At 38.8% G+C, this 72089-nt stretch overlaps 2 protein-coding genes, 1 long non-coding RNA gene and 1 pseudogene across 6 annotated transcripts; 2 read left to right on the forward strand and 2 right to left on the reverse strand.

The window, feature by feature from the left end:
* The first annotated feature begins 862 nt into the window (after positions 1-862).
* LOC107826907 (uncharacterized) lies at positions 863-2331 on the forward strand. Its single transcript, XR_001657379.2, has 2 exons — positions 863-1348; positions 2089-2331. It is a non-coding gene; the product is annotated as an uncharacterized LOC107826907 (long non-coding RNA).
* A 706-nt stretch (positions 2332-3037) lies between these two features.
* On the forward strand, positions 3038-36054 carry LOC107826906 (UDP-arabinopyranose mutase 1-like; annotated as a pseudogene).
* Positions 36055-37583: 1529 nt separating this feature from the next.
* LOC107831243 (tRNA (guanine(26)-N(2))-dimethyltransferase 1) lies at positions 37584-47111 on the reverse strand. Of its 4 annotated transcripts, none has more exons than XM_016658994.2 (14): positions 46748-47111; positions 43717-44010; positions 43509-43596; positions 42878-42999; positions 42529-42668; positions 42378-42450; positions 42056-42144; positions 41860-41965; positions 40727-40939; positions 40257-40451; positions 39769-39846; positions 38777-38897; positions 38260-38335; positions 37584-37814 (listed from the first exon to the last, which is right to left on the reverse strand). In XM_016658994.2, the coding sequence occupies exons 1-13, from the start codon at positions 46886-46888 to the stop codon at positions 38298-38300; spliced, it is 1698 nt and encodes a 565-aa protein (XP_016514480.2). In that variant the 5' UTR covers positions 46889-47111; the 3' UTR covers positions 37584-37814; positions 38260-38297. The 4 variants fall into 4 exon arrangements, with proteins under 4 accessions (XP_016514480.2, XP_016514482.2, XP_016514479.2 ...); XM_016658996.2 differs by having other exon boundaries at positions 37584-37759; positions 46748-47042; XM_016658993.2 differs by having other exon boundaries at positions 37584-38001; positions 46748-47042.
* A 23932-nt stretch (positions 47112-71043) lies between these two features.
* LOC107806780 (chlorophyll a-b binding protein 40, chloroplastic-like) lies at positions 71044-72037 on the reverse strand. Its single transcript, XM_016631014.2, has one exon. The coding sequence runs from the start codon at positions 71950-71952 to the stop codon at positions 71149-71151; it is 804 nt and encodes a 267-aa protein (XP_016486500.1). The 5' UTR covers positions 71953-72037; the 3' UTR covers positions 71044-71148.
* Between the last annotated feature and the right edge of the window lie 52 nt (positions 72038-72089).

Below are 72089 nucleotides of genomic sequence, written 5' to 3' on the forward strand. Positions count from 1 at the left end.
ACATATCATGATCAGTAATATTATCACCACATAATTTTAATTGGGAAATAATTCTGAACATAGCAGAATTATACTCACTGATAGATTTAAAATCTTGTAGCCTTAGATGAGTCCAATCATAACGTGCCTGTGGAAGAACGACCATCTTCAGGTGGTCATATCTATCTTTCAAATTATTCCACAGTATGACTGGATCTTTAATAGTGAAATATTCTATTTTTAGGCCCTCATCAAGGTGATGGCGTAGGAATATCATTGCTTTGGCACGGTCTTGGTTTGATGCCTGATTTTTATCCTTGATGGTGTCTGCCAGACCCATCGCATCAAGATGAATTTCAGCATCAAGCACCCAAGACATGTAGCTTTTGCCCGATATATCCAGGGCTACAAATTCAAGTTTAGAAAGATTTGACATTATTTAGGAAAAGAAAGTTCTTACCTCAGATACTTTCAAAATATTTGCTCGAGATGGTAGAGCTTCGTGCTGATAACGTGTTATAAAACAAAGACTGTAAAGTAAAGACAAGTATATAGAGAAACTGATATATTATTCGAACTCAAACTGATGTACATAATGAACTGAAATCTCTTCTATTTATAGAAGAAAGGAAGCTGCTCTGTAAGCTGCTATTATAAGCTGCTGTGTAAGCTGCTACTACAAGCGGCAGTGTAAGCTACTATAAGCTGATGTGTAAGCTGCTACTACAAGCTGTTGTGTAAGCTGCTACAAGCTGCTGTGTAAGCTGCTACAACTGAATGGATAAGCTTATTATACCCGGTATGGATAATCTTCTACCGGGGTAATGTTTATCCATAACTGGGTACTGAAAAGATAAGCTTATTATACCCGATATGGATAAACTTCTACTGGGGATAATGTTTATCCATAACCGGGTACCGAAGTGATAAGCTTCTTCAGGAAGCTTATTTCCAATATAGTACTAAATAGATAACATATTTACGGTGGAGTCCCATATGGATAAGCTTCTTCAGGAAGCTTATTTACAACGGAGTACTTAAATGAACATCCATAATATAATATATTTATAACAGTTCTCATTTTTTTTTATTTTAGATACTCACTTATCTAATATATTACTACTTTATATAAATGAGAAGGAAAGGGACGAATACAGCTTTTTCAATTTGTACTTTTTGCATCATCTATGTGTACACTTAAATTGACTTGAAAAAATTCATTGGGACTCTCCCACCTCAAATAGCAAACACGTGTGCTCTACGTGTCACGGGCATCTTTCTTAACGAGCATGTAAACATTTGATTCTATTTTTCTCAGAGATTATTGATTCATGCCATGGCAGCGCTTCAATTTAATAGTTAATTAGAGGTAAATTATGTTTCTGATCTGATCTAAACTCTTGGTTGAATTGACAATTCTTTTCCAATAGTTTTTTTTTCACAGTTGATATTGTTATCCTTAATGTAAATTGTAGATAGTTTAGCATTTTGAGATCAAACTTCTTGATTTTGATTATGACGATGATACATGTTTGTGCTCATTATAAACTTATCGAAGAGAGGCTTGACTATATCTCTGAACTTCTCACCTTTCGTGTCTATGGCTTCAATATATTAGATAAAAGTGATTTTTGGCATTTAAATTGATTTTATCATGTGCAGTGATGAAAGAGATGAATAATTAACAGGTAATTTGATTTGTTTCTTACGTCAAACATGCAATACTTTTTCTCGACCATGTGCACTTTTGATTCTTAATGCCACAAGGAGAATTTTGCCATGACAATTCTCTTTCTTTCAAACTGATGTTTGATTTTAGACTGCATAACACTTTGGTCTTTTAATATAGTAAGAACAGTTTGATTAGTATATACAGGAAAAAAAAAATTGGGCTACAAATATAAGATGACTGAGCTATTAAAATGTATAAATAGGTGACATGTTATTCTGATTTGTTCAACATGCATGACTGTAGTTTAACTCTAAGCTATATTTCAAACTGGATCCTTGTACTTTTACTTTGTCTTCCATATTTTCCCAAGCAAATAAATTTCATTTTTATAATTTAGTGTCTGACTGGTTTTGAAATCTTATAATTTGTATTTGCAGGTTATGCTGTCATGGGAGAAAAATGCAACTCTTTTCATTGCATCACAAGTAATTGAGATTTCACATGGATGGTTTCACAAGGACAGAAACAGACTTGCATCAACTTGAGAAGATATATTTAGTTTTCAAATTCTCAAGTCCATGTATTATTTTAACTACGGCGATGGTACATAGGATACAAACCTTGTTGTATATGATGCTATTATACAGTGACAATGAAACAATCTCAAAGGCTTTCATCTACTACGAGACATTAGTTAACTAGAAAATCATGAATCATGTTGGGTCCGTGCTAAGCACGGCCAAAGATCATCTAGTATATATATAGGTCTCTTATATGAGGTGTTTGACTTAACACATAAGTTAATTAAACATTTATAGAATAAAATAATATATTAGTGATGATGAAAGAGAATATAAAAGTGATGTCCGAAAAGAAAGCAAAAATCACATCAAAGTTTGATTACTCCTATAAATATCTAAGGAGTTTAAGTTCTTGAGAGTTATGAAAATTGTATAAACATAAAATAGCGTCAAGGTTTTTAGAATGTGCCCTATAAATTTAAATTGAGGGAGTATTAACTATTTTCAAAAGGCAAAATGTTCAAATTAGAAGATCAACAAAAGACTCGTGACAACACATGGAATGACTCAATTTCTGGATTTGTGCATGTTATACATATTTAGAAGTCACATTAATTTCTTTATATTTTTCCAATTTTATCTGATGTCACTAACACAAAGATTGGGGCAACGTCCTTTTTTTGAACAAGTCCCTACCGTATAATACCCTGCCCTGCCTTTTGACACCTCTCCACTCCACACAACATCTTTTTTCTTGTATATAAAAGAACTTCTTCTTTATCTCTCTCACTCCATTAATATTTCACTCTTTCCCAAAGCTAAAACACTCATAAAGCTTGACGAAAAAATTCCATTTTTTCTTTTTATTATCATGGCCTCAGTTTCTCCTCCCTTGAGAGATGAGCTAGACATTGTAATACCCACAATTAGGAGCTTGGATTTTTTAGAAATGTGGAGACCATTTTTTCAACCATATCATCTCATTATTGTTCAAGATGGTGATCCCTCAAAGACAATTACGGTCCCTGATGGCTTTGATTATGAACTCTACAATCGCAATGATATAAACAGGATCTTGGGTCCAAAGGCTTCTTGCATTTCCTTCAAAGACTGCTTGTCGTTGCTTTGGTTATATGATCTCCAAGAAGAAATATATCTACACTATTGACGATGATTGCTTTGTAAGTTTATTCTATCTTTCGGTAATGTTTATATATAATGCATGCATGCCGGTGGTATACACAAGATTTTTTTTTGTATGCGAGTTTAAGTTTGGAGTCGTAGAGGTTGTAAGGCTTTACTTCATGTGTCAAGTTGACATATATGCATGGATTCAAGTTATATACTATGGTGTAAAATATTCTTACAATATTCATATAGTTTAAAGTTACCATATTTTACCAGGTTACGAGTTAATGCTTATTATAAATATTTACTTGTAATTAATTGCCTTCTAAGTGACTTGATTGTGTAAATATTATTTGCATCGATGATACATAGAACTTAAACTTATTTTACATTATGTCCAATTTATGTAGATCTATTAGATAAAATGTATTCACATACATACACACATGCGAAAATTTCTCAAAAAAGTCAGTACTTGTGTAGGTAGCAAAGGATCCAAGTGGAAAAGATATCAACGCATTGGAACAGCACATAAAGAACCTTCTGTGCCCATCAACTCCCTATTTCTTCAACACACTGTACGATCCATTCAGAGATGGAGCTGATTTTGTGAGAGGATACCCTTTTAGCCTTCGTGAGGGTGTCCCATGGCCTATGGCTCAACATCCCTGATTATGATGCACCTACACAACTTGTCAAGCCTCTTGAGAGGAACACTAGGTTTGTTTTTTCTTTTAGAATTTACGTTATGTGCACTAACAGTACAAATTTACTATATATTTACTTTTTCCACACGTGTGATATTTATACACGGTTATATTTATATTATACAACAACAATAATTCCACAAGTGGGGTAATTCTTCAATTCCTTTTTATACTACCGGTGTAGTTTAATGTTTTCATAACATGTAATTTACCATTTGTCTTGACGTTAACAATCATGTAAAATTGGGAGAGCGGGTCGAAAATACTGCATTACTATTTTCGAAATATATTATTTTTACCCTCCATTATACTTTAGGGTCACACATACTAGAAAGTTTTCTAATTTTTTTTAACTTTGTGGGGAATATCTGTTGAACAGGTATGTTGATATGGTGTTGACAATCCCAAAGGGTACTCTCTTCCCAATGTGGTATGAATCTTGCATTCGACCGTGACCTTATTGCGCCTGCTATGTACTTTGGACTCATGGGAGATGGCCAGCCCATTGGACGTTACGATGATATGTGGGCTGGTTGGTGCCGCAAGGTTTGTCTTTCTTGAGAAATTTTCATAAAACACTATCTTTTAGTGTAATTAACTATTTATATATATCATTTGCTATATTACGGATTATAGATATATTTTCTGTTGTTATAAAATGTATTAGATGTATTTAAGCTACTGTATTCATGAATACAATAGCAAAAATAGGTGTGAATCAGGAAAGTCCAGCTAATCAGTTGTTGTATTCGAGTGTATTCGACTATATTCATGGCGTGAAACATGGAATTACAGCGGGACATATTATTGTACTCGACTGTATTCACGACGTGAAACAGGGGAATACATTATTTTTAAATAGAAAATGAATCAATTAACATAATAGACTCCTAATATAACTCAACAAACTCAATTATAACACACAAATTTTGTATTTCCAATTATAAAAAAGATTCTCAACCGAAAAATACCCCAAAAACATAGCAATCTTCAGAGAAATTATATAATACATTTGAATACATAAATTATATTAATTAAAAAATATATGAATACATTCATGGAATACAATGAGATAGTGAATACAATGAAATACATGGAATACAACGAGATACATTGAAACACAATGAAAAAAAGACAATGAATATAATGAAATACATGAAAATACAGCGAGATACATTGAAATATATTAACAGAAAATTCAAGTTGCTCAGCCCCAAACTCCGCCGTCTTTGTTCAAGAACAAACCCTAATTTCCGGCGAATCTGTCGTCGAGCAATGGTGGCAGAATAAGAACTGTTAAAGCTTGAATCTTATATTGAAGATGACGGAAGTTGAGAACCTCGAGTTTATCCAATATTAGGACTCTTCTTTCTCCAAAAGATGAACCTCGAGAAGATGACGTTGTTGAGCAATGGTGGCAGAATAAGGACTCTTCTTTCTCCAATATTAGCATAGCTATAGCTTTACTAATGTAAGACTTGCAACAGTTAATTAAAATGGTGACTAATTCTGAAGAAATAAAATTGAGCATGAAGCTTTTGATTGACACCAAGGCTCCTAGTGATATCTGTCCAAATTGTCGAAACCAGATGTCAACATATTTGACGTGGTAGCATATATGCATGCTCCGATGGAATTGGAGAAATTCTAATGTTAGGTGATGTGGGTGAGAGGAATTTTGAGATTGAGCATCGTGTTTTCAGGGAATGGGGGAAGAGAATGACATGTATCAAAGTAGAGAGAGAAAGAAAATAGTGTAACTGAATAGCGTATTTAGTGGCTTAGGGTAGGAGGTAACCAAAATTAGATATTTTCTATAAACATTAAAAGGTATATATAGAATATAATTTTTTAAATGGTATTTATTAAAATAAATAAGGTGTTAACCTTTGCTATAAGAGGTGAAAATTCCGTCTTTTTCCATTAATTTTAGAAGAATTTTCAGAAACCACTATTGCTTAGTGGCTATTAACTTCCTATAGCTATCATATACATAATTACTTCCTATAGCTACTATTCAATTATTACGGTAGTGTATTTGTTGTATTTGCGTTGTTGTATTCATGAATACAGCAGCAAAAACGCCTAAAATATCAGGGTAGTCCAGCTGTACGCGCATGTATTCGCGCCATGTATTCATTAATACAGTAACAGCAAAAAGCGCCTAAAATCAAGGGAGTCCAGCTGTACGCGCATGTATTCACATGTATTCACACTGGTGTATTCATGAATACATCAATAATTAAAAAGTGCCTAAAATGGTCCAGTTGCACGTGCATGTATTCACATGTATTTGCGCCATGAATACAACAACAAAAAATGCCTAAAATCAGGGCAGTCCAGCTGCATGCGCATGTATTCACATGTATTCGCGCTACTGTATTCATGAATACAACGATAAAAAAGTGCCTAAAATCAAGGCAGTCCAGCTGTATGCGCATGTATTCACATATATTCGGGCCATGTATTCATGAATACAGTAACGATAATCACCTTAAAAATAGGTATGCCCAGTTGTCTAAGAGAGAGAAAAAACATAAATAGCGTATTTCATGTTTCAATGGTAGTATATACCATAAATACTTATTTTGTTATAAAATATAAAAGGTATCTATAGAAAATAATATTTTAAAATGGTTTTGATTTATAATAAATAGGGTGTATACCTTTTCTATAGGAGGTAAAATTTTCTTAATTTTATTAAATACATCGCCACCTCTGTTAATGCAGAAAACATCAGCTCAATCAAAAGGATCGTCAATGGAGATTAGGGATTCTAGATCCTCCTTATTAGAGAGAAAGATATGAACGAGGCAGTGAGAGATGGGAAAATGGTCGGCCAACCCAATACAGTTGGGCCTTTGACTATTTATACTTCACTTAGACCCGGTCTATAATGTTTACAAAACTAGCATAATGTATTGAACTAAGCTATTACATCTGACTACTTCTAATACAATACAAAAAATGGCTATCTCTATAAAACTGTCTATTTACCAAATAAATAAAGAATGGGCTAACTTAAGTGTGTGGCTTTGGAGGCCCAACACCCCCTTCAAGTTGGAGGGGGAAACCGCTTTCAACCTGCCTAGAAAGGTATGATGGAGGACCCCATGCAGTGGTTTAGTGAAGACATCAGCAAGTTGATTGGAGGTAGGAACATGGGACAACTGGAGGAACCCCTCAACCAATTTGTTTCTGATGAAGTGACAATCCACTTCAATATGTTTTGTACGCTCATGGAACACCGGGGTTTTCGCAATATAAAGAGCTGCCATGTTATCACATAGGACAAAAACAAGAAAAGAAACAGGGACTATCAGATCATGTAACAAGCGGGACAACCAAACTAATTTAGCCACCACATGTCGAATAGCTCGATACTCAACTTCAGCGGATGAGAGAGAAACCACATGCTACTTTTTGGATTTCTAGCAAACAAGACTGTCGCCCAAGAATAAACAATAGCCCGAGACAGATTTGCGAGTGTAGGGGCAAGCAGCCCAATCACTATCATTATAAGCCTTCACAGAGAAATCAAGATTGTTAGAGTAAAATAAACCAAAAACAAGTGTGCCTTTAAGATAGCAGAGCAAGTGGAGAGCAGCAACCATATGAGGTATCCTGGGAGTGTGCAAGAATTGGCTCAAATGTTGAACCCCAAAGCATATGTCAGGTCGAGTGTGAGTTAAAAAGAGTAGCTTGCCAATAAGTCTCCTATACTTCTCAGGAGATGACAAAACCTCACCTTCAGTAGCCTTTAGCTTTGGGGTGAGTTCTAGAGGACTAGAAACAGAAGTGACCCCCAAACAATCAAACTCTTTTAGCATATCAGAAACAAATTTCTTTTGATTTAAAAGAACACCATCAGGGAAAACAGTAACCTCAATGCCTAGGAAATAGTTGTGAGCACGTGATTTTTGTTTCACGAGACAATCGCTCCAAAAGAAATAAAAAATAACAACAATTGATCCCGTTGTACAATTTTGAGATTTTTACATGGCACTTCGTTAATTGTTTATGACTTTGGCCCATTTTTACTTTATTAAAACAAAATACAAAAAATGTACGTGTCATGCATGATCTGAACCGTAACATGGTTGTTAAATAGAAAAGCATGAACAGGCATCTTTGCCCGTGATTTTATTTTGTTTAATTTTTACCTGTTTTGAATCATTTTAATGTGTGTGCAAATAATTGTATTAGGCGTTTATTTTAATTTGATTTTACTTAGTTTTGTATTTTTATAACAAAAGAGAAAGAAAAAAAAGAAAAGAAAAGAAAAGACCCCTTCCGGACTTGGGCCAATTTGTTAAAATTGGCCCAACAAACCCAGCCCAAAATCTAGGCCTGCCCGGTCCAACACCACCTGATGCCCAGAGAATCCAAACGACGTCGTTTTGGTACAGGTTGATCTGGGCCGTTGATCTCAAATTGATCAACGGCCAAGATCAATTCCCTATAACCCATCAACAAACCCGACCCATCTCACCCGGACCGACCCTAACCCTTTACCCTTGAAACGACGTCGTTCCCTGATAGCCAAAGGATCCTGGCCCTTCATCTCATCTCATCCAACGGCCAGGATCCATTTGCTCACTAACTATATAAACTCCTAACACTACCCTGCCCCCCCTATCCAAACCCCAGCCTTCGTCGTCCTCACCACAACCCCCAAACCCTAGAGCCGCCCTAGTATCCCCCACCATGAAAACCGGCGGCATGAACGCCGGTGACCTTCCCCTTAACACCATAGAACCCCCTTGACGTCCTGAACCCAAATCTACCAACCACACGCCTCGAATCCTATCCCACCTTCTCGAATCTTCATTTGAAGATTCGAGTCGGAACCTAATCTACACCGATCTGCCTTGAAATCATACCAGACACTCCCCAGACCCCCCTCGTGACCAAACCATACTTGGTTTGGTCCGAATCTAACCAGGGAAACACGAATCCCAGATCTAAGTTTTTGAACTCTAGTTTTCCCTGTGCATGTTCCGTGCTTTGTTCAAACTGAAGAGATTAAGGCCTAATGGACCTTAATCGAGGTGTTTCTCATCCGAGAAACACTTCGTTTAAAAGTCCATTCAACCTTAAAGAAGGTCCGTCCAAACGCTAGTGGATTTTTCTGATTTGTTCCTTAAAAAACTTTAAGGTGAGTTAATTTTCTTTTCTTTATTTCAGTTCGTATGTTTGTGTGTTGTTAAAGGCCTGTCCGCATGGCCAAACTTTTTGTTTTGTCTTTTTGAACTACTATTGTCCACCTTGGCCGGACCTCTGTATTCAGTCAGTTTCTTTCTTCATAATGCGTGTGTATAAATGTATGTTCAATTGAATCCGTAACTGGTCATTCATTTAGTTCTTAGGGCCTTTCTGTTTGACATTGCAAAATGAACCCCTTATGTGATACTGTTTAAATGTCTGATTTTTGGCTACGATTGTGTATGTTAATGCTAATATAGTCGAGTCGACATGTGTCGTCAATTAGTTTCAACTGTCCGAACAATAACAAATCGAGTTGCTTCTGTTGAACATTTGCCTGAATCAATTAAGAACCAAGTCCTGTTAATTATAGTCGTTAATATGATTTCAGAAACCTAAGGCTTTGGTCTGTAACTGAAATCTGAGTTGATGACATGTGCACTTGTGTACAGCATGTGCATTGTGCACAGCCTGTTTTCCTGCATAAAAGGCTTTTGATTTTAAAAAAATGGTTTGACAGCATATGCTGTCAGATATATTCTACTGCCCATATTTGCTTTTGGTTAATAAAATGGGAAAGTTTAAAGCTGCCAGGAGAATGATGGGGTTTTATATTTAATTAGCTAAAGTGGAACTGAAAAGAAAAGGGCACATGGGAGGGGTGTTTGATATACTCTAAACAGGCTGTTAAAAGGGGAAGGTGAAGGCTTATAAGAGGAGGACCGGGGGACACATAGGGTAGAGCTGATAGACAGAGATATACAGAGGGATTAGAGATAGTCATATATAGAATTAGACTGAGACAATAGAAGAGAAAGAAAGGGGATACCATCTGAAGGGAAGGAGATATACAGGATTGAGAGATAGACATACACACGCACACACACAAAAGGAGGACAGAAGGAGAAGGGAAAAGGAAAATAGATAGACTGTGAGGAATTCTTTGAAAGAGAGAGCTGGAATACACATGGAGAGATAGATATACACACACAAACAGAAAAGTTGGGAAGAACTCTGTTTGATAGCACAGACAGACAAAAACTAGAAATTGCATTCTTAGTTGCTGTTTTGATTTCACTGGTCTTGATATGTTGTCCAACACTGATTCCTTCTAAATCCAACTGGGTCTGTTGTTCGTTTGTTGGTCTATTCTGAGATTTGGTCTAGCTGGGATCTAGATTCTACCCCAATCGTTTCATTTGTTGCTGCTGCTGTTACTCTGATTCCTGTTGCTGCTGATTTTCCCTGTTATTCTCCTCTTCTTCTTTGCATTTCAGCCTTCCAGGTACACATTTCGAATCCCGTATTGATGTAACTGAAACAATTCGAAAGCATGAAATGAAAAGGGTTGAAGAAGTTCAAGTATTTGTTGTGATATTCATGGTACACTAACGGGTCTGTAAAAAATTTTGATTAGTTCATAATTCAATAGTTTGAAAGCATGTACTGGTACTTGACTGGGTTTAGCCCCTTTGTGTTTTAGTTTGGTAGTTGTTTGTTAATACGGGGTATGTATACTCCAATCTTATACAATGCTGTTTATGTTTCATTTAATCTTTTTTTTTGGTTCTGTTAGGCAGTACATAGGGTCACGCTCAAAGTCCCATTAGTAACAATATCCAGTAACTAAATCCTTTAATCTAGTCCAAATAAGTTCAGTTAAGTTCAAATTAAGAAATGTTCGGATTAAGTATTGCATTTCATCTATCTCATATGTGATCTTTTGTTCGACCAGGGCATTTTTCCTAAGGCATGACGTCTTTTACTTTAAAAGTAATTAATCAGAAACTGATAGGAGTTTGGTTTAGGCCAAAGTATATATTTCAATTATCATACATTTTTCTTTCTTCTATCTCTGGAAATAAAATAATAGAAATGTGTCACTGTAGGATACCCTTCTAAAAATAATGAGACAAGCCTCGCCTAATAAAAAATGCAAATTGCGGGGCCCTCAACAACTAATCATAATATTTAGAATTCGGGCTAGGCCATTTAGTGAATCTCATGGCCTTTTCTCAAAAATAATAACGCGCTAGACTTTTCAGGCACGGCTTAATTAAATCATATTCTTAAATTCGGGTGCACATTGATGTGACCCAAATCCGAATCTCAACGAAGTCCGAATGTGTCGACGATCACGGGTGCATTGATTGTGACGTGGTTCGACGTGCATTTTCACGACGTTGCAATTCTATAAAAATAAATGATAATAATAAAAGCGGTATAAATCTAATAAAAAGCACATAAGTCACAACATGTATTTAAAACAGATATTTAGCCATTATAACAATTTAAGCGACCGTGCTAGAACCACGGGATTCGAGGATGCCTAACACCTTCCCTCGGGTCAACAGAATTCCTTACTTAGAATTTCTGGTTCGCAGACTTCATTTGGAAAAGTCGAAAATTTCCTCGATTTGGGATTCAAGATAAACCGGTGACTTGGGACACCAAAAGCCAAACTTTTCCCAAGTGGCGACTCTGAATTAAATAATCCCATTTCGAATATTGTCACTTAAATTGGAAAAACTCCACCCGCGCATTTAACCCTTCGGGGCGGGGCGCGCAAAAAGGAGGTGTGACAGCTCTGGCGACTCTGCTGGGGAACGAACCCAGAACCACTGGTTCAGGGTTCAAGAATTCGAGCTTAGAATAATTGTTATATTTGGCTTTATTATCTGATCTTTATTACATGTTTTGCATAACGTGCTAAATGTTGTCTTTTACCGCTTTGATATTATCTGAACTGTATATAAACTGTGCCGAAACCCTTCTTTTCTTACCTCCGGGGAGAAGCTCGCTGGTCGAGACTCCCTATTCTGTTAGTGTCAATACCTGAAATAAGAATGAGGTCGGACAAGTTACAAAGCCGGACGATCTCGCGGGTCCCCGGTACGTAGCCCCCTCCTCGACTCGAGTTGTCCGCTCGGGTACACAGTCTAGAACATATACCAAGGTTTAAACCTAGTATAACGAAACTTCATGCCGGATCCCTAGTAGGAACGCTTATTTGCATCATATTGCATTTGACTTAGGGGACTCAACACAGGGGTTGGGTCCGTCTAGGACAGGCAACCAGAAATGGAAAAGACCATCATGCTGCATTCCTATCTGTGTTGTGCATTTATTTGCTTCGGTTCCGCATGTCGACCGGTTCCTAAAAAAAAGGGAAAATAGCAGCGTAGGGGAGATAATTACTTATTTTTGGAAAATAAAACCAATGTCCAAGTAGTGTCAAAACCTCGCCGGAATTTTTCTAAAAAAAAAACAAAACTGTCTTGTTTATTGAGAGTTATTAAAAAAATATATAAAATTTTTCTTTTATCACTTTCAAAAAAAAGGGGTTATTTATTTTAAAAGTAAAAAAAAAATCATAAAAAAAAATGTGTTGTTTCTTTCGTAGTACCCCTTTTATGAATTCAGATTAATAGTCCAAATTTTTCCAAAAAAAAAATAATATAAAAAAATAAATAGTTTCTTTTAATCTTTATTTCTTTTCAAAAAAAAAATATAAAAATACGCATTCCTGATTTCTAGGTTTATTCGATTTTTTCCTATATGACCGAACTACGCGGGTCTGATTCTCACCGGATGTGAGATACGTAGGCAAACCTCATCGGTTCCGGCCCCAATTTTTAAAATCCAAAAAAAAAGATATATTTTTCTTTAAAAAAAAAGAATAAATAAAAAATATAGAAGTTTTCTTTAAAATCAAATAAAATAAAAATAATAAAAAATAATAATAAATAGTCTTCTTCTTTCTGAAGTCTTTCATATGAAAAAATGAAATAAGCAGCAACAAAAATCAAAAAATAATACTCTTTGCTTTCTAGTCTCTTTTTGTAAAATGTCCAAAAAATATATATATTTGAAAAATTGAATTTCAAATATTATGATTTTTCTTTAGAAGTGCTTTTGTAAATAAATAAAACTCATAATTCCGCATCATTTTCTTAAAAGTCCCTCTTTCAAAATTTAAGAGGCAACATCACATACGTTCTTTCTTCCGTAGAAAAGGTGAAACAAATGAAAAAAAAATCAACCAAACAAATTTTCTTTTTTTCGTTTAAACAAAGAATAGACAAATCTTTTGAGTCCTATGAGCACTTGCTTCTTTATTTTTTAGCTTCGAACTACGTAATGATCTGATTCACGTAGGCATCGTGATACGTAGGCAATCCTCATCGGATCCGGTCGCACTTCTTTTACTGCAAAATAAAAAATAAAAATAAAAAAGGAAAGAAAAAAAAACTAATAAGAGGGAAATACCGGAACGACGCATGCTCTCGTAGCAAACATATAGTAGTCCACTTAACTGTATAGGTGCATCATGCCTAACGTGAGATTAACTATCTGTTATTTGCTACAAATTAACTGTGCGCTTGTCGTTGAGTATATCCAGGGTTTTTGAAAAGACGGTTGGTTTGGTGAAAGTCTGGCCTCGCACTCATACTTCACAAGGTCGAGGGGAAGTGTTCAACTGCCTGTTGTTAGGGCCAGAAGCAGTACTCACACTTACTTCACCAGGTCAAAAGGAAGTGTGGAAATGTCTTCAGAAATTCCGTTGCAAACAACCCCGGTTTCCGAGGAAAGCTCGATCTCAGCCGTCCTCACACCTGAATCCGCAACTGCGGAGGAAAATAGAATCCTACGGCTCCGCATGCTGGAAATGCTGGACGATTGGAATAATGGGAAAGAGCCGCCAAGTGTCATCCCCGGATTCCCTGAATTATTCTCCAGGTCAAGTGGGACTTCAAATGTTCCCATAAATTATCCTGCTACCCCATTCGGGTACCCAGCCACCTCAGCCTTCTCTGCTGGATCGCCTTCTGACCCTCATCCCCGAATGTCAGCCACCGATGCAAGCATGAACATCTTTACTGCATCGCCTTGCCCGATTACGGCACAGCCTACCACATACAAGCCAAGCTTTGACTCATCCTCGTTTACATTCCAAGCACCATCGTTCTCAATGGAACCAACTAGATTCGCTACCAGCACTAATCCTCTACCGCCTCAGTGCGAGCTTGCGCCCAGGCAGGATCAGAGCCCCAGGATTGCAAAACAAAATGAGATTGCCAAAAGAATGAGAAGCCTTGAACAAAGTTTGAAGAATATGCAAGGATTGAGCGGACAAAAGAGCGTCTCTTACGCTAACCTGTGCATGTTCCCTCACGTGCACCTGCCAGCGGGTTTCAAGACCGCAAAGTTTGAGAAATACGATGGGCACGGTGACCCCATTGCGCATCTTAAAAAATACTGCAATCAATTGCGGGGAGCCGGCGGAAAAGAAGAGCTGCTAATGGCATATTTTGGAGAAAGTTTGGTGGGAATCGCTTCGGAATGGTATATGGACCAGGACATATCTCGCTGGCATATATGGGATGATCTTGCCAGAGACTTCGTAGGGCAGTTTCAATATAATATCGACATCGCGCCAGACAGAAATGCTTTGTCAAATTTAAAGAAGAAACCCTCGGAAAGTTTTAGAGAATACGCCATCAAATGGCGTGAGCAAGCGTCAAGGGTAAAACCTTCCATGGACGAGATAGAGATGGTCACTACTTTTCTCCAGGCTCAAGAGTCCGACTATTTCCAAAACATGATGTCAGCCATGGGAAAGCCTTTCGCAGAAGCGATTAAGATTGGAGAGATGGTGGAGAACGGTTTGAAAACGGGAAGAATTTTGAGTCAGGCAGCCATAAAGGCAACCTCCCAAGCCGTCCAAAGCGGGTCTGGAGGAATAGCAAGAGGGAAGAAGAAAGAGGAAACATCCATGGTAGTGTCAGAGGTGGGAGAATATCATAATCCCGGGCTTTGTTCTTCGGAAAGAACCTCGCAACATTATTTCCCCCACCAAAATGCGACCTACGCTCCTCAGCCTTACATGGTTATGAGCACCCAGCCTTATATCCAGCGGTCACAACCAGTCAATCGGGGGCAGGCCCCACATCCTAGGAATCAGCCTCCTCACCGAAACCACTACAATCCTCGACCTCCTCAGAATAATTTCCGTCCTCGGGAACCACCCAGGAGACCCAACTACACACCAATCGGTGAACCCTATTCCGCCCTATTCCCTAAGCTTATCCAAATGAATTTGTTGCAGCCCATACCACCAAACGGACAGAACCCGGGATCACCATCATATCAGCGGGGTGTCAGATGTGCATACCATTCAGGGGTAGAAGGGCACGACACCAACGACTGTTGGACATTGAAACAAGCTGTAGAGAATCTGTTAGACCAAGGGAAGATTGTGTTGAGAGACGAGGATATCCCAAATGTGACCAATAATCCGTTGCCCGCCCACAACAACGGGCCGATAGTTGGGATGATTGGTGAAGACGAGGAAGTTGATCCATCACTTAAAGCCATAATTGCTGTTGCTGATACAGGAAAAGGACCCAGGGTAACTTCGGAGCAAGAAAAAGGAATAAGTGATGTATTCAAGCAGGCCTCCATGGTATGGGGGACGATCAAACAACCTCGGCCGAACGAGCCAGTGTTTGTCGGACGCATACCACGGGAACCGAAATACAACAAAGAGGGAGATGATGAGGTGTCCCCGCTCGACGAGAGTGAGGAAATATGTGAGGCGACAAGGGAAGAGCTATGCAAAATACACATGGTCCAGCCAGGAGAGGGCACTAGCATCGTTGAAGTATCGTACATGGGACCAAGCACCTAGTTTCAAAACTAGAAGGCTACGCCATTCTTGATCAAACGGAAGTCCTAATGAACCTGTCTTGCCACTTTCTCTGTATCACAAGTAACCCCAGAAGGTGGCTCAGATGTTTTTCTTCAGTTTCATGTTTTAATTTCCTGAATGTCAACCTTTTTCCTTATCTTCCCCAAAATGCCAAGAAATGAAATCGTGCTTGATTACTCACTTTCTTTTGTGTTCCCTTCAATTCTGATAAATGCAGCTTTAGATAACATGACATGTTTGAGGACTTCATGCCCGGATCACGAGAACTCCGATCAGACTTCAAATAATGAGTCAAAATTTGAGATATAAAGAATCTGAAAAATAGGAACAACTAAAGAAAATTGGTTCATGGTTTGGAAAATGTCTGTTACTAAAGCAGAGTTCGAGAGCAGTAAATGGGTTTAGACCCGTACAGAATGATAACCTTAATAACTGCGGTTTGTCACGGGCAATTATACCCAGAAAGAATGGTCCATACGTCATTGAAGAACGTTACCAAATGGAGCATTTGTATCTGGGCGACGTCGAAAAAAACGACGTCAGCCTTGCTTGGAAAGCAGGTGCAGCGATATGTCTAAATCACTCTGGCGATATCTTTGCACAGTTTGAGATGACGAAGGCTTTCATTCTCGCTACCCAAACACTATCAACCCTTTGCAAAACCCATTTGAGTTGGTTACTCTTCTTTGATTACCCTCTTTGGAACCTGAAAATATTGTTGAAAATAAAGTGAAAAAAAAAAAACAAGACAAAAACAAAACAAACAAAAACAGAAACAAAAAAAAAACAAAAACAAAAACAAAAATCCAAAAAAACAAAAGTGTGTATGAACTACGTTTGACTTGATTCCGAGAGGATACGTAGGCAACCTCTCCTTGGGGTTCAGTCACACCAACAATAAAATCCAGGAATTCCCCCCGAAAGTAAAACTGGGGCAGAAGTTATAACGATTCAGCAATAATCCCACCCAAAAGGTTCCAAAGTTGTAGTTCAATCCAAATTCTTTTCACCCCAAACCTTTTTCAAGTCCTTCTGATCAATCAGCAGAGCATTTCAAAATAGGAAGATACAATTATTTGGGTCCGATACAGCAAAATGAGGAGAATAAAGATGAGAGAGTCTTGTCGGTGAAAACCTTTGGGCACCGTGAGGCGACGCGAGAAGAGAAATTAAAAATGAGAGAGCTTGTTTAGTAAAAACTCGCAAAGAGTACTAGCAGGCGACAGTAAGAAGAGAAATGAGAGAGGTCGACTAGCGAAAACCCGCAAAGGGCGTTGTTGGCCAAAAAGATGATTCCACCTCAGAAAGTCCTGGCAAGGTTCCCAGGCTTTGAAAAATGTAGATCTGTTTTGATTCATGAGGAAATGCAAGGTCTCGGAGGTCGGGCATCCAGTCCAAAAGGCATGTCATGTCAGTTTGAAACTGGCATACACTCCAGATAAGTCCTTCTTTTCCCCCCGAAAGGGGGTTTTCTCTTTAAACTCATATGTTCTCCTTTACATAGTTTTCTTTGAGTTCTTTTTGATCTAACTCTTAATTCCGTAATAATCGCAAAGAAAGGTGGCAGGACCGGTTTTACAGGGCTCCGTTTGGCAAGAGTCAAATAAAATGTACGACCTCAATAGCGCGTCAGTCCCATCCCGACTGGCCATGGTAGTTGATTTGCTTCCAAAACCAACAAATCCCCACAGGGTATCCCTTGTTACAAATCCCCCATGGAGTTTCCCCTCGTACAATTCCCCAAAGAAGTCCACCCCAGCACATCCCCATCAAGTTTGTTAAAAAAAAAAAAAAAAAAAAAGAGTTTCGCATTGGACAAATCCACGCGGAGTTCCTCTTGTACAAATCCCCACAGAGTCTCCCTGATAAAATCCCCAAGCAGAACGGGACGGAAAAACCAAAGCCTTATAAGACAAATCATCACAAAATCTGGAAACGCAAGTCTGAGTAGTCCAAAGGTTTTCGCATGTGAAATCCAATCAATAGCAGAGTTTCTCAACAAGAATTGGGCCAAGACAGAGCAATTGGAACAATCAAGGCCCCCAAACCAACCGCCGTTGTCAAACTAATAATCTTTCTTTGTTTAAGAAAATTGAGACAGGTGCGACACAAAGCAGCTGTGCAAGAAGCAGGTTTAGCCCAAAAGAGATAAAGCGCGCAAGCATTGAAACAACCCTGCAGCAGAAAACGACCAAAGGTAAGTTTCCCAAAATATTTTCATGCATTTTGATGGATCTCCTTGGCATAACCCAAGGAACTTTTCCTACCCAAAACCCCCGGCATAACCCGATGAATCTTCCCGGCATAACCCGATGAATCTTCCCGGCATAACCCGATGAATCTTCCCGGCATAACCCGATGAATCTTCCCGGCATAACCCGATGAATCCTCCCGGCATAACCCGACGAATCCCCCGGCATAACCCGATGAATCCCCTCGGCATAACCCGACGAATCTTTTCGGCATAACCCGAATCTCCCGGCATAACCCGATGAATCTCCCGGCATAACCCGATGAATCTTTTCGGCATAATCCGATAAATCTTCCCGGCATAACCCGATGAATCTCCCGGCATAACCCGATGAATCTTTTCGGCATAATCCGATGAATCTTCCCGGCATAACCCGATGAATCTTCCCGGCATAACCCGATGAATCCTCCCGGCATAACCCGACGAATCCCCCGGCATAACCCGATGAATCCCCTCGGCATAACCCGACGAATCTTTCGGCATAACCCGAATCTCCCGGCATAACCCGATGAATCTTTTCGGCATAATCCGATGAATCTTCCCGGCATAACCTGATGAATCCTCCCGGCATAACCCGACGAATCCCCCGGCATAACCCGATGAATCCCCTCGGCATAACCTGACGAATCTTTTCGGCATAACCCGAATCTCCCGGCATAACCCGATGAATCTCCCGGCATAACCCGATGAATCTTTTCGGCATAATCCGATAAATCTTCCCGGCATAACCCAATGAATCTTCCCGGCATAACCCGATGAATCCTCCCGGCATAACCCGACGAATCTTTTTCGGCATAACCCGATGAATCTTTTCGGCATAACCCGATAAACCTTTCCGGCATGATCCGATGAATTCCCCTGGCATAACCCGACGAATCTTTTCGGCATAACCCGAATCTTTTCGGCATAACCCGAATCCCCTCGGCATAACCCGATGAATCTTTTCGGCATAATCCGATAAACTTCTCGGCATAACCCGATGAATCCTCCCAGCATGACTCGATGAATCTTTTCGGCATAACCCGAGAACTCTTTTCCATGCAATCAGCATTAGGGTTTTAAACCCTGAACTGAATTCCCCTTTTAGTCAGCATTAGGGTTTTAAACCCTAAACTGAACTTTTTCCTTTTCAGCCAGCATTAGAGTTTTAAACTCTAAATTGAGCTTTTCCATGCAATCAGCATTAGGGTTTTAAACCCTAAACTGAATTCTTCCTTTGTTCGACGTTAAGGTTTTAAACCCCAAACCGAACCTCTCCCCAGCTAGCCGGTGTTAGGGCTCCAGCCCTGAACTGAGCATGCATATCCTCTTTCATCAATTTTATGAACTTCCTGGTGAATAATTAACGAAATTTTCCTAGTGAAACTGGGGCAGAAAATTTCGTTCGTTTGTTTGTTTTTTCCCGCAGGTCTAACCTCGAGCCACACGGATCTAAATGACCCACGAGATAAGTCTCAACTCAAAATCAAAGAAGAAAAAAGAGGTGTCCCAAGATTCGGAGTAAATGGAAGGCGGATTGACTCCAGCATTTAATTAAGGTCCTGAACCCTGCCAGTCGCGCCTCACTCAGTATCCCAGAGATTAAACAAGTCACCACAACTCGCAAGCATCAAGATTCAGATCGGAGTCTGCAAGCAGAATCAGCTAAGACCTAAGATCAAGTCGTAAAAGAATCATAGATAGGAATCTTGTAACTAGCAGTGGACATACACACAAGTAGTTAGCTCAGTTTCCAATTTCCATTTGGTTGTAATAAGGCGGTCAGTGACGCAGTAGTGGCAATAGAAACAGCAGTAGCAGCAAGCATTGCAATCCCATGGTAGTCCCAGCTACCAAAACTTCTCGAACTACATTGACCTGATTCCTGTTTAGCCCAGGATATGTAGGAAATCTTTGAAGCAAGATTCGGTCAGATCTTTCAAAAAAAAACATGCTTCATACGGAGTAGTCCATAGGCAAAAATCGCTCATGCACGCTCACTTTATCTTTGCACGAAAACTCTTCGTGTTTCCGAACAAAGAGGGGCAGCTGTGAGCACGTGATTTTTGTTTCACGAGACAATCGCTCCAAAAGAAATAAAAAATAACAACAATTGATCCCGTTGTACAATTTTGAGATTTTTACATGGCACTTCGTTAATTGTTTATGACTTTGGCCCATTTTTACTTTATTAAAACAAAATACAAAAAATGTACGTGTCATGCATGATCTGAACCGTAACATGGTTGTTAAATAGAAAAGCATGAACAGGCATCTTTGCCCGTGATTTTGTTTTGTTTAATTTTTACCTGTTTTGAATCATTTTAATGTGTGTGCAAATAATTGTATTAGCAGTTTATTTTAATTTGATTTTACTTAGTTTTGTATTTTTATAACAAAAGAGAAAGAAAAAAAAAGAAAAGAAAAGACCCCTTCCGGACTTGGGCCAATTTGTTAAAATTGGCCCAACAAACTCAGCCCAAAATCCAGGCCTGCCCGGTCCAACACCACCTGATGCCCAGAGAATCCAAACGACGTTGTTTTGGTACAGGTTGATCTGGGCCGTTGATCTCAAATTGATCAACGGCCAAGATCAATTCCCCATAACCCATCAACAAACCCGACCCGTCTCACCCGGACCGACCCTAACCCTTTACCCTTGAAACGACGTCGTTCCCTGATAGCCAAAGGATCCTGGCCCTTCATCTCATCTCATCCAACGGCCAGGATCCATTTGCTCACTAACTATATAAACTCCTAACACTACCCTGCCCCCCTATCCAAACCCCAGCCTTCGTCGTCCTCACCACAACCCCCAAATCCTAGAGCCGCCCTAGTATCCCCCACCATGAAAACCGGTGGCATGAACGCCGGTGACCTTCCCCTTAACACCATAGAACCCCCTTGACGTCCTGAACCCAAATCTACCAACCACACGCCTCGAATCCTATCCCACCTTCTCGAATCTTCATTTGAAGATTCGAGTCGGAACCTAATCTACACCGATCTGCCTTGAAATCATACCAGACACTCCCCAGACCCCCCTCGTGACCAAACCATACTTGGTTTGGTCCGAATCTAACCAGGGAAACACGAATCCCAGATCTAAGTTTTTGAACTCTAGTTTTCCCTGTGCATGTTCCGTGCTTTGTTCAAACTGAAGAGATTAAGGCCTAATGGACCTTAATCGAGGTGTTTCTCATCCGAGAAACACTTCGTTTAAAAGTCCATTCAACCTTAAAGAAGGTCCGTCCAAACGCCAGTGGATTTTTCTGATTTGTTCCTTAAAAAGCTTTAAGGTGAGTTAATTTTCTTTTCTTTATTTCAGTTCGTATGTTTGTGTGTTGTTAAAGGCCTGTCCGCATGGCCAAACTTTTTGTTTTGTGTTTTTGAACTGCTATTGTCCACCTTGGCCGGACCTCTGTATTCAGTCAGTTTCTTTCTTCATAATGCGTGTGTATAAATGTATGTTCAATTGAATCCGTAACTGGTCATTCATTTAGTTCTTAGGGCCTTTCTGTTTGACATTGCAAAATGAACCCCTTATGTGATACTGTTTAAATGTCTGATTTTTGGCTACAATTGTGTATGTTAATGCTAATATAGTCGAGTCGACATGTGTCGTCAATTAGTTTCAACTGTCCGAACAATAACAAATCGAGTTGTTTCTGTTGAACATTTGCCTGAATCAATTAAGAACCAAGTCCTGTTAATTATAGTCGTTAATATGATTTCAGAAACCTAAGGCTTTGGTCTGTAACTGAAATCTGAGTTGATGACATGTGCACTTGTGCACAGCATGTGCATTGTGCACAGCCTGTTTTCCTGCATAAAAGGCTTTTGATTTTAAAAAATGGTTTGACAGCATATGCTGTCAGATATATTCTACTGCCCATATTTGCTTTTGGTTAATAAAATGGGAAAGTTTAAAGCTGCCAGGAGAATGATGGGGTTTTATATTTAATTAGCTAAAGTGGAACTGAAAAGAAAAGGGCACATGGGAGGGGTGTTTGATATACTCTAAACAGGCTGTTAAAAGGGGAAGGTGAAGGCTTATAAGAGGAGGACCGGGGGACACATAGGGTAGAGCTGATAGACAGAGATATACAGAGGGATTAGAGATAGTCATATACAGAATTAGACTGAGACAATAGAAGAGAAAGAAAGGGGATACCATCTGAAGGGAAGGAGATATACAGGATTGAGAGATAGACATACACACGCACACACACAAAAGGAGGACAGAAGGAGAAGGGAAAAGGAAAATAGATAGACTGTGAGGAATTCTTTGAAAGAGAGAGCTGGAATACACATGGAGAGATAGATATACACACACAAACAGAAAAGTTGGGAAGAACTCTGTTTGATAGCACAGACAGACAAAAACTAGAAATTGCATTCTTAGTTGCTGTTTTGATTTCACTGGTCTTGATATGTTGTCCAACACTGATTCCTTCTAAATCCAACTGGGTCTGTTGTTCGTTTGTTGGTCTATTCTGAGATTTGGTCTAGCTGGGATCTAGATTCTACCCCAATCGTTTCATTTGTTGCTGCTGCTGTTACTCTGATTCCTGTTGCTGCTGATTTTCCCTGTTATTCTCCTCTTCTTCTTTGCATTTCAGCCTTCCAGGTACACATTTCGAATCCCGTATTGATGTAACTGAAACAATTCGAAAGCATGAAATGAAAAGGGTTGAAGAAGTTCAAGTATTTGTTGTGATATTCATGGTACACTAACGGGTCTGTAAAAAATTTTGATTAGTTCATAATTCAATAGTTTGAAAGCATGTACTGGTACTTGACTGGGTTTAGCCCCTTTGTGTTTTAGTTTGGTAGTTGTTTGTTAATACGGGGTATGTATACTCCAATCTTATACAATGCTGTTTATGTTTCATTTAATCTTTTTTTTGGTTCCGTTAGGCAGTACATAGGGTCACGCTCAAAGTCCCATTAGTAACAATATCCAGTAACTAAATCCTTTAATCTAGTCCAAATAAGTTCAGTTAAGTTCAAATTAAGAAATGTTCGGATTAAGTATTGCATTTCATCTATCTCATATGTGATCTTTTGTTCGACCAGGGCATTTTTCCTAAGGCATGACGTCTTTTACTTTAAAAGTAATTAATCAGAAACTGATAGGAGTTTGGTTTAGGCCAAAGTATATATTTCAATTATCATACATTTTTCTTTCTTCTATCTCTGGAAATAAAATAATAGAAATGTGTCACTGTAGGATACCCTTCTAAAAATAATGAGACGAGCCTCGCCTAATAAAAAATGCAAATTGCGGGGCCCTCAACAACTAATCATAATATTTAGAATTCGGGCTAGGCCATTTAGTGAATCTCATGGCCTTTTCTCAAAAATAATAACGCGCTAGACTTTTCAGGCACGGCTTAATTAAATCATATTCTTAAATTCGGGTGCACATTGATGTGACCCAAATCCGAATCTCAACGAAGTCCGAATGTGTCGACGATCACGGGTGCATTGATTGTGACGTGGTTCGACGTGCATTTTCACGACGTTGCAATTCTATAAAAATAAATGATAATAATAAAAGCGGTATAAATCTAATAAAAAGCACATAAGTCACAACATGTATTTAAAACAGATATTTAGCCATTATAACAATTTAAGCGACCGTGCTAGAACCACGGGATTCGAGGATGCCTAACACCTTCCCTCGGGTCAACAGAATTCCTTACTTAGAATTTCTGGTTCGCAGACTTCATTTGGAAAAGTCGAAAATTTCCTCGATTTGGGATTCAAGATAAACCGGTGACTTGGGACACCAAAAGCCAAACCTTTCCCAAGTGGCGACTCTGAATTAAATAATCTCATTTCGAATATTGTCACTTAAATTGGAAAAACTCCACCCGCGCATTTAACCCTTCGGGGCGGGGCGCGCAAAAAGGAGGTGTGACAATAGTATAGAAAACCCAAGTCTTTAATTTTAAACTCATCATCCAAAAACTGCTTCAAGGCTGAAATTTCAACCAAATCATCACTCGTAAGGATGATGTCATCAACATAGACTGCTAATATCACCAAATGACCTGGAGATCCTTTGATGAAAAGAGAATAGTCATTGAGGGAATGATGATACCCTCTAGAATAAAGAGCCTCGGATAACTTGGCATATCATTGTCTAGAGGCTTCACGCAACCCATAGAGTGATTTTTTCAGCTTACAAGCCAAAGGGACAGAAGAAGGAGAAGCAACAGAGAGACCTAGAGGTAATTTCATATAAACCTCTTCATCTAAGTTACCATGAAGAAAGGCATTATTGACATCAAGTTGAAACAAAGACCAATTCTTTTTAACAACAACATCAATCAAGCACTTAACAGTGGACATTTTCACAACAGAAGAGAAAGTCTCATTGAAATCCACCCCCACAACCTGTGTGTCCCCCCTAATGACAAGCCTAGCCTTGTATCTTTCAATCTCACCGTTAACTTTGTATTTGATCTTATAGACCCATTTGCAACCAATAGGCTTCTTGCCCGAAGGAAGCTCAATAATATCCCAAGTATGATTTGCTTCCAAAGCCTCAAACTCTTTCCTCATGGCATCTTGCCAAGCTGGGATAGGAGCTGCCTGGGAATATGTATATGGTTCAAATTATACTGGCTTAGAAGAGGAGCAAGAAAGGGAATTGTTCAGCTTGTAGATGTAATCATTTAAGTAAGAAGGAGGATTATGAGGTCTATCAGATTTTCTAAGGGGAATAGAGGATGGTGCAGGAATAGCAGCATCAGGATTAAAAGAAGGAGAAGCAGGGGCAGAATCAGGGACAGCAACTGAAGGAGAAACTGCAACATCTATGTCAGGAGGAAAAGAGGTGTTGGGAGGAGTAGGAGATGAAGAACCATGTGTGAAAGTAGAAGCAGGATGTGATGTTGTGTTGGGGGGAACATTAGTGGAAGAACAGGGCATAAGGCAATCATGGGGAAAAGAAGGTAAATGAGTAGGTGACAAAGGGGACTCAGAAACAACAGGAAAGGAGAAATCTGAGGAAAGGAAAATGCTGCTCATGGAAAACCACATCTCTGGATATGAAACACTGCTTGGATTGCAAATTATACAACTTATAGCCTTTCTTTACAAAGTGATAGCTAAGGAATACACAAGGATTAGCTCTAGGTTTCAGTTTATCTCGTTGAGGAATTGGAACAGTGGCAAAACAAAGACAACCAAAAGTCCTTAAGTGAGAATAATTGGGCTTTTACCAAATAGCAACTCATAAGGAGATTTATTTTGAAGCAAACTAGAGGGAAGTCTATTTATAATATAGGTGGATGTGAGGAGACAGTCTCCCCAGAATCTAATGGGAACTTGGGACTGAAAAAGTAAGGCTCTAGAAGCTTCAAGAAGAGTTCTATGCTTCCTCTCAACCACACCATTTTGTTGAGGTGTGTGAGGGTAGCTTGTTTGATAAATTATACCATGTTCAGAAAATAAGGAAATAGCAGCATGACTAGCTCCTAACTCTAAAGCATTGTCAGACCTTATACACTGAATAGTCATATGAAATTGTGTCTTTACAAGTGCAACAAAGGCCTTAAGAAGAGGGAAAATATTACTCTTGGATCCCATTAGTAAGAAAGTATTTAGAACCAGAGTAAGTAGGTGTGTGATATGGTCTCCAAGTGTCAACATGGATAGGTTGGAAAGGTTTAGAGCTATTAATTGAGCTATCAGGGAAAGGCAATCTAGTTTGCCTAGCCATTGGACAAACATGACATGTAAAAGACTGTGTGGAAGAAATATCAAAAGACACTTCAGAAATACTTTTCATTCTAATAAAAGGAACATGAGCGAATCTACTATGCCAAACAATATCCATCATTTTATTCATAGCAGCTTTATTACAGGTGGAAGAAACAGTATTTACAATAGAAGAAACAGGATCACAAATAGATGGTAAGCTGCAAGAATTTGACAGAGTAGCTTGATGCTGAGAAGGCGTTTCCCACACAAACTTGTATAACCCACAATCCAGTTTACCAAGATCCAGAGGCTTCTTCAGAGAAGTGCCCTGTATGAGACAAGAAAGTCTAGTAAACTAAATTATGCAATCAAACTGGTCTGTGAGTTTATGTACAGAAATAAGATTGTGTTTAAAAGAAGGTAGATAGAGAACATTTGTAAGAATAATGGAATCAGTTAAGGCAAAGGAACTTGTACAAGTGACTTTAACTTTGTACCCATTTGGTAGGGAAACAAGGAAAGGAATAGGTAAAAGTGTGATATTAATAAGGTAATCTTTATTAGAGGTCATGTGATCTGATGCACCGGAGTCAACTATCCAAGTTAAAGAATCAGATTGACTAAGTAGAGTAGAATTAAAACTATATACTACATTCTTAGACAGTAAAGTACCAGCAAAATTGGCAGAGCTCATAATGTTGAGTTGAGGTCCAGAATCAGAGATATGAGATTCCTGTAACAATGAAATAAACTGAGAATACTGCTGCTTTGTCAAACCAGGTAACCCAGAACCATGTTCATTAGAACCAGCAGAAGGAACAAAGGCTTGGTTAGGCGAAGAACATTCAGAAGTAGAAAAATCAGAGTCCATAACCACATTGGCAGCTACTTTTTTGCCTTTAGTGAACTTGAAATTTGGAGGGAACCCGTGAAACTTGAACACTTATCAATGGAATGTCCTGATTTCTTACAATACTTACAAAAGAGGTTAGACTTGGATTGGTCAAAATTGACTCTCTGATTAAATTGTCTCTGATATCCCTGAACATTAATTTGTGGTTGAAAAGGTTTGTTATTGGGAGGATTGACATTGAAAGATGTTGATTCAGTAGTAAATTGTATGGCAGGATTGACTTGTCTTTGTTTTTCATCTTGTAGGAGGATGTTATAGACATTGTCCAGAGATGTCAAAGGTTGCATCATTATCAAATTGCTTCTGACACCCACATATACCTCATTCAGTCCCATGAGGAACTGATGAACTTTATCCTCCTCTTTCTCCTTCTGAAGACCTTCTTTAGCAGCACATGTGCAAGTATTTGCATGACCACTACACATTACCCCCAACTCATCCCATATTCTTTTAAGTTTGGTGAAATAGGAAGCAATATCAAGGGATCCTTGATAAGTAGATTCTAATTCCCTTTTTAATTCAAATACTTTGGTCCCATTTACAGTTCCATATCTGTTATTTAATTGTTTCCAAATGCTTTCAGTTGTCTCAGAGTATTGAACACTTTCAGCTATTTCTGAAGACAACGAGCTAGTTATCCATGATATAACCATGTTGTTACAACAATCCCATTGTTTATAATCAGGGGAAGTCGCAGTAGGTTTGGGACATGAACCATCAATAAAAGCTATCTTATTCCTAGCGGACATAGAAACTATCATGCTACACTTCCATCCCCCAAAACCATTCCCCGAGAAAGGTACAGGAACAAGTGATACTCCGGGAACATCAGAAGATTGGAGATACAAGGGGGATGAAGGCTCAGGAGTATATGCAGAAGATGTACTAAAACCAGTCATGATAGCAATTAGGAAGTATCAATCGACAACTCACGGCAACAAGTCACAAATGATAACACCAAACACCACAAAGCAAGCAATCAGATAAGAGAAGAGAATACCAGCCTTCTTCGCAACCTGAATAAGTAAGGCCTGGAAGACGAACAAAACTCTGATGAGTTCGCCGAGCAAACCCTAATCTGACAAAATCTGGAACCTTCGAGTAGCCAAAATTCAATCAAAAAAATGGAAACTTCGCGCTAGTACAACTTCTCCGATGACAGCAATGAAAAAAATCAAACCAAAAAAATAACTTCCAGTCGAGAAATCAACGGAAACCACCAAACTCCGACAACAGCGAAAACTTGACGAAATTAGGTGAGGGTAACATCGCTCAATAGAGGAGAGTAAGGACTGACCGTCTCCCGCTCTGATACCATGTTAATGCAGAAAACATCAACTCAATGAAAAGGATCGTCAATGGAGATTAGGGATTCTAGATCCTTCTTATCAGAGAGAAAGATATGAACGAAGCAGTGAGAGATGGGAAAATGGTTCGCCAACCCAATACAGTTGGACCTTTGACTATTTATACTTCACTTAGACCCGGTCCATAATGTTTACAAAACTAGCACAATTGATTGAACTAAGCTATTACATCTGACTACTTCTAATACAATACAAAGAATGACTATCTCTATAAAACTATCTATTTACCAAACAAATAAAGAATGGGCCAACTTAAGTATGTGGCTTTGGAGGCCCAACAACCTCGTCCAAATTTGCTTGGTACTTTTTATTTTTCGAGAGTTAATTTAATTAATTTTAACTCAAATTGCATTAAATTTATTATTTTTAATTAAATTTAGATATTTTAGAACCACAAGAAGATTAGAATAAGTTGCGATTTACTTATACCAAAATGGCAAAACATGTATTTTGTATTGCCAATAGTTTTACTCCGGTGAAGCAGAAAGTAAAAGAGCTTGCAGACAGAAGCATTACGCCCTCTTGTTTTATTTTATGTGAAATTGTTTTACCAAGTATGGAGTTTTTTTTAAAATAAAAAATAAAAGAAAGACTTTCAAACATGAGTTCTTAAATATGCCATGATATTTTTATGGCAATAAAATCATGCCATTAAATGTTACAACATTTGAAGTTAAAAATTATTTCTAAATATAGAAAGTGTCAATTTTTTGGAATAAACAAAAAGTAAAGAATATCACATAAAATGAAAGAAATGAAGGTCGAGTAATTTTGAATGATTGCGAGTTGATTAATAAACAATTTACAGGTAATATGCGATCACTTGGGATTAGGAATCAAGACTGGATTACCCTACATCTATCACAGCAAGGCTAGCAATCCATTTGTGAACTTAAAGAAAGAATACAATGGAATTTTCCGGCAAGAAGACATTGTTGAGTTTCTTTTTAATATGGAAAGGTATTAAAAAGAGGATGAATGGAAAATGGAGGGAAATGAAAATTTTGAGTAAAATTTTAAGTTTCCCTCTCTTTTTAATGAGACATTGTCCCTCATTGGTAGAGGAAAAGGAGTTTGGTGGGTTTATCTACAAATGTACTTCATGTAGCTCTTAAAAAGTTAGGAAGAAGGCAAGCCTCGCACCGTCGTCGCTCGCTCGCTCGCTCGGCTCGGCTCGGCTCGGCTACGGCTTCGGCTTCGGCTTCAGATTCGGATTCGGCTTCGGATTCGGATTTGGATTTGGATTCGGATTCGGATTCGGATTTGGTCAATCGATTGATTGATTGATTTTTTAGACCAAATTTATTTGTTAATAGTGAATATTAACGTAATATTATCCGTGTTTGTAACGGATGTTTTTCAATCCGTGAATATTAATGAGCAAGTGCTCATGCCACCATGAGTAGTGCTCCAGCCACCATTGCCATATTGATTGCTCCATTAGTAAACAGCCTGGTGCTCTGTCCACCATAGCCAAGTGCTCCACTTCATGAGTGGCAGCGAGTCCATTTTTAGCAGCTAATTGCACTATAAATAGAGGGTGCAAGCAGCCTGTTGAAGACACACTGAAAACTTGAGAGCAATTGATCTTCTCTTCACCGAAAACTCAACGTTCGCTATACTTTGCACTCCTTCCTCTCAGATTTTCCATACGAATTTCTGACTTCTCCTCCCTTGTTCTGCATTGTTTTAAACTACTAAGAAAGCAATCGTAAGTGTGATTTGCTGCCGAACTTTGTGTTCGCTGAAACATTGAGGTTTGAAGTACCGCTACACCAGTGTGTAATTCGTTCTATCCTGGGAGAAAATAATCCATAACCTTGGGTACTATGAGGGGATTAAATTCCTTAAGGAAACACTGTGAATTCAGTGGGCTCGAATTAATTTGTATTTCATTTATATCATTTATATTTACGTTAATAAGCTAACATTTTAATTTCCATAATCATTATTTTACAAATACAGGAGGAACAACAAGCTTAAGGAATTTAATAATTTTAATTTTTGTATTTGTGTTACTTTTATTATTCTGGAAATTATAACCTTTGTGGTTTTTGTGTACTCCCGTTTGGAGAGTAAAGCCTTCGTGGCATTTTGTTGGATATTAAAATCTACGTGATTTTTCACTCTAGTTTTAAACATTTATTAAACGTTTGTTTGTGTCATTTTTTTTTCAGAAAAAAAAATGGCGAATGACGGAATCAAGCTGTTCCGATGATGACTGCCAACGCATCGACAAGTCGAACTCCGGCATTGGCACCGGCAGGGAAACCCGGAAAATTTTCTGGGATGGATTTCAAGCGCTGGCAGCAGAAGATGTTCTTCTACTTGACTACGTTATGTCTACAGAAGTTCATCAAGGAAGATGTTCCTGATCTTCCAGATGAAACTCCAGAGAATGAAAGCTTTCTCGTGATTGAGGCATGGAAGCATTCTGACTTCTTGTGCAGGAATTATATTCTTAGCGGACTGGAGGATAATCTGTATAATGTATACAGTGGCATGGAGACGTCAAAAGAATTGTGGAATGCATACAAAACTGAAGATGCCGGGATGAAGAAATTCGTCGCTGCAAAATTTTTGGACTACAAAATGGTAGATAGCAAGTCTGTTATTACCCAAGTCCAGGAATTGCAAGTGATTATTCATGATCTACTTACTGAAGGTATATTTCAAATGAATACTGATGTTGAAAGTAAAATTTTTAGTAATTTTACTAACGCAATTTTCATTGAAGGTCTTGTCATCAATGAAGCATTCCAAGTAGCAGCAATAATTGAGAAGTTGCCTCGATTGTGGAAGGACTTCAAAAATTATTTGAAACATAAACGAAAGGAGATGTCCCTTGAAGATCTCATTGTTCGATTGAGAATCGAAGAGGACAATAAAGCTGCTGAAAGGAGAGGCCGTGGAAATTCAACAATAATGGGAGCAAATATTGTTGAAGATAACAAAAAGAGAAAGAAGGCTTCTGGTCCGAAATACAACCCAAGCAAAAAGCGGTTCAGTGGAAACTGCTACAACTGTGGGAAAACCGGACACAAATCTACGGAGTGTCGTGCTCGGAAGAAAGACAAGCAAAGGGGTCAAGCAAACATGGTAGAAAAGCATGATGATGTTGATGACTTGTGCGCCATGCTTTCTGAATGCAACCTGGTAGGAAACCCAAAGGAGTGGTGGATTGATTCTGGAGCCACTCGCCATGTTTGTGCTGTGAGGGAAGCATTTTCTACATATGCTTCTGCTGGACCCGAAGAGACGCTCTCTATGGGAAATGCTGCTACAGCAAAAATTGAAGGATACGGTAAGATATTTCTCAAGATGACTTCTGGCAAGGTCATGACTTTGAACAACATCCTTCATGTTCCCGAGATTAGGAAGAACTTAGTCTCTACTGGACTTCTTGTAAAGCACGGTTTCAAGTGCGTTTTTGTATCTGACAAGGTAGTGATTAGTAAGAATGAAATGTTTGTAGGAAAAGGTTACCTTACTGAGGGTCTTTTCAAGCTGAATGTAATAGTTGTTGAAACTAATAATAAAACTTCAGCTTCTTCTTACTTACTTGAGTCAAATGATTTATGGCATGTACGTTTGGGTCATGTCAATTATAAAACCTTGCGAACAATGATTAACTTGGAAGTATTGCCTACGTTTGAATGCGAAAAATCAAAATGTCAAATATGTGTGGAATCTAAGTATGTTAAACATCCTTACAAGTCGGTTGAAAGGAATTCAAATTCTTTAGACTTAATTCACACAGATATTTGTGACATGAAATCAATACCATCTCGCGGTGGAAAGAAGTAATTCATAACTTTTATTGACGATAGTACCCGATATTGCTATGTTTACTTACTTAATAGTAAAGATGAAGCAATAGACGCATTCAAGCAATACAAAAATGAAGTTAAAATGCAACTTAACAAGAAAATCAAAATGATAAGAAGTGATAGGGGTGGTGAATATGAATCTCCTTTTGAACAAATATGTTTAGAATATGGAATTATTCATCAAACATCAGCCCCTTACACGCCCCAATCCAATGAGATTGCGGAAAGAAAGAATCGTTCATTAAAGGAGATGATGAACGCATTGTTGATAAGTTCTGGTTTGCCACAGAACTTGTGGGGGGAAACCGTTCTTATGGCTAACCGAATACTAAATCGAGTACCCCATAGCAAAACACAATCCATTCCATATGAAAAATGGAAAGGAAGGAAGCCCAACTTAAATTATTTTAAAGTGTGAGGGTGTTTAGCAAAAGTGCAAGTTCCTAAACCCAAAAGGGTAAAAATAGGACCGAAAACAGTTGATTGCGTTTTCATTGGATATGCGACCAATAGTAAAGCATATCGATTTCTGGTTCATAAATCAGAAAATCCCGGCATTCATAACAATACGGTTATAGAATCAGATAATGCTGAGTTCTTTGAATATATATATCTGTATAAAAAGGAATGCGAGTCGATTGGTGAAGGATCTAAACGACCTCGGGAAGAAACAAAAGAAAGTACATTTAATCAGGGGGATCCAAGACGCAATAAACGTCAAAGAACGTCTACTTCGTTTGGACCAGATTTTGTGACTTTCTTATTGGAAAATGAGCCTCGAACATTTAAAGAAGCTATGCCTTCTTCGGAATCATTGTTCTGGAAAGAGGCAGTCAATAGTGAAATAGAATCCATTTTGAACAACCATACATGGGAATTGGTTGATCTTCCTCCTGGAAATAAACCTTTGGGTTCTAAATGGATTTTTAAGAGAAAAATGAAAGATGATGGCACTATTGATAAATTTAAGGCAAGACTTGTTGTTAAAGGGTATAGACAACGAGAAGGTCTTGACTACTTTGATACATACTCCCCAGTTACAAGGATTACGTCCATACGGATGTTAGTAGCATTAGCTGCAGTGTATGGTCTTGAAATTCATCAAATGGATGTTAAAACGGCCTTCTTAAATGGAGAGTTGGAGGAAGAAATTTACATGGAACAACCTGAAGGGTTTGTGGTTCCAGGTAAAGAAAATAAGGTATGTAGACTTGTTAAGTCCCTTTACGGACTAAACAAGCACCCAAACAATGGCAAACGAAATTTGACCAAACAATGTTGTCAAATGGTTTTAAGATAAATGAATGTGATAAATGTGTGTACATTAAAAATGTTCCAAATCACATAGTCATTGTTTGCCTATATGTGGATGATATGCTGATAATGAGTAATAACATTGCCAACATAAATACTACTAAGCGTATGCTAACTAGCAAGTTTGATATGAAGGACTTGGGAATTGCGGATTTAATTCTGGGGATTAAGATCCAAAAGACTCCTCAAGGTCTGGCATTGTCACAATCTCATTATATTAAGACAGTACTTGAAAAATTCAAGCACTTGGGCTTTAAAGTTGCAAAGACTCTAATTAACGTAAATCTTGCACTAGCAAAGAATAAAGGCCAAAGCATATCACAATTGGATTATGCTCGTGTGTTGGGATGCTTAATGTACATCATAATTTGTACACAACCAGATATAGCTTGTGCTATAAGTAAACTAAGTTGATACACGAGCAATCTAGGTCAATCTCATTGGATGGCAATGAAACGAGTTTTGGGATACTTAGAACATACCCAAAACTTTGATTTGCACTACAGTAAATATCCTGTGGTGATTGAAGGATATTGTAATGCAAATTGGATCACCGGTTCAACTGATTCGAAGTCCACAAGTGGATATGTATTCACTATTGGTGGAGGAGAGGTATCTTGGAAGTCGTCCAAACAAACATGTATTGTCCGCTCTACAATGGAGGCTGAGTTCATAGCCTTAGATAAAGCCGGTGAAGAAGCTGAATGGCTCCGGAATTTCTTGGAAGACATTCCATTTTGGCACAAACCGTTGGCACCAATATGCATACATTGTGATAGCCAAGCAGCAATTGGAAGGGCTGGGCAAATACTCTCTAGAGGAATTATCACGATTGACTATGTAAGGTCAAATGATAATGTGTCGGATCCACTTACAAAAGGCCTAACTAGAGAGGTAGTTGAGAAATCATCGAGGGGAATGGGACTATGGCCGAGAACAAGTCATTGTGGCGGTAACTCTACCTAGAAAATTGGAGATCCCAAGATCTAGGTTCAAGGAGATCAAACAAAGTCATTAATGACGGTTCAACATTGTCAACAAAAATTTTGGTCCATTCTCATGATGAGACAATGTTCAGTACCAAGGATAAAGCATGAAGGCTTTTTAATGATTTCTAAATTTTATACGGGGTATATCAAATAGTGTATCTAAGGGATGACACGTTTAGAAATCACCTATATAAGTGTGAAGTGTTAGCCGCTTCAAGGAGAATTTTGCAAGGCCAATTCTCTACGCACTTATGAAACCAGGCGGTGTTCATAGCTGAAACAAACACAACAATGAGAACCAAAGACGGTTAAGGGTTGATTGTGTGACTTATGGTTGTCTAGGTATACACTAAAGTTCGACGGTTCAAAGATATCAAATCTACCGATTGACCGAGTATATCCGACATAAGTTCACTACGGAAAGTTCAAAGGGAAACCTACTTATCCAGATGCAATTAATCCTTGCTTGCAAATCACACAAGTTTTTCATGCATACTTCCGTGATATAGCCATTCCCCATTCATGTGGGGGATTGTTGAGTTTCTTTTTAATATAGAAAGGTATTAAAAAGAGGATGAATGGAAAATGGAGGGAAATGAAAATTTTGAGTAAAATTTTAAGTTTCCCTCTCTTTTTAATGAGACAGTCCCTCATTGGTAGAGGAAAAGGAGTTTGGTGGGTTTATATACAAAGGCACTTCATGTAGCTCTTAAAGAGTTAAGAAGAAGGCAAGCCTCGCGCTGTCGTCGTTGCTCGCTCGCTCGGCTCGGCTTCGGCTACAGCTTCGGATTTGGATTTGGTCAAATGATCGATTGATTGATTAATTTTTTGGACCAAATTTATTTGTTAATAGTGAATATTAACGTAATATTATCCGTGTTTGTAACGGATGTTTTCCAATCCGTGAATATTAATGAGCAAGTGCTCATTCCACCATGAGTAGTGCTCCAGCCACCATTGCCATATTGATTGCTCCATTAGTAAACAGCCTGGTGCTCTGTCCACCATGGCTAAGTGCTCCACTTCATGAGTGGCAGCGGGTCCATTTTTAACAGCTTATTGCACTATAAATAGAGGGTGCAAGCAGCCTGTTGAAGACACACTGAAAACTTGAGAGCATTTAATCTTCTCTTCACCGAAAACTCAACGTTAGCTATACTTTGCACTCCTTCCTCTCAGATTTTCCATACGAATTTCTGACTTCTCCTCCCTTGTTCTGCATTGTTTTAAACTACTAAGAAAGCAACAGTAAGTGTGATTTGCTGCCGAACTTTGTGTTCGCTGAAACATTGGTGTTTGAAGTACCGCTACACCAGTGTGTAATTCGTTCTATCCTGGGAGAAAATAATCCATAACCTTGGGTACTAGGAGGGGATTAAATTCCTTAAGGAAACACTGTGAATTCAGTGGGCTCGAATTTTCATTTATATCATTTATATTTACGTTAATAATCTAACGTTTTAATTTCCATAATCATTAGTTTACAAATACAGGAGGAACAACAGACATCATTCCATTTTTTCAGACATTAACCCTCTCCAAGGAATCTACTTCTGTCCAAAAATGCTATGTTGAACTTTCAAGACTTGTCAAGGAAAAGCTCGGGAAAATAGATCCCTATTTCCTGAAGCTTTCAGATGCGATGATCACTTGGATTGAAGCTTGGGACGAGCTTAACCCAGCTTCTAAAGGTTCTTCCAAAATTCCCAATGGAACTTCCAAAAGAAAATTTCACTCATTAATTGCTACACTTAGTTTGAAGTATAAATAGTCTTCAATTTATTTAGTTTTATAGTTGTATTTCAGTTCTAGGTTTAGTCAAAATGAATAAGGGGATGATATTAGTAGATGTGATCCTCCTCCATTGGTTTTTAGTAGACTGCTAAGAGCCACAATGTAGGGCTTGTATTCTGGTTTACCCTAGATTTTCTAGTTTTTTTTTTTTCTTGAACTTGTTATGAGAATGAGATCTATACTTCTATTTTGCTATTATTTTTTTTAATCCATCATGTGTCCAAAACTTAATTAACCCGGATTCATGCCATAGAAAGCTTACGGTGGAGGTAGTGGCGAAACCGAAAATTTACAAGGTAATTCGAAAAAAAATTAGGATGTCATAGTTGGGAATGTATGACCTAAAGCAACTTTAACCTCCCTTCACTATAATACTTGAATTTTTCTTCTTGTCATGTCAAGATGATTCAACAGCTCATATATAGCCAAAAAAATCAATTTTACCCTATTTGCATAAAATTAATTTTCCGATGAAAGAATTTTCAGGTTGTCATGTTGGAGATGTGAATTGTCCTCTCACGAGCAGAACAACGTAGTCATCGGTTTAATTGATATTAAGTTTAATAGAGTAGTTTAATAAATCAAGTGGTTGATCTGATAATTTTCAAACTTAACAAGGAAATCAATTTCAGTAATTTCTGATATCAATGAAGATTTAGATTGAATCATTGCAGATCTATAAGGCATCTCAGCCTACATCTAGTGAGTTACGATCTCTCTCTTCTTCTTTTTCCCTTGGGAAGTTTCAAATCTTAATCTCAACCTGCTTGGGTAAATAAGGGTTGGTCTTTGTAGTTGTTGAAGGAAACTTCAGTAATATTCTAGTGTATAAATTTATCTGTTGATGACTTGGTAACGCAGAAGCGCAATCCACAATTTGTTTATGAGAAATTGACGACCAATTCAAATTCTGGAGATGTATTCGTTTTCACAATAGATCCCATTCATTTTCAATTTAATGTGGGAAAGACTAAAGCTGTTGTATTTGCTGGACTCCGTAGTCAAAATCCAGGAGTCATCACTATTGCGAATGCAATTTTTGGTTCGGACCCACCAATCAATCCCGATGTTCTCACAAAAGCATTCTAGTTGACAAGAAAGTTGTGGATTACCTCTAATCACAATTCTGGTGGGATAGCAATTGAAAAGTTATTTCAAAATATAATTGATCTACAAATAGTTATGGTATGGTTCTGTTAACTGTTTGTGTCACATAAATAAGTAATTCTGACGACTGGTTTCCCTCTCTATTTTAGTGTGATGTATTATTGGATGAGGATATGTCATGGCTTATAACAACAAACCTAGTCTATTTTCACAAGAGGAGTCTAGGAAAGGTAGTGCGTACGCACGTACGCAGACCTTACCCCTACCTTGTGAAGGTAGAGAGGCTGTTTCCGATAGACCCTCGGCTCAAAGAAACAAGATATGTTATGGAATAAAAATAATTTTATTGTTTGTCGCTTTGGAACAAAGTACAAGTGGGGAAAAAACATGGCATAGTGCTTGTGAAATATAGGAAGGCTATTTTATTTATCAAAATCCACCTCTAGAGTTTATAATCACCTGATGGTATAAAAGCTTTTTATACAATCATGTCATTTCTAAAATACTACGAGCAGGAGCAGATCCTGTTTTAAGCTTCGAAATATCTAATAATTTGTAACTCATGTTTAGCGAGGCTGCAATCAAGGGGACAACAAATCTTTAGAAGCATTAGTTCCAGAAGAATACCACCTACAGCAAGAAACAACTTATTTATACCATTTTACAGGTACAATGAAGGGTGCAGCAATTTTTTATTTTTCAATTATCAACTTTGAAAATCCTTGAGCTGTAATCACTGACTTCGCAATACCACTAATCAAAATCCAGCATTTAGATGCAGAAAAAGAGAAACTCCACTCCATAATCTACCTTCTCTCTGTTTTGTTGGAAACAACAGTAAGTGACTTAGTGCAGCTTTACAGCTTGAGATAACATGGATAAAGTCATAACAACTATTGACAGTATGACATTAGGCTAATGTTTTTACATAGTAGTACTAATTTCTTTTTTTTTTTCTAAGAAAACGAATGGAGAACAAGAAACAACATGTTACACAAAGAACTTATTAAATCGGAGTAATATCAAAACTAAGATAAAAGGTAATAAAGGGAAAGTGAAAAAAGAAATGGCCTACCTCCTTTAAGATTCAAAAAACCGACACAAATGAAATATCTACCTCCCAAGTCCTACAAGCATTTTCACAATCCTCTCTGCAAGGAAATGCAGAAGAAACAGATTATGAGAGGATAAAAAGCGGGCACAAGACCAGTTTGGCCAAGATATAATTTATGAACCAGGCAGTGGCAGACGCAAGATTTTGCACAAGTAGTGTCGGACTATTGTCGCGATTTGTCTTGTAAGAGGGTTGGACCTGGGACTTTTGGTGGTTTTAAGGTTTTGTTTTCAGTCTAAAATTGATAGTTACATCATATTATTTTCAAGCAGTTTCAAGCTATTGTATGTATACTTATTATTTTTTTCATTTTTTTCTTTTCATGAAGCGGTGTCAGATGACACCCCTTAATAAAGAGTATCTCCGCTATTGGAATCAAGATCTTCAGTTTTCTTACGCTTGGCTGCAGGCTCATCAGTAACCTTAAGGGTGCTAAATGCACGTACTGCTTTGGTACCCAAAAGAGGCACATGCTTACCAGTAATCTTGCGACCTGCCCTGAGTTTTGGGCCCCAATGCTTTTCGGGATTAGGAAGGAAACGAGCAACCTTCTTAGCCTGTGCCTTGCTAAAGGATGCAACAGCCCGAGCAAAATTAGCCTGAAATGAACATGAAGCAACAAGTTCCAGATGTAAGACCAAAAGAGGACATATCAGCTGACGTGTTCCGAAGAATCTAAAGATACAGTGAACTAAAGAACAAAGTGAGCTACAACACAAGTAGACAAGTGTAAATAGGTGTACGCATATTTGTATGGCTATGGACATTGCTAAGTTTCTTAATGCATATGTTGTTATTTACCTGAATCCATTTGACCTCACTGATATGAATATATGACAGCAAGTTTGACATTAAAGAAATTCAAACTTAATTAGAATCATCATAACTTTGTAACGAGTTTGAAAGAATGAGGAAGCAATTCTTGTTAGTCGCACTCAGATGATGGCCTAACATTTGAATTCTTGTAATGCTGCACTCAGATGGTGGCCTAACATTTGAATTTTTGTAATGCCGCACTCAGATGATGGTCTAACATTTGAATTCTTGTTAGTGCCGCACTCAGATGATGGCCTAACAATTGAATTCTTGTAATGCCGCACTCAGATGATGGCCTAACATTTGAATTCTTGTTAATGTCGCACTCAAATGATGGCCTAACATTTGAATTCTTGTTAATGCCGCACTCACATGATGGCCTAACATTTGAATTCTAGTGAAACAGAAGTCATAGGAGACTTCAGTGAGTCAACAAACTTGACCAGAACAGTTGAAGAATGAGAATACAAAACTTGGTCTTTATTTTATGCTCCTAACTAGCTTTGGAATAGTATATATTTTACAAATTCAACAACCTAGGATACGAGACTTTCCTACTACAAAGCACAAAACAACAGTGGAAAAAAAGATAAAGCATAAGCGTTCTGGCACGGTAGCAGTAAATAGCTAGGGAAACAAAAGGCCAAAATTCACCTGCAGAACAGGTTCCTTAGCAAGAATCATACTTCCAGCCTGGTTAGATGGTTGAGCTTTCACAGGATGATTTTTGACCTGCACATCGAATTTTATTAATTCTTCCACTATAACATGGAGAACAAGCAAATGGTTGCCCATACAATTATCAGATTAGGCTCTACAAGAGAAACAATCTGACACAACTCAAATTACTATGCAGAAACTATAAGTTGCAATGAAGTGTTAGGAGTTACTTCTCCTTTATTGTTCAGGGCTACTTTTTCTTTTGTTTGTTATTTTCTCTTTTCTCCCTAATTTTTTTTTAACAAGTATTTCATTCATCAAGAGAAGAAACCAAACTCAAAGATGGTGCTTGGCATTACATAGTCTGGCAACCCTCTAAACAAAAACAAAAAGAAGGGTTCCCATCTCTACTTTTTTTTTTCTTTCCTATTTTTAAGGCAAGAAACAGAGCTGACGGAAACAAGCAAACAAGGTACAGTTACCCAGCAGCGCATGATATCCCAAATGGTATGCATAGGAGCATCTGTTTTCAATCCCAAAGGATTCACATGAGTCCCCGATATGCGATATCCAGCATTGATTACAGCAGAGCGAAAGATAATTGCTGAGGGAGAAGTGCATTTCAGTGTTGCGGAGATATTGTGCAAACTCAGAAACAGAGGAATATCAGGTAATTCCTGCAAAAAATCACACTTCACTATTTAAGAATCCAATAAGAAGTCAAGCAGATCAGAAGCTCCCCTCCCCCAAGATAACCATTGAAAGTGTTTCTCCATCAATATGGCCTGCTATAAACAAGTGGTCACCAGGAACCACTGCTTTCCTCAAAGATTTTGTACAATGAGCATAACAGCATAAAAAGTAATGTCGTCACTATAATCAGGGTATATATGAAAACAGAAAATAAAAGTTTAAAAAACAGAAGTGACGATCAATTATAGGCAAACCACACCTCTGAAATTGCTGTCAGCACAGCACAGATTCGATCATAAGCTGGATACTGTTCCTTCATTGATTTCACATCAGCAAGTATGGCAGCTACCCATTCTTGATCATGGATGGGCGCAGACCATATCGGTCCACCCATATTGAATTTTTTTCCACAATCACTGCACTCTTGAGGAACAGCTGGGCCAAATCCGGGGTGGTATCTGAGGCTGTTATCCTAAAGAAGCTGAATTCAATATAAATGAGAGTATCCACTAAAGTGTAAAAAAATATCTCATGAGGACTACTTATTAACAAATTCTATGTAGTATGAACAGAACCCATGATCTAAAGAAAAAAGGAGATGCCTTCTCCACTGCATGTGTAACTGTCTCGAGGTTTCCTACAACTTTCTCTCAACTAGCAGACGAACTATCATTCCGCCGAAGGAACCATTATTCTTAATCTTCACAATAGACCAAGAAACAAAGCAGGTAAGCAGTTTTAATTGTTTAAACAGTTCTAATATGTACAGCATTCTCTTTCCTATGATAGGACTTTCAAACAAGGTCAATTCATAAATCAAGTCAAGTACTATTCAAGTCCGTCAAAGGAAAAAAATAGGATTTTCATGATTCATCTACTTTGTTTGACGGTTTTGAATAATACTACTTAATTTGATTTATGAATTAACCTCTCTTTTCTCTTCAATTTCTCTCCATTCTTTCTCCTTTCACCCTTCTCCTCTTCTGCTAATACATCAAAAAGTAACAAGAGTTTAGGGGTGAGCAGACTGCAGGTTTTAGTTGGTCGTGATATGTATTCATTGAAACAAAATTTTAAGTAATGGATAGAAAAGATAATGACAGAAAATGCATCGAAGAATTATAGCAATTCTGCTTGTAAACTAACGCACTACAGAGAAATTTCCTTTCTGACCTACTAAAGCCAATGTCAGCACAATCAGCAGATGAATTTGAGCTAATAACTCATGGTAACAATGAACAATACCATGAAGTTTCAGGGATCTACATCTTTAGGAACTTCTTTCAACTATATCACCTATGTATCTAGGCCAATGTTTGAGTATGAGCTGCTCAGTCCAGCACAGGCAGTTGTACAAAGAAGATACAGCAGAGATTTGAATTGGATGCAAACCTTTGCGATAGTTCTTCCGACTGGCTGAAGATGGAAAGAATCACAACCAGTGCACTGATAGACATATGAGAGCTTCAGAGGAGTATTCTTCATAGCACTTGCTGAACTGTACACAATGAATTGAACTCTTTAAATACCCTGACAGAAACCTATGCAATATGGGCTAGCAGCTAAAGTATAATGGAGAAACTCGTACCTATAGATACGAACAAAAACACGTACATAGAAGTCCATCTGAACAGATAATACTGGAACAATATATCTTTTGTACCGATTTGCATGGCTCTGATGTGAAATTAGAAATAACAATGAAATAAAACTTAATCAGATGAATTGAAAATAATAATGGTACAAAATTGTTATTCACTTTTAAAAATAGAGAAACAAAAACGAGAATACTACTAATTAAGTACATGCTTAAGTGCCAGGTTTTTCCTCCCTGTTGGAGTAACTTCAATATCCTATATTGAAAAGATAATGATAAGGAATAGACACGAAAGCTTCCACAAAGCAAGTACCTCGATGCAGGCAAGAAGGATCCGCAAAGCCATTTCATGGCAATATTTCCCTCTCAAAGGATAGGAGCCATATCTAGTTGCACAAGTAAGATTTGTTCAATGATGAATAAAGTTAGATAATGCCAGAAGCAAGGAGAAATATGTTGGTTACTTGGAATAGCATACTTCTCCATTTCCCCCACATAGCACTGCCAAATCAGTAGCAGTACACATTAATATTCCCCCGTCTACAACTGATTGAACAGCAGAATCCAAGAACAGAGATGGTGATCCATAAGGATCAAGATCAACCTGCAATACAGTAAGCAGAAATATAAGAATGATAGTTCATTTGTGTAGATGAATTAGTCAAGCTTCTTTTTGAAGATATAACTAACTGGGAACTAGAAATTATCCTAAGTAATGTTGCTCATTACGGGCAACTACTAGATGCACCTCTACATAAAAGGTCATTTCCATTGAAGAATGTAAAAATTCAATAGCTTATGTTATAATCCTACCACATCAAATTCTTTGGGATGGGTAAGCATATAAACTCGAGCATCCGCAAGGTGGGACTCCAGCTTTGAGCATGCCACAGGACCATTGAATCTTATGTTTCTCCTGCAAGCTTCAACAGAGACTGCAAAGGGAAGAAACGTGACAATCTCAAATGGTGACAGAACACACCTTTATATTTGCAAAATCTGAACTCTTGATATCTCGTTTTATACATATATTAGTTTGTGGACAAGTTTAACAAGATCTATCATTTACTGACTACATAAGATGCTCTGAAAACTTTTTTCGCAAGATAAAGATCCTCTCATAAATAAATAAAATTTTAGGAATCCACTTTGTTCGACCCACCCAAGTTAACAAACCAGTACTTAGCATCAAATGAAGAAGTTCACACACATGTCTGACTACATAATAAGCATTTATTCTAATCAGATGCTCAGACTTAAGCTAAACCTTGTGAAACTATTCTACTGAAACATTCTTAATTCTCTTTGCTTTTTATGTATAACATTCTCCTATTTCTTTAATCCAACAGTGCCATAGCTTCTCTCCCTTTTCCTCATATTTTCTTTCCCTTGGTTAAGGAATGAGGGCAAGGTGCAACAAGACTTGCTAATTCGATGGAATCACCTTTATCATTGTCAAGGGCCACAACTTGACCAATTCCTTCTACTTCACGTGCATATCTTAAAGCCCTCAATCCAGAAGCTGAAAGAGCCTGTTAAATAAAATTGAAAAAACAAATCTTAATCATTGTAAATTTCTGCTTTTAAGTCTTACTGAAGACAGATTGAATAACCAGTAAGCCGTTAACAATCAACAGAAAGTGACCAAAAACCTCAAGAACTCGTGCTGGCTTCAGCTCTTCTCGATCTTTTTCCCGTAGATTTCTGGTCGGCGCCCCTGAGATGCTACATGGTTCATCCGAGGACATCTCTTCCAAGAGTTCATATCCATCATTGAATTTTCCATTATAGTGCACAGAATCAGCTGGAGGTTCCATTTCAGAAACTGATTCATCTGGTACTTTAGGGCCAGTCTTCACTCGTCTGTCCAACATTGATTCATGCTCCAGCTTGCGCTGTGATATAAAGGTCCTCAAAACAGCAATAGACATATCTCTATTATTCACCTGGTGTTAATAGATTTAAACTATCAGATCGTGATATCCCAAAGTGAAAAAGATGAGCTGCATTATGATGGCTACCACAATCCTTGAAGGTTCCAGCGTAAATTAAAAAGTAAAAAGGATACATACTCCTTAAGATGCAATTGTATATCAGTAAACACAAAAACAGAAAAGTAATTACATGCATTTTCTCTATTACCAAATAAATACCACAACTTATGTAATAGATTCACTTAATGCCCAAGGAGATGGCCGGGTTACTTAGGCATAGGAGTAACAACCTTGAAATCTCAGGTTCAAATCCTATTTACAACACTCATAACTTCAACACTAGTCCATTTGCTCCTTCATTGTTATTGGGTAGCTTTCTCCTATATCGGAGCTTGTGACAAGCTGACTGGTGGATTAGTCAAGGTGCAAACCATCCGGCCCAAATACCACAGCCATTAAAAGAAATCCAAAAACACTATCACAACTTAACCATGCTCTTGCTTCTGTACCACCAAAACCACACTTCCCATGTCGTGCCCTAAAAGAATGATTAAAATCTTTGTCCTCCGTTATTGATAAGAATTTACTTATAATAACGTTGCAAGTGAATGTAAATATTTTTAACAGTGACAATGTAGGGCAAACGATCATGTTCATCCTCAGTGTATTAAATACTCCGCCCTTGGTTCAGAAGAGTGTGCTTGAATGACCTTTTTGTGCATGTGGCCTCTATGTGAATTGACCTCTCTCTCCTGAAGAATGTGATGCCAGAGAGTCCATTGGAAAAATAGAAAGTCACCCTCTCTCCCAAATCTCTCACCATCTCATATGTTACACCACAAGAGCAGCTATTCAATGTCGTAGATGTTGCAACTTCTAGTGCCATACATTATATCTCTCACTTGAGACTTCTCAATATACAAAAAGTTTCTTATATGTTATAACCACTTTCAATAAGAAGTATACTTTCACAATCTCAATTGTCAAAACAGGTATGAGGTCAAAGGGCAGGTATTCATAGATAAGCGCCCATAAATCTTTTAATAATACCCATAACGAGATTGGAATGCCGTCCACCTAGTACAACAAAAGAAACAGAAGAAGCTATGCACAAGTAGGGGTGGCAGACGAGCGGGTCGAAAACAGGTTATGCAAAAAACGGATAAATTATCTGACCCGACTCATCTTTAACAATGATAAAAAATGGGTTAACCAGCGGATAATATGGATATCCATACTATCCATAGCTTCTTGAACATGATCACTTTTGGTAGAATTCCTAGTCTCCTAAACTTGAGGAACCCCAATTTGAGGCTTATAAACGTAAAAGCTAAACCCATTAGTTATCCATTTTCTAAATGGATAATATAGTTCTTATCCATATTTGACCTGTTTTAAAAGAGTTCATTATCCAACCCATTTTTAACTGGATAATATGGGTGGATAACTGTTTTCTTTTAACCATTTGCCACCACTACGCATAAGTAATGACCTCTTTGGCAAAACATCAAGCAACTATATGACATGATGATTGCAATAGTCACCTCGCCAGCTATAAGCTACTTACAAAGGTCACAAAAAATGCCCACAAATGTATTGTTGGTTCTCGGCTAGAGAAGACACAGCAGTGAGGATTTCCCTGAATCTCTAATGCTAACCTGGAAGGCTATAACCAAGAATAATTGCAGCTATAGACTAAACACAATGTCTTATTCTTGCAACAGAAAATCACAAAACAATTTAAAATAATTTAATTGCTTGGCTATTCTGCCAGTTTGAATCCCAGAGTGGTACTCAATGCCCGACCTCTTAATTTGATGAAAAGATTTGAACTTCAGCAATATCTTTCATCTTAACTCAAGCTCAAAGCAGTGGCGGATGAAGCATATCATCTACGGGTTCAACCAAAACAGTATTTTCCGCACGGATTATAGATACATATGTGAAAAATCATTAAATTTTTGAACCCATAATTTCTAAAGTGTAATGGGTTCATTGATAAAAACCTAAAGGTTGAACCCATCAAACTTAAATCGTACATCTGGCTCTGACTTAAAGGCAATGACAATTCAATGATCATGTCGTCAAATTGATAATGGGAAGAAATCACACAAGCACATCCTTTTTCTTGTGAAACCACAAATGTACTTATACTCCATCCGTTCCATAAACAATGACACATTTTTATATCTTAAAACACTTTGACATGACCTTCTCATTTTACCCGTAATGAGAAGCTTTTACATCCGCACAAAGGTTATGATATGTTTAAGACCACCAATTTTAAAAGTCTTCCTTTCTTTCTCTTAGCCGAGTCAATCTATGTAACATAAATTGAAACTGAGAAAGTGCTACTACAATAGCATCGGCTGATGCAAGTGTTAATCAGAGTATATGCCCAAACTTACTACCTTCCCTTTGACCTCCACATATATAGTTAAAAAAAAAATTTACACATACTCTTTCTATCCCAATTTATGTGAAGCACTTTCCTTTTTCTTTGTATGTGATACATTTCTTCATTTAGAAATAATTAACTTTAAACTCCGCATGTTACACTTAACGAGACTATTTATATTTATAACCACACATGTCTGTGACTTGTTTTAAACCACAATTTTCACAGTGATGAGACGGAGGAAGTACTTATTTTTACCAATTTCGCACCCCACAATAACAAATAAGTAATAGGTCCAGCTATTGTATTTTACGCATTTAAAATCTTGAATTAAAAGTTCTAAAAAAAGACCTGGGTTTTGTTGTAAAAGACTTGATTTTTGGAATGCATAAGAATCTCAGCTTCTCCTTCTTTGATGATGGTGTAATCATTGAGGTCAAAGGAAGTGTCTTTCTGCTGCTTCTCGTCATCCCCTGTTTTCTCCTTGTCCATTGATGGATTGGGATTTTTCTGTTTTAAAAAACTTGAAGGGAGAATCGGTATACGCAGGGCGAACAACTTACCTTCAAGAACCTTAAACCCCTACTTCCACTCTCACTCTATGAAGAAAAAGAGAAAATGTAGAAATGGTACCTTTTGTTTGGGTAAGTTCAACATGGTCCTTTAGTTCAAATTGAATATAAAAATTTCCATTTGAATTTTTTATTTTCTGATTGAAGAGGTGATAATCCAAATTCAATTGAAATAATCTCGGATTGGATTTGATTTTTTAAGTTCGATTTTGAATAAATCGGTTAGAATATTTCGGATTTTAATTTTGAAATTATAAGTTGAGTTGTTTCTTTTTGACAAAAATGAACATCGAAACAAAGTATTCATATTAAATTGCCTAACAAATTACTCATTTTCACCACAATCATCCAATAGAGTATTCAAGTAATAAAATTATTATCAACGAAATTATTCTATTTTTAGTAATTTGGAACACATCAATTTTTTATTTTAACTTTTTCTTTAATAATATTTTCAATATATCATTTCACATGATTAAAACTAAGCAATTTCGGTATGTCGTTATGAAATATTCCAGCAAATAATACTTTGAATGTCAATTAGAAAAGTAGCAGAATAAGAATATGTGTATGGTTTTCTCTCGTGAACGAGTTGAATTAAGAGTAGGAATTTTAGTTTATTAGGAAGTTGTACAGTAAAGGTTAAGTAGCTGAAGATATATCTTATTATTATTTGATATTAAGAGTAATACAAACTTTAGAGGAGAAACTCCGCCTTCTATCTAAAAAAAACTCTATTGCAATCCCCCCCTCCCCCTCCCCCTCCCCGAAGCTCTCTAAACACCTGTTGCATGTCTACATCAGACACGGAGATGGAGATGGAGATGGAGATGTCCACAATTTCCCCAAAACCTCCAGATATTGAATCTTACCCAGCATGGTAATCTTCTACATACGTTCAAAAATAAACTACTAGTAGGGGAAGAAGGGATTGACATTGAAATAAACCCAGCCCCGTTCGCGCTAGATAGCGCACCAAACAAGGCAATAGCAAATACCCAGGAGACTGGGTTGACTTGACTATCAGAGAAAAAAAGGTTGCGCTTCCCAAGGAGGATCTAAATTGCATATACCAACCATAAAAGTTTTCAATAATTATCAAACTACAAGGCAAAACAATTTTCCATCAAATAATAAAAATGAAAGTCCAAGAACCGTGCAAAGTGAATCAAATCTTTTCCCTAATTGATTTAGGAGCAGATTATTTTGTTGCAAAATTCCAAAAACATGAAAGCATGACATCTGCCCTACAAAATGGACCATGGTTTATATTTGGCCACTTTCTATCATACCAAAGATGGAAATCAAATTTTGTTGCAACGGAAGCCAAACAGACACTGACAGTAGTATAGCTCCGTCTCCCACACATACCAACTGAATTTTATGATGAAATTATACTACAAAAAATTGGAAATTCAATAGGAAGACTAATGAGAATTGATGCATGCACATCGGCTATCCCGATAGGACGTTATGCTAGACTATGTGTTGAATTGCCATTGCATCAACAGGTTGCACAAATTATTCTCATCACGGACTACAAACAACAAATAGTATACGAACGTCTTGACAAGGTATTTGCCAATGAATAGTGGATCCAGTTTTATTCAAATGCATCAATTATTTATTTACTTAAAACTCACTCGGACCATAATAATTGTTAGTCAATCTCATTCCTAAACAAAGTCATCAATACCTAAAGCCTTTCCGTCTTGAACCAATTTGGTATGGTCACCCTAACTTCCATAATATAGTAGCAAGTAGCTGGTCAAATAACTCTTTCACCAGTGCCACCCCAATCTTTAGAGACAAAGTTCTAGCCTAGAAAAAAAAAGTATTCGGTGACATCTTCAGAAACAAAAAACATATCCTTGCTAGGTTCGAGGGCATTCAACTATCTCCCTCGTATCCCACTAGTTCTTACCTCCAACAATTGGGAATCTCCCTAAAACTCGATTACAATAATATTCTAAAACTCGAAGAAGACTACTGGAAACTACGGTCTAGAATTTATTGATTAAATGACGGAGACGCTAACACAAAATTCTTTCAAATTATAGCTACCAACAGGAAAAGAAAAAAAAATCTTCTAATTTAAGGATGATAACAACTCTTGGATAGATGACCCAACCATTTTGGATCATAGTTATCACTATTTCAAGAATGCTTTTACTACATCCCATAACAATTCGAACTGGAATAGCACTGAAAATGGACCTAAAAGTTTTAATCATATTGACCTCTCCTCTCTAGACAACCCCATCACTACTGCTGAAATTACTAAGGTATGCTTTTCTTTTAAACCTTATAAAGCGCATGTACCTGACGGCATGCGCCCTTTCTTCTTTCAAAAATACTGGGATACTGTGGGGCAATTAGTGATTCATTTATGTCAAGAAGCATTCAAAAATGGATCCCAAATGATATCAATGATATCTTTCTTTGCCTAATCCCAAAAATCCCTAATGCTAATAATCTAAAAAAAATTAGACCCATAGGTGTATCTAACACTATATACAAGATTATTATCACGCCCCGAACTTGGGGAGCGCGACCGGCGCTCAACTGAGATATCTCAGTCAAGCAAGCCTACTTGATGCCTCCTACCCGAATTAACCTATGAATCAAGTGAAGGTGCATACCATTCATTGAACAATGAGAGGATTTCATAAATAACACGAATTTCATTGTCATTAGTTACTTCATTTATAATTCACAAAATACATTATATATTCATAGTTTAGAAGTGGAAACATGTGATATATCTACAACATTTCTAGTTTAATTTTTAAAATCACGATACAACCACACTATGTCTATGGAGCCTCTATCTGATACAAAAGAGTATTGTGATGGTGCCGGCAACAGGGCCCCGACTTTACCTCAAAACAATATATATAAGAGACAAAAGATACAAGACCCCGATATGAAGTGGGGCTCACCAAGTCAGCTGAGAAGAGGGTATACGCTATCACTGATCGATGTCGCCTGCTGAGGAACCACCTGCATCCATTAAAGATGCAGCGCCCCTGACAAAAGGGGTGTTAGTACATGTAGAATAATATTAGTATGTAAGACTAAACACCCTCTCAATGAATCGAGTAACAGTACAAGGAAACATGGAATCAATGAGAGCCTCAAACAATATTAGAGCATCAAGTTAAGAGAACAATAATTTTTCAAGTAAACATCGATATTTTTAAATTGGGGGATCTTTAGTACCGATACACCACCGTGCTTTTAGCATGGAGTCCGATCTCGGTCCGATCAGCTAAGTCATCTCACCCCGAGACATCCAATCACAATACCACCACATGTGCGGCATGGCGTTCGATCTCGGCCCGATTGGCTAAGCCGTCTCACCACAATGTCGTGTGGGTCTACATCACATTCCGGTAGCAATCATCTCATCCCAATTAAGGGAAAAAATCTCAACACATTAACCCAATCCCAATTAAGGGGAATAGTTATCCCTCAATCACTCATATACCGACATGTGTAGTTTTTGGGTTAAGTTATTTCAACCTACCCTTCCTCGGTGACTAACGACACTCCCAAAACATTTATTATATAAAGGAATTACGGCCCATTTCATAATCTTTGACACATCCTTTCATTTTATTGGCACTATTGACCACAAGTGTAGTTTTCTTTCTTGACATGATGATCACATTTTATATTTCATACTCATTTTCAAGCATCCTCATAGATTATCAACAATAAGAGCATTTGGAATCAAGACTTTAAATTGTATATGGTCAAAATTGAGGAGCCCGATTTTGAAGTCTTAAATCGGGACTATGAGTTCGAGTCCGTGTGACTCGCAGTGGGGGTTGGACCCGGCTGAAGGATACATACTTTGAGGGAGCAAATCAAAGGCCTGGAGCAACCTACATCGAGGGCAGTACAATATCGAAGGCACTCAAGAAAGAGCAGGAGTTTCTCAAGGACACGTGGATCAGAGCATGAATTAAAGGATAAGATTTGTACGAAATGATACAGATCCGTACTAGATTGTTATACACCTGTGACAATAGAATTCTTTATCACAATTAGGAGTGTATTATATTGGGGTTTTACCCTCCTATATAAAGGGGACCCCAATCATTTGTAAGACACATTATTCACTACAATAGAATATTCTACTCTGCTTTTCTTATTTACCGTGCTCAACAATTGTTCTTCAGCTTTATTGTTTTTACTTTATTGTTCATACTTCATTGCTCTTAGCTCACCTCGATGTCCCCAAGAAAATTGAGCTCGAGGTCCTTATTGCTTTAGCAACACTGGTTTGGTTCATCAATTCTTCTTACTTAAACTTAATATTATTTGTATATTCACTAGTATTAGAATAAATCACATATCTTTAAAACCACAAATCATATTTAATTGTTACTCCCATTTTTCGAGGTAAACAGTTTGGCGCCCACCGTGGGGATAAAGATAGTAGTGCTTATTTTAGTGCTAGTTTTTTGATAACACACGTTATTTTTCACACTTTTTCTTATCAAAGATTCTTTGATTTCAGGCTTAAACATGTCTAGCACGCATATACACCTATTCACAAGGACAAAAGTCTTGGAGAAAATGGTGGCATAGGTGTTGGTTTACCACCCATAAACCCTAAGGGAGTGCCAAATATGGAGCCAGTTGATATCAGTTCGCATAATGCTCTAAATACGGATGCAGGCACATACCCCGTAAGGAATGCGCATAGGGAGGCCCAACCCGACAGCCAAAGAACACGAGGAATGGAAGGAGGAGTCAGCCTCCAGGTGATATTCGAAAAGTTGCAAGCCCATCAAGTCGCCATCGCTCAACTTCAGAGTCAGAATCAAACTCCAAATACAGCCGAACCAGTGAACACGCGGCGTGTTGAACCAGCGCTAGAGAGGCCCGATGAAAGTGGCTCAGGGACTGACCCCACAATTATGAAAATGCCCGAAGAGCTTGCCAAAAGGATTGAGACCGGAGAAAAGAAGATTAAAGAAAATGACAAAAAGGTGGAGACATACAATTCAAGGGTCGATCAAATACCGGGAGCACCTCCAATTTTATAAGGACTACTCGAAGAAGTTTGTGAAAAAACCATTCTCCCAGAGTGCGGCTTCGAAGCCCATCCCGAAGAAGTTTCGGATGCCAGATATCCCGAAATACAACAGATCCACTAATCCCAACGAGCACATCACCACATACACTTGTGGCATAAAAGGGAATGATTTGGAAGACGATGAGACTGAATCTATTTTGCTAAAAAAGTTTGGGGAAACTCTGTCTAAAGGTGCCATGATTTGGTACCATAACCTACCCCCGAACTCTATCGATTCGTTTTCCATGTTGGCAGACTCATTTATGAAGGCACATGTCGGTGCCATAAAAGTTGCAACAAGAAAGTCTGATGTATTCAAAATAAAGCAAAGGGAGAATGAGATTATGAGGGAGTTTGTATCCCGTTTTCAATCAGAACGAATGGAGTTACCACCAGTCTCTGATGATTGGGCCGTATAAGCCTTCACTCAGGGGCTAAATGAATGAAGTTCGATAGCTTCGAAGCAGCTGAAACAGAACTTGGTCGAGTATCTCGATGTGACTTGGACGGATGTGCATAACAGGTACCAATAAAAAATTAGGGTCGAGGATAACCATTTGGGAGTCCCCTCAGGATCAATTTATCCAAGCAGGATACTAGCAAGGGAGTCAGGAAATGCAGACAGGGGGTCAAGATGGAATAAGGAAAGATATCATCCATACGTCGAGGATCGAAGGAACATTTCATGGTGTAACATACCTCGGAATGATTGAAGAACGGATCGAGGTCAAAGTTCCTGGGGACTCATGAGCAAAACCTGGTTTGATAGGCACTAGGGACCCATAAAGGCACCCCGATTATCGAAATACAACTTCAGCATCGATGCCTTGGGGATCGTCTCAGCTATTGGAAAATTAGAGATACTAGATGGCATAAGCCTATAAGACCGATCCTTCTCAGAGGAACCCCAACTTGATGTGAAAATATCATGGTACTCATGGGCATATGACCGAAGATTGCAGGCAGCTCAAAGAAGAGGTAGCCCGGTTGTTCAACGAAGGGCATCTTCGTGAATTTCTCAGCGACCGGGCCAAGATCCATTTCCGAGAAAGGGATGCAAATAAGAAGAATGAGCCCAAAGAACCTCAACATGTCATTCACATGATTATTGGAGGAGTCGACGTCCCACAGGGACCTATATTCAAACGTACCAAGGTTTCCATCACAAGGGAGAAACGGACTCGGGACTACATGCCCGAAGGCACCCTCACATTCAGCGAGGAAGATACCAAGGCCTTATCTCAGCCTCACAATGATGCACTGGTAATTTCTATCCTTTTAAATAAAATTCAAGTTAAACATGTTCTCATGGATTCAGGTAGCTCGACAAATATTATCAGATCAAAGGTCGTGGAGCAGCTCGGGCTGCTTGACCAGATCATACCTACCTCTCGCGTCTTCAATGAATTCAACATGGAAAGCAAAATGACAAAGGGGAAATCATCCTTCCAGTCAACGTGGCCGGAACCATACCAGACACCAAGTTCCATGTCATCGAAGGAGATATGAGGTATAATGCTTTACTTGGAAGGTCGTGGATCCATAGCATGAGAGCAGTTCCATCAACCCTTCAACAAATGATGAAGTTCCCAACAAAGGGTGGTGTTAAAATAGTATATGGAGAGCAGCATACAGCTAAGAAGATGTTTGCAGTACACGACCTGGCATCTCTATCGACAACCTCTACATCAGAGAAGTCAAAGGACAAACAGGCCGCCAAATAGCAATCACAGCCCATGACCTTGGTTGAGCCCGAGGGACAGGTGATCGACAAACAGGTGGTCAATGACGAAGAAGAAGATTTCCTCGCCCCGAGCCTTCATTGCCCCCGAGGAATCGGACGCGACAAAGTCCACGATCGAAGAACTCGAGCAGGCTATATTGATCGAGCATCTTCCGGAACGAAAGGTATACCTGGGGACGGGGTTAACACCCGAACTAATGAAAAGCCTCATTCAATTTCTTATCAATAACATCAATTGCTTTGCTTGGTCCCACTTAGATATGACAGGGATCCTATCGGAGATAACTACCCATCGACTCAGTGTCGATCCCAGATTTAAGCCGGTAAAGCAAAAGAGGAGACCCAGTCTGAAGTAAAGCATGTGTTAATTAATGAAGAGTCCCTGTGCGCAAAGGACAATTTGATTTATTTACAGGAAATATTTGTGATCCTGAGGAAATACAACACGAAGCTTAGCTCGGATGAATGTGCCTTCAGGGTTGGCACATGTAAGTCCCTCAACGCCGCGACATGAAATCGAAACACCGAAATCAAGGCTATTGGGGGTATCACGATCAAAGATAGCGTAGAGTTCGTGCAAAGGTTAACAATCAAATGGCTACCTTGGGTCAATTCATTTCAAGGTCGTCAGATCGATGTCACCAGTTTTTCTCTTCGCTCAAAAAGGAAAAGGTCTTTGCATGGACCCCGGGATGTCAGGAGAATTATAACGATATCTATAGAGCCCGCCTTTGCCTTATACCTCGAGGGCAGATGAAGAACGAGAAACAACACTTGTTCGAATGGTCGCGCAAAAACAAAGGATCAACCCCGGACATTTCGGAGTCGGTGACTTAGTTCTACGAAAAATCACCCTCGATACTACAACTAAGGTACGATTTTATCCTTTTGTCCATTTTGGTTTAAAGATAACTCATTACAGATTTTGGATCGACGACATACGATCTCGGAGGCATCATTTTCTATACAAAGGCCCTAGGTTTTAAAGCATGCATTGCGCTCTTTTTCCCTTAGACCGGATTTTGTCCCAAATGGGCTTTACCGGCAAGGTTTTTAACGAGACAACAATTATGTGGTACCTAAGGAATGTTCAACTAGTATTTAAGGCATCTTTTCAATCAACCTCGAATATTGGGGGACAACACCCTTAGAGGTTATGTTTTTGAGAAAGATACTTCACGTCGAAGAGGGCCTCGATAGGAGAACTTTGTAATGGGCCAAATGGTAAAATGAACTGTATCCATATAGATTAGTTGAGCCCCAACGGCAAAACATGTACGCATGTATCAACTATTTAAAGAAAATTTCTGGGTATATCAAAAATACTTTGTATCTCAAAGAAGTTTACCGAGCTCTACACTTACAATCCTATGGGAAGCGGCTCAAGGGCCAAAACACCCCGAAATACTCAGGGACTGTCATTGACAGCCAATACATCCGATTCATTGAAAACTTGGACTCATAAGACATCAAGAGGAACCCCCTCAAAACAAAAGCCAAGGACAATATACTCAAGGATTAACTTTCTGAACAAATTCGGAAAAGTTATCGGGAAACAAGTCCAAGTGACGTACCCGAAGGCTACGACCACACTAAAGACTACGGTCATATAAAGGCTACATCCAAAATAATGTGGCTCAAAGACATCTGACTTCCGCTATAAATTAAAGGCCTTCAACTATTGAAAAACCGGTTAAATTAGGCTATCCTCGGCAAAAGCAGAATATGAAGGGCTTCGATAAATTCAGCCCCCGAAAAATCTTAGGGCCTTAATAAATCCAGCCCTCGATTAATCCAATGGCTTCGATAACAACGACCTTCGAAAATACCTCAAGAGGGATCCAATTATGTTTACACAAGCAAATAATCAATAAGGGTCCGATACGCCAAACCTTTTAAAAAAACCAACGGGTACAAAAAAACACATGCTTTGGCATAACTGAATTTTCGCCAAGTCTTTTAGCTGAAATGAGGGAAAAATTTCATAGCCATTTTAAAAGGCCGAAACAGCCCAACTTAAAGAGCCTAAGGGCCAATTTTAAAAAGATCCTAAGGGCCGATATATAAGAGCCCAAGGTCCAACTTTGAAAGGCTTAAGGGACAAAAACTTATAGTTCGAGATTCCACTCTCATTTCGATCCGGACTCATGGTTCACAATATCCCGAGCTCACATCGGATCAATTTAAACTTAACTCAGAGATTATTATATCTATCGATGAAGATCTAAGGGTTTATAATACCCCAAACCTCAAACCAATCCTCGGACTAATCATTCAAATGAAGTCTTGCATAAATAAAGGCAATGTTAAATCCAGCACAAACCAAAAGCGAGATAAAAAATTCCCCTCGTATTTCCAAAAGATGATTACAGGAAATATTTACACAAGGGAGGCTTACAAAGAAACAAAATAAAGTAACCTAAAACTACTTCGGGGTCACATCTTTGGTAGCTGCATCTTTAGGAGTCGCATCTTCGAGAGCATCATCCTTGGGGACTTCATCTCTATCTCCTTCACTCTTAGAGCCACTAGCTGAAACATCTCCTTGGGGACTTCATCTCTATCTCCTTCACTCTTAGAGCCACTAGCTGAAACATCCTCATTGGGGAGCATAACGGCAGCCTCTTCTTTCAAAATCTTCGCCGGTGCAATATCGGCTAAAAGATCGAAGCTGTGAGTATGTACCTCCTCGAGGGTTATCCTCTGGGATTGTCGCCTGGTATGTTCAAGAGTACTTGATAACTTAGCCTCCGCCGCAGAAGAGATCTCCTTTGCCCCAAATATTAGCTGTTTCGGCATCGGCTCGATATGAAGTCATGATTGCCTCAGCATCAGATTTGGCCTTGGCCAGCTCAGTAGCAGATCTAACTTTAAGCTCCTCGATTTTGAGGCCCTGAGCTAGGATCTCCTCCTTCATACCTCGAAGCTGGCGCTCGAGTGAAGCAAGTTGCTCTCTTAGAGTTTCCTTCTCAGAGGCGAGATTGTCCATACCCTGCCTCCACCCCAATGTCTCAGCTTCTTTCATCTTAAGCTCCTCCCCAAGCTGCACCTCCAAGTCGGCCATCTAATGAAACTGTGAAATTAAAAGTGTCAATCGCCAAAATAAACAGGTATGTAACAGACATTCAAGAGTTGTATTACCTTCTCAACATACTCGGCTCGACCTTGGCATGCCTGCGTCAACTCAACTTGTAGATCGTAGATCTCCATCTTTTTCTTAGCATAGAGGGCTTTGATGACGTCCCTCTTCTCCAAAGTTTTCTTAAGCTCAGCCTCACATCGAGCAAGATCGTCTCGGGACTTGGAAAATTCCCTTTTATGGAGCACCACAACCTTCATGAAAAAGGAGGAAAGATAGATTCAGAACATCTAAAACAAAGGCGCATGCATAAAAAATAGAAAACTCACTTGTTTAAAGAGTCTACGAGCCTCATCAAAAATGAAAGAAACATCAGGGTCAGGGCCATCTTCAAGTCTTGTGAGACATTCTCAAAAGATGCCATGCCCTTCATGGCTTGCTTCCACTTCATAAGACCTCATATTCTGAGCATCTTGGATTTGTCCCTCGGAGAACTCTGGGCCAGGAGGTGAATCATTCAGGTTGATTACCCTAAGTGATCCATTCGGGGCATTCTCTTTTATTTGAAGAGGCTCGGGATCAGGTCGTTCAGCCTCGCCCTCCAAATGATCTCCTAGGCGAGGTACCATCTTTCTAGTCGATGGTTCGGGGACTTTGTTTGAACTTCCTTCGGAGATTTATTCGGCTCTGGAATAAGCCTCATCAATCGCCACCGGCTCGATGGGCTTCGAAGAATCGGCATTTTTTCTTTCACAGGTTACTAGCAGACAGTCATCATCTTCTTCTGCCTCCTGATCCCGAAGGCATTGGACCGTTTCCGGAGATAATGCTGCTATATCGGCCTTAGGCCTTCGAGACACGCTCTTCTTTGGCTTTGGGGTATTTTCAGATGACTTTCTTCTTCTTTTTCTTTCTTTAGAAGGCTTCGGAACCTCCACTTCATCAACCGGGGCCGGCCGCAAATCAATTGCATCTCCAAGACCTATATGAAATCGAGGTAAGTATCCCATAACAGAAGCAAAACCATGGTTTTTGGCCTCCTATCGACCCTTGGCCAGATCTCGCCAGCAATGCTACGAGTAAGAGGAGGCAGAGGCCAGTTTTGGACCCAGCCCTCGAGGTCTAGGACCCTACTAGGAAACCAAGTAGCGGTTGTACCATCGTAAAGGGGTTAGACCAATGAAAAATATAAAGCCGGGAAAAAGAAAAGAAAGTAAGGTATAAACCTGCTGCATACTCACGTTTCATGTTCCACTCCTCGAGGAACGGTATCCAATCAGCAGGAATCAGATCGGAGGTCCTGACTTGGATAAACCGGCTTATCCACCCACGGTCTTTGTCCTCATCGATACTAGATAAGAGAGATTTTAAGGATCGGCGTTACAATTTTATCAAACCCCCATGATAAAGTCGGGGACTGTACAATCTGATCAGATGATTGAGGGTAAAAGACATCCCCTCGATATGGCTCAAAAAGAACCTGATTATGTAAACAATTCACTAGAAGGAGGGGTAGATCTGGCCGAGCATCACTCGGTATAGTTGGTAAAAGTCAAGAATAACTGGATCTATGGGACCTTGAGCTGGAATTGCAGGACCCAACGTAAATGGGTAGGTATATACGCTCAAGTACCTGCTTTATATGTGGTGATGTCCTCCTCAGAGGAAGGAATCACTATTTCTTTATTATCCCATTTGCAATCCTCCTTTACTTGCCTGAGCTCGGCCTTGGTCACCAAACAAACATATCGAGACATGGGCTCGCATCGGCCTGGTGTCGAAACAGGTTTTTCGATTTTGAAATCGGATGTTATTTCACATGGCGGGGGGGATGCACTCCTCGATACGAGGAGGCACTACCGACTTACTCTTGGTTGATCGAGAAGATGAAGAAGCTTTCTCTTTTTAGGAAACGGCTTAGAAGTTTTAGCCATCGCAATACGGAAGATCCAACAAAATGAAGAGTGTTGATAGTGAAGAGAAAGGAGAGTTCAAGGAAATTGAAAAAGGCTAATGAGACTTTGAGAATAATATGAGAATAAAGTTTGCGAGGATGTGAAATTTGTCTATTTATAGAGTTCATTTAAGCATGTTGGGGAAGCCAAAAGGCCGACCGACAGCTGCTTCTAATTAATGATTTTGGGAATCGCACAAAATGCAACTTTTCAGTCGCTTCAACCGCTGTAATCACGATATTGGCATCAGGACCAAGGCATCAGGAATTAATGCGTCAAAAATCATAAAGGGCTGCCTATAAGTCGAGATCGAGCAGAATATCCACTCGATTACTAAGCCCAAGGGCTATCCGAGTTCGAGGAATTTCTCATTCGAGAACTGTGAAAAGGCCTAAGGGCTCCCCTTATTACAATTTCGAGCAAATGCTCGCTCGACTGCAAAGTCCAATGGCTTCCCGAGTTGGAGAAATTTCTCACTCAAGGACTGCAAAAAGATTTGAGGATTAACTTTATTTCGAGATCTTGCTCGGGAATCACGATGATCCGAGTTCACACTTAATCTTAGCTCGAGAATTAATGAGAACCTTGAGGGGTATTATATTGATCAATTGAAAACCTAAGGGTTTATTATAAGCTCGGTATTAGGGCTAGTCATTGAAGTCATATAATCGAGTCTTTTATGAATAAAAACATAACAAAATTCAGCATGGGCCGAAAGGGATATAAAGAAACTTCCAAGAAATGATTACAAAGTATAACTACGACGCCTACGAAGGATACTTGCACAGGAACAAAGAAGCAAAAACAAAATCCAAAGAACCCAATCCACTTTTAAGACCATGTCCTCAAGAGTGTTGTCTTCGGAAGTCCTCTTCTCGGGGGCATTATTTCTGATCTTTGGAAATGTTTGTATAGGGCAGGAGGCCCTTGATAAACATAATTACATCTCCAGCAGCCGAGGTTGAGCATTCCGTTGAATTTTTGGGCCACAATACATTGAGAAAGAACAAGCAAAGGAAAAACAAAAAAACAAAAGAGGTTGCAAGATAAACGAGCAACAATCCAAAAAGTGTTCATCCTCGGAACTCTGTTTCGGTATGAGATGCAAAAGTTAGTAGATGATAGTGCCACATCATTCCATGGAAAGCAAAAGGAATGAAGCGCCATACCAGGTTGAAGTTAAAAGAGATGAGCAGCAGTGTAAAGTTCGCATATCTTCTGATACGGGAAGGATTTGGTGCCCTTCTCTCGCCGTCTCAGGCCGAAGCTTTGCAAAGGGAAGCCTTGGCGTAACTGGTAAAGTTGCAGCCATGTGACCTTGTGGTCACAGACTTGAACCAAAAAAATAAGTGATTAAAGGAAGAGGTAAAGAAGGGAAAGGGCTAAAAGTAGGTAAAGAGGGAAGAAGTACAGTTTCGTTCAGCCAAGTAGCCTCCTATTTATAGAAGGCCGACGACAAGACCGACAACGCAAGTGGACGACAAATGCTGAAACGTATTTGATGTTCTGGGGAAGTACACTGACATGACATCTCTGATCACTTCAAGTGCTTGCGTCATGGGCATGACGTCATCACGAAAGGTCCAGAAAAATTGAAGTTCTAATCGTTTCTTATCATCTTATTCTAAGAAATGCGGGGATTATCTGTATACGGTCAAAATTGAGGAGCCCGATTGAAGTCTTAAATTGGGACAATGAGTTCAAGTCTGAGCTACTCGCCAGACCCGGTTGAAGGATACATACTTCGAAGGAGTAAATCGAAGGCCTGACACAACTTACATCAAGGGCAGTACAATATCGAAGGCACTCAAGAAAGAGTGGAAATTTCTCAAGGACACGTAGATTAGGGCATGAATTAAAGGATAAGATTTGTATGAAATGGTACAGATATGTACTAATCATTATATACCTACACAAATAGAATTCTTTACCACAATTAGGAGTGTACTATATTGGAGGTTTTTCCTCCTATATAAAGGGGACCCAATCATTTGTAAGATACATTATTCACTGCAATAGAATATTCTACTCTACTTTTCTTGTTTACCGTGCTCAATAATTGTTCTTCAGCTTTATTGTTTTTATTTTATTGTTCATACTTCATTGCTCTTATCCCATCTCGAGGCCCCCAAGAAAATCGATCTCGGGGTCCTTATTGCTCTAGCAACACTGGTTTGGTTCATTAATTCTTCTTACTTAAACTTAATATTATTTGTATATTCACTATTAGAATAAATCACATATCTTTAAAATCACAAATCATATTTAATTGTTACTCTCATTTTTGAGGTAAACAGGTATATGAGCAACAAAAGTCTTAAGCACATTGAGTTTTCTTTCCAAAATTAAGCATAATAAACATAAATTTCAAACATAAATTGAAGTCATAATATTTTGACACATAAACCATACTTGAATACATTCCTGCAAGAGAGCATAATATGATAGGAGCAATTGAAATACATTTTGAGCATATAATTTTCGGCACAATACTTGTTTAAAATAACTGAATATGCTCGGAATGGCTGGGAACATGGGGATTAGGAACTTGAGCCAATCATACTTGAAGCGTACGAGAACATCATGGAATTTGACTCTACAAGGGAAGTTTAGCCAACATACCTCAGTTGAGCTTTACTTAGGTTACTACAGCGTCCAAACACTCCTAGCAATTTCAATCTATAGGAAAATGATAAAAATCAAATCATAATTAGAAGGATTCTCATGATATAAGTCTCTTGGGAATTTCGTCAAACACCTATTATGAAAATCGACTACAAGGCTTTACAATGGTAATCCCTTCCTCCCTCAACCAATTTCAACAAGAATCTATCCGAATTAGTTCAACAATCCCACATACTACCTCTTATTGGTACATGCATGGCCTATCTCCAACTCCACAACTTACTTAAACCCATAACAATTGCATGAAGGTTTTAGGACAAGGTCTCCCGGATAGTTGATGGTCTAGAGAGTGGTTCCCCTTGAATCTTCAAGGTTGGGGCAAGAATTGATGATCAAGGCACTTGGGGATTCCTCCTCCTCTCTCTCTCTAAAGCACTCATCTTTCTTTAAAATAGTCGTTTAAACCAGCCAAATTAACCCCAAAGTTGTTTGATAAGAAATGGGATCGAGTTATAAAAATAGAAAATTGGCCCTCTGAACTCAGCTATGCGGTCGCAAGGTGCACTGCAGATCAAGTCTGGGGTTTGCAAAATGGACTGCAGAAATTGTCCCGAAAACTAGACTGTTCGGGTTGGATCTGCGTCAAGTATGCAGTCCGCAGACCAGTTATGCGGTCGCATAACTCGCCGCTAAAGTCTCCCTCCAAAATTTTCATGCTGAACCTGCGATGGATGTGCAGCCCGCGAAAGGATTATCGGTCTCATAATGGACCGCAAAAAGACCTCCAAAATTGGCTTTGTTTTTGTTGCACTCTGTGGCAGATCTGCAGTCCGCGAAGTGGTTCTGTGGTCGCATAGTGGAATGCAGAAATGCCATGTTATGCAAAAATCATTCTTTTAAAGCCCCGAGTTCTAGGTAAAATTTTATGGAGCCTTACAATTATCACCAAAATTATTACCAATAGATTAAAGCCTTTCTTGAATACTATTATCAGCCTATAACAATCTAGTTTCTTAACAAATAGAAAGGCTAGTGATTATGCTATTATCATCAAAAGCTTATTCTCAAAATGAACAAATATCATGGTAAGAAGCATAATATGATCCTTAAAATAGATTTAGAAAAAGTATTTGACCGTTTAGAGTGGTCTTTTATTCATAGAGCCCTTACCTATTTTAGGTTCCCACCAATATTTCTAGGCTTATCATGAATTGTGTAACGACAAGTAGGATGGATGTGCTTGTCAATGGATCTAGAACTAGTTTCTTTTCCTCTAGTAGAGGTATTAGGCAAGGCAATCTTATGTCCCCCTATCTATTCATCCTTTGCATGGAACTATTATCTACTTTAATTAACCACAAAGTCGTCAATAGTATTGGGACCCGATTACGATTGATAATATCAATCAACAGTTATCCCTTTTTTTTTTTTGCGGATGACCTTACCCTGATGGCAAAAATTAATGATAAGTTTGCCAACACCATTAAACAGTACCTTGAACAATTCTGCACTCTATCGGCCAAAATATAAAATAAGGCAAAATAAAAAATTATTATTTCAAAAAACTACCCCAAAGATACTGCTTTTAGCCTCTCTAGCCTTCTCAACATTAATATTAGCCATACCTTTGGAAAATATCTAGGTTTCCCTATTACAAATTGAAAACCTAGGGCAACAAACTACCAATAATATTCTTGATAACATGCTATCCCGCCTGGCTGCTTGAAAGACAAACTACCTTTACATAGCTGGGAGAAGCACTCTTGCCTCCTCATGCCTTAACTCATTCCCTAACCATGTAATGCAGTACCCCTTGCTTCCCTCTAAGGTTCTCAAAAACATAGATAAAATCCAACGCAATTTCATATGGGATACTAATGACACTTCTAAAAAGCTTCACCTTATTAACTGGGACACCATCTCTAAAGATAATAAGGAGAGTGGATTGGGTATCCGCTCCCCCAAAGATAAGAACACAGTAAACCTAGCCAACCTAACTTGGAGACTTCTCACATACCCAAACCCCTTGGGCAAAAACAATCATAGGTCTTCATGGATCTAGGAATAACCTTAAGTCCTTGTCTTTCATTTGGAATAGCATAATTCACGGATGGAATATTTGCAACAAGGGAATCACTTGGTTGCCCAAAAAACGTCAAACCTTAGTGTTTGGAATAGCCAATAGTTATTCAAAATGTCACATCTATGCCAATGCATTAATGAGCCTCTAACTCAAGCTGACATAAAACTCACCATTAGAGATATCTGGGTAAATGACAATGGGGACCTATTCAAACTTTCTATGACACTTCCCACAACTTTGAAAGACAAAGTAACAGCTATCACCCCAAATACGAACAACATTGACATCCCCATTTGATCATTCAATACCAATGGCCTGTTTACTACAAAGACTTGTTACAATTAATTAATTTTCACACTTCAAAAAACAAGTATTTTAGTTGGATCTGGAACCTACAATGCCGGAACAAAATTAAGTTCTTAATTTGGAAATGCTTTCATGGTAGACTGCCCTGTAGAGCTTACTTAAGCCACATTGGGATAAATGTGATGATGTCCATCTCATTGAAGAAGTATTAGGCATGTGCCTAATAAGAGTTTTCTTTGGTTTGGTAGCCAACCTTGTTGACTTGGTTTGGTTGGTAGCCAACCTTGTTGAATTAGTTTGGTTTGGTAGCCAACCTTGTTGAATTGTGAAAAGTGTGTGTAAATTGTCAAATATTGTAGGCTTTAGAGGGTGAAGCTTTGGCTATAAAAGGAGAGCTTCAACTCTCATTTCTTCACACCAACAAAGAGAGAAAGAAAGAGTGAGGTTTCACAGACAAAGTATAAGAAAATAGTCTGTGAGGAAAATAGAGAGTGAACGATATTGTAGTGAGGTTGGAATATCAAAAGAGGGTTATTTCTTTTGAGTGTTGTAGTGGTCTTTGGAGTATTTATCTCCGACCTACAAAGTGTAAAATTCCTTACTATAGTGATATCAGTTGCTCCTCTCGGGGTCGTGGTTTTTTCCCTTATTCAGAAGGGTTTTCCACGTAAAAATCTTGGTGTCATTGTTACTCTTTTATTCTTGTTAATTACCGTATCTCGGTGCTACATTATTATTCCGCTTTATAACCGTGAATATTATTTTGGTAAGGGGTTTATTCCCAACAACTGGTATCAGAGCACAGGTTCTGCTCGTTCACTGAAATACTATTCACTGTCGGTAGTACTATACTTGGTGAAAAATAAAAATGTCCGGAGTAAAGTACGAGGTAGCAAAATTCAACGGAGATAACGGTTTCTCAACATGGCAAAGAAGGATGAGAGATCTGCTCATCCAACAAGGATTACACAAGGTTCTAGATGTTGATTCCAAAAAGCCTGATACCATGAAAGCTGAGGATTGGGCTGACTTGGATGAAAGAGCTGCTAGTGCAATTAGGTTGCACTTATCAGATGATGTGGTAAATAACATCATTGATGAAGACACTGCACGTGGAATTTGGACAAGGTTGGAAAGCCTATACATGTCCAAAACGCTGACAAATAAATTGTACCTGAAGAAGCAGTTATACGCCCTACACATGAGTGAAGGTACGAATTTTTTGTCACATTTAAATGTGTTTAACGGACTAATCACACAGCTTGCCAACCTTGGAGTGAAAATCGAGGAAGAAGATAAAGCCATCTTGCTATTGAACTCGTTGCCATCTTCGTACGATAATTTGGCAACAACCATCCTACACGGTAAGACTACTATTGAGTTGAAAGATGTCACATCGGCTCTTCTACTCAATGAGAAGATGAGAAAGAAGCCTGAAAATCAAGGACATGCTCTCATCACAGAAGGTAGAGGCATGAGTTATCAAAGGAGTTCGAACAACTACGGTAGATCCGGAGCTCGTGGGAAGTCAAAGAACCGATCCAAATCAAGAGTCAGAAATTGCTACAACTGTAATCAACCAGGTCACTTCAAAAGAGATTGCCCAAATCCAAGGAAGGGCAAAGGTGAAACCAGTGGCCAGAAGAATGACGACAATACAGCCGCCATGGTGCAAAATAATGATAATGTTGTCCTCTTTATAAAGAGGAATGCATGCACCTGTCAGGTCCAGAGTCGGAATGGGTGGTTGACACAGCGGCATCTTACCATGCCACACCGGTAAGAGATCTTTTTTGCAGATATGTAGCAGGTGATTTCGGCACAGTGAGAATGGGTAACACAAGTTACTCAAAGATTGCGGGGATTGGTGACATTTGTATCAAGACAAATGTCGGATGCACATTGGTTCTAAAGGATGTGCGGCATGTACCTGATTTGCGGATGAACTTGATCTCGGGAATTGCTTTAGACCGAGATGGATACGAGAGTTATTTTGCAAATCAAAAGTGGAGACTCACTAAGGGATCATTGGTGATTGCAAAGGGAGTTGCTCGTGGCACGTTGTACAGGACAAATGCAGAAATATGCCAAGGTGAATTGAACGCGGCACAAGATGAGATTTCTGTAGATTTATGGCACAAAAGAATGAGTCATATGAGAGAGAAGGGATTGCAGATTCTTGCCAAGAAATCACTCATTTCTTATGCCAAAGGTACAACTGTAAAACCTTGTGACTACTGTTTATTTGGTAAGCAGCATAGAGTCTCATTTCAGACATCGTCTGAAAGAAAATTGAATATACTTGATTTAGTATATTCTGATGTTTGCGGCCCAATGGAAATTGAATCAATGGGTGGTAACAAATATTTTATTACTTTTATTGATGATGCTTCACGAAAATTATGGGTTTATATTTTGAAAACCAAAGATCAGGTGTTTCAAGTTTTCTAGAAATTTCATTCTCTAGTAGAAAGGGAGACGGGTCGAAAGCTAAAGCGCCTCCGAAGTGACAATGGAGGTGAGTACACTTCAAGGGAATTTGAAGAGTATTGTTCAAGTCATGGGATCAGACATGAAAAGACAGTTCCTGGAACCCCACAGCACAATGGTGTAGCCGAGAGGATGAACCGCACCATTGTGGAGAGGTGAGAAGCATGCTCAAAATGGCTAAACTGCCTAAGTCATTCTGGGGTGAAGCAGTTCAGACGGCCTGTTACCTGATCAATAGGAGTCCATCAGTTCCGTTGGCATTTGAAATCCCAGAGAGAGTTTGGACCAACAAGGAGGTGTCCTACTCGCATCTGAAGGTGTTCGGTTGCAGAGCTTTTGCACATGTACCAAAAGAGCAGAGAACAAAGCTGGATGATAAATCTGTTCCCTGCATATTTATCGGATATGGAGATGAAGAGTTTGGGTACAGACTGTGGGATCCTGTAAAGAAGAAGGTCATCAGAAGCAGAGATGTAGTCTTCCGAGAAAGTGAAGTTGGAACTGCTGCTGATATGTTAGAAAAGGCGAAGAATGGTATAATTCCTAACTTTGTTACTATTCCTTCTACTTCTAACAATCCCACAAGTGCAGAAAGTACAACCGACGAGGTTGCCGGGCAGGTGGAGCAACCTGGTGAGGTTATTGAGCAGGGGGAGCAACTTGATGAAGGTGTCGAGGAAGTGGAGCACCCCATTCAGGGAGAAGGACAACCTCAACCTCTAAGGAGATCAGAGAGGCCAAGGGTAGAGTCATGCAGGTACCCTTCCACAGAGTATGTCCTCATCAGTGATGAGGGGGAGCCAGAAAGTCTTAAGGAGGTGTTGTCCCATCCAGAAAAGAACCAGTGGATGAAAGCTATGCAAGAAGAGATGGAATCTCTACAGAAAAATGGCACATACAAGCTGGTTGAACTTCCAAAGGGTAAAAGACCACTCAAATGCAAAGGGGTCTTTAAACTCAAGAAAAATGGAAATGGCAAGCTGGTCAGATACAAAGCTCGATTGGTGGTTAAAGGATTCGAACAAAAGAAAGGTATTGATTTTGACGAAATTTTCTCACCTGTTGTCAAAATAACTTCTATTCGAACAATTTTGAGCTTAGCAGCTAGCCTAGATCTTGAAGTGGAGCAGTTGGATATGAAAACTGCATTTCTTCATGGAGATTTGGAAGAGGAGATTTATATGGAGCAGCCAGAAGGATTTGAAGTAGCTGGAAAGAAACACATGGTGTGCAAATTGAATAAGAGTCTTTATGGATTGAAGTAGGCACCAAGGCAGTGGTACATGAAGTTTGACTCATTCATGAAAAGTCAAACATACCTAAAGACCTATTCTGATCCATGTGTATACTTCAAAAGATTTTCTGAGAATAACTTTATTATATTGTTGTTGTATGTGGATGACATGTTAATTGTAGGAAAAGAAAAGGGGTTGATAGCAAAGTTGAAAGGAGATCTGTCCAAGTCATTTGATATGAAGGACTTGGGCCCAACACAACAAATTCTAGGGATGAAGATAGTTCGAGAGAGAACAAGTAGAAAGTTGTGGCTATCTTAGGAGAAGTACATTGAACGTGTACTAGAACGCTTCAACATGAAGAATGCTAAGCCAGTCAGCACACCTCTTGCTGGTCATCTAAAGTTGAGTAAGAAGATGTGTCCTACAACAGTGGAGGAGAAAGGGAACATGGCTAAAGTTCCTTATTCTTCAGCAGTCGGAAGCTTGATGTATGCAATGGTATGTACTAGACCTGATATTGCTCACGCAGTTGGTATTGTCAGCAGGTTTCTTGAAAATCCTGGAAAGGAATATTGGGAAGCAGTCAAGTGGATACTCAGGTACCTGAAAGGTACCACGGGAGATTGTTTGTGCTTTGGAGGATCTGATCCAATCTTAAATGGCTATACAGATGCTGATATGGTGGGTGACATTGACAACAGAAAATCCACTACTGGATATTTGTTTACATTTTCAGGGGGAGCTATATCATGGCAGTCTAAGTTGCAGAAGTGCGTTGCACTTTCAACAACTGAAATAGAGTACATTGCCGCTACAGAAACTGGCAAGGAGATGATATGGCTCAAGCGATTCCTTCAAGAGCTTGGATTGCATCAGAAGGAGTATGTCGTCTATTGTGACAGTCAAAGTGCAATAGACCTTAGCAAGAACTCTATGTACCATGTAAGGACCAAACACATTGATGTGAGATATCATTGGATTCGAGAAATGGTAGATGATGAATCTCTAAAAGTCTTGAAGATTTCTACAAATGAGAATCCTGCAGATATGCTGACCAAGGTGGTACCAAGGAACAAGTTCGAGCTATGCAAAGAACTTGTCGGCATGCACTCAAACTAGAAGACAGTGCTACCTCCTCTGGATGAATGAGACTGGAGGGGAGATTGATGATGTCCATCTCATTGAAGAAGTATTAGGCATGTGCCTAATAAGAGTTTTCTTTGGTTTGGTAGCCAACCTTGTTGACTTGGTTTGGTTGGTAGCCAACCTTGTTGAATTAGTTTGGTTTGGTAGCCAACCTTGTTGAATTGTGAAAAGTGTGTGTAAATTGTCAAATATTGTAGGCTTTAGAGGGTGAAGCTTTGGCTATAAAAGGAGAGCTTCAACTCTCATTTCTTCACACCAACAAAGAGAGAAAGAAAGAGTGAGGTTTCATAGACAAGGTATAAGAAAATAGTCTGTGAGGAAAATAGAGAGTGAACGATATTGTAGTGAGGTGGGAATATCAAAAGAGGGTTATTTCTTTTGAGTGTTGTAGTGGTCTTTGGAGTATTTATCTCCGACCTACAAAGTGTAAAATTCCTTACTATAGTGATATCAGTTGCTCCTCTCGGGGTCGTGGTTTTTTCCCTTATTCAGAAGGGTTTTCCACGTAAAAATCTTGGTGTCATTGTTACTCTTTTATTCTTATTAATTACCGTATCTCGGTGCTACATTATTATTCCGCTTTATTACCGTGAATATTATTTTGGTAAGGGGTTTATTCCCAACAAAATGTAGATCCTGTGTGCACAGTGTGCAAAACAAGCGAGGAAATCATTAAGCATATCTTTCTTGAATGCACCATTGTGAGGGATTTTTGGAGCAATTTAGGTATAGACCCCTGCACCTGGGCTAATGATGATAACTGGATCCTTAGTATTCGCGATCTTAACGTTACCCTTATGAATAGTATTATTAACTGGACCAATGCCTTTACTTTTGCTATATGGAATATTTTGACCAATAGGAATAAAAATATTCACGAAAATATATCATACGCGCTTCACTTAAGCAATATTTTTAAATTAGCTGTGGAATACAAACTTCTTGCGGAGAAGGAAATCATCCCTCACAATAAAAAGCCCATTGTTGTAACATGGCACAAACCATCACATGGATTTTACAAGCTCAACATTGATGGTTCCTTCATGGAAAACTCGTCTATTTGTGGCTTTGGTGGTCTCTTTAGGGATAGCAATGGCCACTGGATACTGGGCTTTAAAGATACAAATTATGGATCACCACCACTTCAAACTGAACTGTTGGCCCTAAAAGAAGGAGCCCTAAAAGAAGGACTGCGTATTGCTCATGAACAAGGCTACAACACCACTGGAAGTTGAAACTGACTCGACATATGTCATTAATGGTTTGGATCATGGCAATACTATATTTAACACTGTTATTCACGAATGCAGGTTGTCAATGCTCTAAGTGAAGCTCCAAATGATCCAACACAACTTCAGGCAAGCTAATGGGCATGCTCGCAAGCTGACAAGGAATGCTCTCCAACAGTCCAACGGCAGGTCTGAAGTATTTATCACAACCTCCACATTTTGTTACCAATGTGTTAAACTCAGATTATGAAGGAACTGTTTATCTAGTTAAATATCTTAGCAATGATGTTTGCACTAAGCTTGCATCTCTAGGTAATCCAAATGTCCTTAGGGACATGTCTAAGTACTGTAATAGCCAGCTTAACAATGTCCATATGGACCTATATGTAATGGTTTAAACCATATTCCCTAGTATTAATATATAATAATCCGTCCAACCCGTCCAAGTTTTAACAGATTCGGTTATGACCCGTTCGTTGACTCGGCCAATGGGTTCTAGACTTCTTATTTTATGTGTTTAATCTTTATGTTCTAGTCACTCAACTCACTATATTCTATGTCCAAAAAACTGGGTTCATATGAGCACAATACCTATGTTTTCCATCCCCACAGATTACACTATGAGGAATTCTAAGAAAACAACACAAAGTATTAAAAGTCGGGCATATTAATTAGAATCTTGTGTAAAATATTCTTACGATTATGTCATTATTGTAAGGAACTCTCTCATCTTGTCAGTAACGCTCATATTTGTATGTGAATCACAAATATGTATATATTATTTATAAATACTTCTCATAGCGCTAAAAAAGCTAGAAAATATAAGATGTACAGTAGAAAGTGCCTAATTGACTTGTTTGCAAACATGGGATTTTACATACATATAGAAGAATAATCGGCCTCTTTATTATATTTCAGTGTCAATTTCAATTTGCTCTGTTCTGCAATTTCCTTGTTCGGCTTGGAACCAACTGCTGATGGCATCTTTGTTCCAAGACTTCTGCATTGCCAACTTGGGAGCACTTCTCCCACCTTTTAACTTGTATTTGATTTATGAAAAGTACTGAAAATTATAATTGAGAAATACACAATTTTTGGAGACCAAACAAATTTCATATTGTCATTTTCTTGTAATTCACAATAACTTTACAAAGCCATCAAACAACAAGGCAATAGAACACACTTTTTTAAGAACTTCATTTTCCGGGGACGAAGTTTGTGGCATATGCCCAAGCATTATTGTTAACGGGGTCTGCAAGATGGTCAGCAAGGTTCTCCAGTGGACCCTTTCCAGTGACGATAGCTTGAATAAAGAATCCAAACATGGAGAACATAGCAAGTCTGCCATTCTTGATTTCCTTTACTTTAAGCTCAGCAAAAGCTTCCGGGTCATCCGCAAGACCCAATGGATCGAAACTACCGCCAGGGTAAAGTGGGTCAACAACCTCACCAAGAGGCCCACCAGCAACACGGTAACCCTCGACGGCTCCCATCAACACAACTTGGCAAGCCCAAATTGCCAAGATGCTTTGTGCGTGGACCAAACTTGGGTTGCCCAAATAGTCAAGTCCACCCTCACTAAAAATCTGTGATCCAGCTTTGAACCATACAGCTTCACCGAATTTGACACCGTTACGGGCTAAGAGCTCAGGAAAGACGCAACCAAGAGCTCCAAGCATGGCCCATCTGCAGTGAATAACCTCTAGCTCACGGTTTTTGGCAAAAGTTTCTGGATCGGCCGAAAGTCCAGCAGTATCCCAACCATAATCACCAGGAAATTCACCAGTCAAGTAACTTGGGGAGTCACCAGAGAATGGACCCAAATACTTGACACGATCAGGACCGTACCATGGGCTACCCGAGGAGACGGGCTTAGCCTTGGTAACAGTCTTTCTCATGGTGACTTTTCCATTTCCAATGATTTCATAGGAAGATGATGAGAGTTTTACTGCCTTTCCGGCAAAAGAAGGGGAAGAAAGAGACATTGTAGCAGCTGCCATTGTAGAAGGAAGATAAGAAAGTAGTCTTGACTGCAGCTACTACAGAAAAAGAAGAGTTGATTTGTTGCTTGAGTTTCATATGCCTTGCATCAAGTGCATATAAATGACTCAGAAGGACCAAAGTCCTTATCCTAGAA

This window comes from Nicotiana tabacum, chromosome 22 (assembly GCF_000715075.1).
Source record: "Nicotiana tabacum cultivar K326 chromosome 22, ASM71507v2, whole genome shotgun sequence".
NCBI classification, from domain to species: Eukaryota; Viridiplantae; Streptophyta; class Magnoliopsida; order Solanales; family Solanaceae; genus Nicotiana; species Nicotiana tabacum.

Coding starts and splice junctions, on each gene's coding strand:
- LOC107831243 (XM_016658994.2), bottom strand. CDS start 46,888: ATGGACAAGGAGAAAACAGGGGATGACGAGAAGCAGCAGAAAGACACT. Junction 42,669..42,877: donor ATCCCAAAGAATTTGATGTG/GTAGGATTATAA, acceptor ACTGTATTGCAG/GTTGATCTTGATCCTTATGG. Junction 39,847..40,256: donor GGGATATCATGCGCTGCTGG/GTAACTGTACCT, acceptor TTCGATGTGCAG/GTCAAAAATCATCCTGTGAA.
- LOC107806780 (XM_016631014.2), bottom strand. CDS start 71,952: ATGGCAGCTGCTACAATGTCTCTTTCTTCCCCTTCTTTTGCCGGAAAG.